Below are 72,089 nucleotides of genomic sequence, written 5' to 3'. Positions count from 1 at the left end.
GATAACAAAAGATGACGATACCACAATGGTAATCTCCTTCGTCAACCATGGAATGAGGCAGTCGAAATCACTTCCAATGAATCAAAGACAATGTGAGGTCACACGATTTGTTCAAAAAAAAGGGGCAAGCAAAAAAAAATGAATGAAAAGAAAAATGATGAAAGAAAGATATAGCCATAAAAAGAAAAATGATGATGAAAATAAAGCAAGGACAAAGTCGTGTGACAATAAATCAAAAGAATAAAAGGTGGGCGACTGCCACGTCCAAAAAATCTCATTGATTCCTCAACCGTTTCAAAAATTCCTGGTGAGGGACGAGCACTCATGTTGAGATTAACTGAACTTAGGAGTGGAGAACATCACGAAGGGGGTGGGCACCAAATGATTTTGAGCCTAAAAATCCTTTGTTTCAAAAAACCATGAACCCGGCCAAGTTACAACCCTTAAAAGTCCTAATTGAAGTAGGGTTTATTTCGAAAACGCACTCCAATGAGATAGTGTTTACTGACTCCCAATGAAGCTTAACGCATATCTATGTTGGTATCGTATGCTCGCTTTATCTTTCATTCACAAGAGGTTGCAACCTCATTTCATAAAAAGTTTGTTTAAACTTCAAGACTAACATAGGCTTTGCATTAGGATTGTCATTCTTATAATTAACATTCTTTTGCATAAAAAACATATGCTTAAACACCAAGGAAGTTTCCATGATGAGAACCCATGAAGAGCTTGAATGTGTCAAAGTAAGAAAACTTGAAGACTCCGTTGAGCATGAGCAATTTATGTTTCTTTGATTGGTTACCTTGAGGGAAAGGGTTGAAGGCTCCATTGAGCATGATAAATTTGCTTTCATAGTTTGGTCGACTTCAAGGGAAGTAAACTCGAGAACTCTGATAAGATGTACATAATCAGGGGCAATCACGACGAGGAATCTCTCTCGTGAGTTCAGCCTATCTGGGGCAATTAATTCGAGGTTTAACCTCTCAAATTCAACCAATCAGGGGCAATCAAGTCGAAGTGTGATCTCTCCAATCCACTTAATCTGGGGCAATCCAATCGAGGAATCTCTCTCAAAATCCAGTCAACCTAGGGCATAATCTTTTGGTCTGTATTAAAGAACCGTCATCACAAAGTTAAGAAGTATCATGATACTCTTCCCCAGCAAGTTACTCTCTCCCCAAGCATAGGAGTTTATTTCTCCTAGAAAAGTCTCTCCCCGAGCATAGGAGTTTATGTCTCCTGAGAATTCATTCTCCCTCCGAGGATAGGAGTTTATTCCTCCTAGGAGTGTTCCAATCATCCCAGAAAGGGTTCCTTATCCGGATTTCTAATCCCCACCATTGTGAGTTGAGGGAATCTCCTCAAGCTAAAAATTCTTCGAGCTATGGCACATGGTGAGAAGTCAGAAATTATTCTTCAAGTCAACAATCAGAAGTAGATCCTGCAAGTTAAAGTCCAATGTCTATTGGCATCTCCACAGAGTTCTTAACACTAAGGGGATTCTCCCTGATGTTTACCTCTCCCGAGGTCAAAAAAGGAAATTCAATGGAATATTCCTCAAAGGGACCCCAATGATTTTGCTTCTTTATCACAAGAATGCCTTTATTTGGCACTTTGCATATAGTTTCATTGCATTCACATTGCATCTACAAAAATGCGTAGCATTCCCATGAATATGGAGCATTACGCCATTGAAAAATTCAAACATGCATCAATGCATAAGCCGAGTTTGTGGGTGCTCCAAAAGCACAAAGTAATATTTCCCAGAAGAAGTTTCTAGGGTGGATTGGATACGGTCTTTCTCCGCCAAGATCATTGCATCTACGGTTATTTCCCGTTTGTCAAGTTCAATCGTTTGGATAACCCATACTTTGTGTGTGGCAATTCGAATGATTGTCACTCTTGAAGAGTTACACCCCGCCTTTGGCCTGTGGGATTCATGTAGCTCTTGCATTCCGCAAGTATCTATGTTTCCCTGCAAACCCATGTTTAATAATATCCCCAAAAGAGTCTGGTCATTACTAGTCTTCTTGCAGTCAAGTCCAATGATTATTGGCATCCCTTTCAAGTCCCGTGGTTATGGGCATCCTTCGGTCAGGTCTAATATTGTTTAGTTCTCCCCGTTCAAGTCCGGTGGTTATCGGCATACCCCTTCAGATCTAATGAGATTCCAACCGTCGAGTTGTGAGTCCTTTGTTTTCCGACCTAGAGTCGTGAGTTTCCGACCTTTTGTCGTGAAGATTCCAACCGTCGAGTTGTGAGTCCTTTGTTTTCCGACCTAGAGTCGTGAGTTTCCGACCTTTTGTCATGAAGATTCCAGCCATCGAGTTGTGAGTCCTTTGTTTTCCGACCTCGAGTCGTGAGTTTCCGACTTTTTGTCGTGAAGATTCCAACCGTCGAGTTGTGAGTCCTTTGTTGTCCAACCGTTGATTTGAGAGTTCTGAGATTCCAACCGTTGAGTTGTGAGTTTTGGGGTTTCCGACCTCGAGTCGTGAGTCTTTCAATCTTTGAGTTGTGAATTCTGAGTTTCCGACTTTTGGTCGTGAGTGTCCTAACCTTCGAGTTGTGGACGTTTGTCGTATACTCCCCAAAAAGTGTTCTGGCAAACTAATCTTTTGCACCTGCCTATTATAGGCATCACAAGGTTTTTTCTTTCCTTCGAGGAAATCCCACGGGAATATTACAGTTACTTGCTGAAGCTTGTTAAGTGGAGGCATTCAAAAAGAAAAAAGAAATGATACAAACATCCGCCACCTGGAGCGCAAATTTTCTGGTACTTTGGTATTTAATCTTCTTCTACCTCGAATGTTCGAAAGGCTAACGCCAATCTCACCTTCAGGTTTAAGACGATTAAATAGGGGCAGCTGTTGCACCCCAAAATTTGCCCACATATTTATTTCTAACTGGCCTAGGTCTTGCATTCATCTACATCATTCCACTATGTGGTCACCTAACACTTTGCATTCATTCTTCAAATAAACATCTGAAGCATGGGATCTAGAGTTTCACAATGTTCTGAGTTTTATATTGCATTGATAAACAAAGATTTTCAGTTATCATGGGTCAAGGTGTTCTGTATGCTAGGGATTGTCAGATAAATCTTAAAGGTTGGGCCTTATGATCATCAGAGATTTTTGTTAAGAAATTGGGTTTATTCATCATTTGAGTGGTGTTATTCATTGGGCTTCATGGATTAACTATCATTCATTATATGAGCTTGATTCATTTAGTCACTCGGGTATCCATTCATTCATTGTGGATTTTTATGCTAGAATTTGATATGAAACATAGTGGAATTTATGGATCATTTCGAGGTGAAGGACGTTTGTTACTATTAGTCAAAATCAACCATAAAAGAAGTACATAAAGTGGGAAAATGTTTGAAAACTCAAATGGTGGATCAAATATAGGATGGAAGGAAACGAAGTGTTATCTCATTCTACTTCCAAAAAGCCCTACACTTCATGGCCAAACCCAGTTACATGTTATCATCCTATCACGACATCAATACCACTAAACACCATGGGGATTACCATTCAATTCACCATCCAACCAATGTTCCGAAGCAGAACTGGAAATTCACATACACTTCATTATATTTCCTAAATCATTCCATACAAAAACCAAAACTCATTCAAGATTACAAATATTCAAGGGTCTCCATTCAATTACATCAAAACCATATCCGTTACAAAAAAAGCAAAACTACAAAAATTATACAAACCATTTCTTCACCCAAATAGTCCAGATTAAATGTTCATTACAAAACTTCAACAAAAAAAAGAGAACATAAACTAATCCCTAAACCTATTCCCGACTCTATTACTTCAAGCTTCCTTCACTTTGGAAAGTGATAAGCGCCGGCATTCTTCTGCTGCCCATGGTACTTACGAGCATGCATCCACCACTTGATTATATTGTTGCTTCTGATGGAGGAATGGCATCAATACTACCTGCTGCATATACTGCATCTAGACATAATTCCTCAGCACTACCAACAATATCCTTGCATAATACATATACCACACGTCATTAGTTCACCATTCAGCCATAAGTAAACCTGCATTCAAACCTTCACAACAAAGAGGCCAAACAACACTGCACATTAAACTCAGCATTAACACATATTCTTTCTCAAAAAAAACTAACTCAATCTCAGCCCTCTATCCATATAACTGAACTTCTCCTAACACTATAACAGAAACAGTTACAAACTAACTATAACTAACTCAGTTTTCACCCCTAACTAACTTTCTAACAGTTAGTGACAGAACTTCTAACAACCTTTAAACAAAAAATCAGGTTCTCAGAGTTATAACAGGATCAGAATCATAACTGCCTCATAACTAATTTCCTATCAACCATCATAACAAACTCTAACAGAAAATTAACCACCAAACAAAATCAGTTACAACCTTCCTAACAGAATTCTAACTGAATCAAAACAGAAATATCAAAGTCAGAACTAACCTTTAGGTTCAAGCTTCTTCACTTCTATATAACAGCTTCATCATCACAGCTTCAAGGGGACCATTCACCATCCACCACCATTCATCTTCTTCACAGAATCTCCATCCATTTCACCTTCATCATCATCTTCAGCGTCATCTCTACACTTTTCCCTCCACCATTTCCATCTTCATCTTCATTATTCTTTGGCTTCCTTTCTTCACTCCATCTTGCTTTTCAACCATCTTCTTCCTCTCCATTCTTCAATCTTCTCCACCCAATCACCACTCCTTCATCATATCTTCATCTCCATCGTCAATCATTACCCCCATCACTTTCTGCAAATCACCAAATCATCATCACCGAATAACCTTCATTCTACTTCTTCAAAAAACCTGAAACTGAATCGAAATTGAAGCAATCATCACTCAAAAACAACAACATTCAATTTCATACGCAACAGCGGCTCCGAACGATTCGCGCAGAGAAAAGAAGGAAATGAAAAAGAATAATCTGAAAACATAGAGAAGGCTTCACCTTGAAGTCGATCCTCTCTTCAATCTTCATCACAATTCGGTTCTTTAATCAATCGTAACATCATAACCGCCAATCCGTGAGTCTCCAATTGAGAATTCCCTATCGATCTTCAAAGCCATTGAATCGCTCTTCATCTTCGCGTCACTGACGCATCTGCAAAGGCAACACGAATTGGAGGGAAGAGGAGATCGGAACTTGAATCAGAGCAAAGGCAAGAGGCGGATGCGATTGTGTAATTCACGGTGGTGTTTGGTTTCGGCGGCGACGGAGGGAAGAGTATCGAGGCCGCCGCTGTGTCTTGTTCGCGAGAGGAGAAGGAGAATGCAAAAGGTCACAAAGAGGTAAACCCTAATCCCCTTTTCAATTGTTATTTTTCTTTTTTTAATATTTTTTTATTTTAGTTTAATTCAATTAATTCCCTTTCAGTTGAATAACGTAATCTGATATAATTGGTGCTGGATCAAGAAAAACAAACTCCATGGGCCAATAAACGCTATTCGCACACTCCCTTAGGCCCATGCTTTCTCAACAACAGAAAATCTGTGAACTAAAAAAATAAATCACCATTGGGCCAGTTCTGGATGGCCCTGCGCCCAGTTTACTGATTGCACCATCATCTTTAGTTTTCACCCCCCTGATCACATATCTTTCTTGTTAGAATATAGGTATTGACATAGTTTTTTGGTTATTAAATTTCTTTTGATAAAACATGTAAGATCATAATTTTCTCATTAGATTTTTAGGTAATAACAATAGTTAGAATCATAATTTTTGTTTGATTTTTAGGTATTAAAAAATGACATAGAAAACAATAAAATTGTTAGTTTTAGGATTAATAGATTTTCTTAACATACTTAGGCTTGAATTAGAAATACCCCTTGACAAAAAAATCATAAAAATAGTAGTGTTTTTTAGACTAATTTTTTGTACTAATTTTTGAATGACTTCTTGTATTTCTTTTGTACCATTTCCATATTATTTTCGTATAAATGCTGTGTGATTTTGTTGCTTGATTTTAGCCATATTTTTGGCCCATGTTGTTAATACCATTTGTATGCTCCTCTTAGAATATATCCCATTAGTATGTTAACATTAGATGTAGATTTAGACTTGTAAATGACAATTAGATTAGAAAATAGGTTAGTCTCCTTTGTTCATTTTTTTTTCTTCTTCAACTCTAAAATACTTAATAAAAAAACCTGACAAAGATCATACTGTGACTTTTCTGATGTGTAGTGAGAAGGAAATGATTGGGGCGTAGGCCCCGATGTACGTTCTTTCTCACATAGTAGAAAAGAAATGATTGGGGTGTAGGCCCCGATGTACGTTCTTTTCTACTAAACGGAAAAGAAATGATTGGAATGTAGATTTCGATGTATTTCTTATCCGTTATTTAGAGAAACGATTGTGGTGTAGACCTCGATGTGAATTCTCTAAATATTCAAAAGACTCCTTTTCTTGGTATGATCTAAATCACAAATAAATTCCCTTAAAAAAATACCCAACCAAAAACACTCAAAATGCTTAATAAAGGCTCGAATTAAAACAAAGTAACGAAGTGGTGCGAAACCTTGTATTGGGTTTTGTTCATCATGTAGTTACATAAAAAACACAAACCCAAGTTCATTCTTTTGCCTTGTTAGGCGCCTAAGAACAAGTTAAGTCCTTTCCAAAAGTAGGCGTATAAGTCTCCAAAGGTCGAGCATCGTGGATTGTGACCTTAACCGCTGTTCAACTAAAAAACACAAAACAAATGGAAATTATGGAGCCGAACTACGGTCGCTCTGATTCCTTGTAAGGGATACGTAGGCATTGGGTCGCGGGGCCTAAGCGAGCACACTTGTAAATAATTCCTTCTTTTCCCCGTATTTCTTTTGCATGCACTCGCATTTAGGTTTTAGACATAGTTTACACCCTTTAGATAGAAACAAACATAGGTGGATACCATCGAGTACGATGGGCGTGAGGGGTGCTAGCACCTTCCCCTTGCGTAACCGACTCCCGTACCCTGTTCTCTGGTCGAAAGACCTTGTTCTTATTCTGAGTTAGGTTTCCTGATATTCCTTTCCCTTATGGGATAAATATATTAGTGGCGACTCTGATTCCATTTTTCGCGGTAGCGACAACTATAATAGCACTTTTGTTTCTGTTATCGGGCTTGTAACCGGTTACGGTAACCGATTACGCCAACTGAAGTGACAAAAACAGCAGTTTCATAAGAAATTATGGTGCAAGGTTGTTGGTATTAACTTATGTGAAAGCTCAAGTTGTTGATAGTAAAAATCTCAAGAGGAATCTCTTTAGGACTAGAGTATATCGCATAGTTTAAGTCGGACCAGAATAATCTCTGGTGTTATCTCTCTTATCCTATCTCTTTATTTTTCTATTTATTTATATTTTTTGCAGCTTACTCTCTACTTCTACATTCTTGCTAAAATCAATCATTTTCTAAAAATATTTTTAAAACCAAACATCACAATTCACCCCTCCCTTTCTTGTGTTTGGAGTATCTTGTTCAACAAAAGCCACACTAAATGTTCCCTCCTTAGTAGGGAACTCATTGACTAAAATAGACATAATTCCTGATAATGCATAAACACTTATCCAAGCATGCCACCTAATACTAAATCCAAATCTCGTTATCATGCGGTCAAAAAATTCAAATTAATTGAGTCGTAATTCTTTGAAAGTCCACCTTAAACATCTGATATCTTGGCTAAATTTAAGACCTCGTTCAACACTACCAAGTTATCGACAAATTGCATTAAGTTAGTAAAAGTAGAATGGTTAGAGGAGACAATCTTATCCATAACTTGGGGAAGCACCTTGTAAAGGGACCCTGGTAAAGAAATCGTTGAAAAGTCTCAGAGATAAAGATCAGAATCCACCTTAGAGGTAAAGGTAAGGAAATAGGACAAGATACTCTTAGGAAAAACTACACTCAATAAAATCTAATCCAACATCACCCTCTGCATCCCCCTTTAAAAGTGATTAGAATTCCTGAAATAATGTAAAATTGAACTCCTCCTGATATGGGCTCTTATTGCAATCACTGCTAAACATTGTTGCATCCATGTATTATCTTCTTAAGAGACTCCAACAAAAACAATATTGTCTAACATCATCCAATCTAACATTTCCTCAAACTAATGTTGCATAAAAAAAACCTCAGCACCTCCTCCCTAGCACCCTAGACATCTTCAACGATCTCACCCCTAATCTCGAGCGTCGGGATAGAGTTCCTACTATCAGTCATCTTCATACAAGCATGAAAATATTATGTATTTATGTACCCTTCCTTAAGCCACATATATTTATACATCTAAAACATTTTGGAGTCCCCGCTCTTAATACGCGTCCACGAATCTAGAAGTCAACTAATCATAACTAAAACCACTTCTCTAGGTTAATGACTGTCTTCTGCCTAAAGATCCCGCACACCAACCTCATCCACAAGGGTAGCACTAACCAAATATAAGTTGTCAAAGACCTCCTTCTCTAATACTTATATGGGAACATTTAAGTGCCTTCAACTTTTCTTTGAGGATGCAAGTTATCCATACTCCTAGGGCATAAGAACCCCAACTCTGGGGGAGAATCTCCTAGAGGGATTCATTCTTGTGCTAAAAATTAAGGTTTAGGCCCCCATAGAATCATGTAGCACAGTAGAACCACATGCATTGATCGGGGACATATCTAGGAAAGGCTCACTAGGAGGTAGGGACCCACTCCTCCAACCAGCCCTTTAGACACATAAACTCAATTTAAGTACTCATCGCACGAGGGTTCAGATGGTACCCGTGAAACCCCTACCAAGGAGGGGAAGGTCTATCAATGATACAAAATATTGAAATTTGAAAATTTCACACTCTGGGGCATAAGAACCCCAACTCTGGGGGAGAATCTCCTAGAGGGATTCATTCTTGTGCTAAAAATTAAGGTTTAGGCCCCCATAGAATCATGTAGCACAGTAGAACCACATGCATTGATCGGGGACATATCTAGGAAAGGCTCACTAGGAGGTAGGGACCCACTCCTCCAACCAGCCCTTTAGACACATAAACTCAATTTAAGTACTCATCGCACGAGGGTTCAGATGGTACCCGTGAAACCCCTACCAAGGAGGGGAAGGTCTATCAATGATACAAAATATTGAAATTTGAAAATTTCACACGTGATCAAATTTAGGTTGGAACCACAAAAATCCATCTTCTCAGTCGCCAAAAAAACGAGTTGAAATCCCTCAAAGATACCCCCCAACGAGCCTTTCCTGATATACATTGGGACTCTATGTCATTGGAAAAAGAGTAATGGAAGATATGCTATGATATTGACATGATATAGTATCACATAGATTACCTAGCTAATAACTCAGGTTGTAACTAAGAAAACCGTGCAAATCATCATTCAACTTGTTTTTGTATAAAAGCATGAAGCTTGGATAGAAAATTATCTTCAAAACATAAAACTGAAACTGTCATAACTGTTAGAAATGTCAAGCATCTGCACATTAGTGACTTTGTGATGTAGTGTCCCAACTTAAACCTCTTACACCAGGCAATACTTAAAGTGTCATAACTGGTAGAAATTTCAAGCATCTGCAATAAAAACGCATAGATATTGTTAAAAAAACACCACTATTCTGGTGACTTGATGTAGTTGTGCGCAAGCAGCTGCATTTTTTTCACACCATCAACACAATAAATTTCCTTCAAAACTACAGTGTAACTGAGTAACACTAACAGAAAAATGTCGTTGTTTAAGGTAAGGCCGGTTATCATCATTATGCCATCCAATGCTTGCTCCTCTACTCCAACTGATTCATTCATAATATAATACGACATAGAGCATCATTAAATAAGATGGTAAAAAACAACTTAATTAATCGCTTATAGCATAAAAATTCATCATATAAGTGTTTATGCATAAGTTAAAGAATGGAGTGAGGGTAGTACAAACCTGATTAAATCGGTGAATTCAATAAAGAGCTCAAACTGATATTTGAAAAACTCTTCTGATTTATCTTTCAACCTTTCTGTAATCAAATTTGTAAAATAAATAAATGAGAGTTGTATTCTAGAAAACAACTAAAAGATAAAAATTGAAACTGTTAGGGTAAATAAGTTACCTCGGGTTGGAATAAAAGGAATGATGAATTGTGAAGAGTTGGTGGAAATGAGATGTGAGAGAGTGGTGGAGAAGACGTTTGGTCTGTAACCAACGGTACTGCTACACTTGTGAATGAATTCCAACTCCTTCAACAAAAGAAAACCAGTTAGAATTGAAAATGGTGCATAGCATAAACATAGCAGTAGTAAAGGAAAGGAAGAAAGGAACAAACTTTGCACTCGTGAGGGGAGAGGAGGTTGGGGATGAAGATGTGTGGGTGTTGTCGAATTTGCTTCTCTAAAGAGAGCGTTAGGAGAAGAGAAAGAAAATGGTGTTGATTTTTTCATTGGAGGTGTTGATGGCCATAAATAGGATGGAGAATGCAGAAAAGAGAACACGGGTTGGGGCACCGATCTGAAGTCGCCGGCGGAGAGTTGCTACGGATCTGCATGTTAGATAGTAGATGAGTAGAGAAAGAGATAGAGAGAATAGTTTAGGGTTCACAAAACAGATCTGAAACGTATTGGACCAAAGGGTGTTATGGACGAAAAGTAGATTAACTCAAGTTGGACCAATGAGAATGTAACACTTGTTGAAAAAGGTGAAAATTTTATGTTTTATTTAGTTGATTACGAAAATGTCATTTTTCCTTTGTAAATGCAATTTGTGCAAGGGACAAATTGGTCAGTTTGACCAATGGGTTAGTAAATGTTAGATAGTAATGTAACACTTGTTGAAAAAGATGAAAATTTTGTGTTTTATTTAGTTGATTACGAAAATTTCATTTTTCTTTTGTAAATACAATTTGTGCAAGTGACAAATTGGTCCGTTTAACCAATGAATTAGTAAATGTTAGATAATAGATAGTTGAGCTAGCTTATCCACCTATATTTCTTTACTATTTCATTTTCAATTTTAGTTTATGAATTTATGTGTAAGTTATCTTCATCATTGTAATGTATTGAGAGACACATGCATGTTAGTTATTGCATGGGACGTCAATATTGAACTATAAAATCACTCCCCCCTTTCCTATCTCCTTCCCTTCAAAATCCAACTTGTCAACTTCAAATTAAGTTGCGTTAAATTTACTTCATGATAACTATTCGATACTCATTTGCAAATTTCTCATTGCACTCATTATTTGACACATGACAATCATGTTTAGGTATCTTTTAAGTTGAAAATCAAACCTTGAGTTATAATTACTCTTCAAATTCAACCATTAGTTTAAACTAACTTTCATATACTAGTATTATATCCATATATTTTTATCAATAACTAACATATTTATATAGAATATACATGTGATAAAATTCTCAATAAATTAAAAAAAAATTATAATCCAATTAAGCATCCATTAAACCTCACATGATTCATTCATCACAAACTATGGATGGTGGACATTTTTGTATGGTTAATTAGTTATGCCCTCCATGTTAAATTCTAAGAGCAGAATCATTATACTTTGCATTATATGATCTTAAATTCTTAATGGCATTCAATTTAAATAGTAATACACAAACTAACCACTATAAAAGTAGTTCACCAGCCCATTCCATATAATAGTTTCTTTAGTAATTTATTTTTGTAACAAAAAATAATAATTAAGTGCTTAAGAAATTCAAGATAATTTAAGCTATAGGTTTCATTCGACTAGTAATTTTCTTTTCTTTTGACTTGTTGTAATCTCCTTTGGTAATCGGTTTGTGAACTTTTGTTCCTATTCAATATATTTTGATTAAAAAAAAAATTGTTTTTCAACTCAGTTGGCATAGATCAATATTACTATGTTGATAAAATAGGCCTGATTTATCGGACATGTCTGTTTTACCCACAATTTTTTATTGGATGGACTAATATTTTAGACCCGCACTCCTTAATGTGTCCGTCCCGCCCTAAATTTTTTGGACTTATGCGGGCGCGGACATTAACATAAAAATTGGCATTTTAGGCTTCAAATATGCAATGCATGCAAGCCCGCCTCGCTCTGCTCTCACTTTTTTGTCGGGCAGAGCAAGGTTTTAGGTCCACACCCTCAATTATGTCCGCCCGCTCCATTTTTTGCGTGTTCTTGCGGGCGGACCTAAACGGAACTGACATGTCTGTTTGTCACACCTAGGCGCCATCATCAGAATTTGAATTCTGATTGTTCACAATTGTGTACGTGAGTGAGTTTCTGATGGTTATTATCATTTGGAGAAGAAAAAAATGCATTATTTTTAACTACAATTGTATTGTATATATATCATATATGGGATACAAATTGACAAATTTGCAAAGAATAATTACAATATCATCAATTCAAATATACATTGATTGACTTTTATTTCAACCCTATACCTTGTTAATCAGTAAAATTTACTCCCTATATACTGTATAACAGCAAAAATACAAATATATAACCCTGCAGTGTAAAAATGAAGAAAAAAAATGAAAACCACTTTGTTGAATCTTGAATATTCAGTTTGAAAAATCAAGAAATGGAAAAGATGAAACATCTTTCATCAAATCCTCCAAGTCCCAATCTCCCACAGATAAATCTCCATGAAATAAATTCTCCACCTCATCTTCACCTCTATTTTGATTATCACTTCTCTTACTAACATTAACAATGTTGTTAATGTTATCAAAGTTATAGCTACTATTGTTATAAGTATCTTCTCCATTGAATGCAATGTTCTTCTCCATTTTTATAGTATGTTCATCATAAGTGATAGTGCTGTTAACACTCTCTAGAGGAGGAACATTGTAGATTCCAATCTCATCTTCTCTTTCTGCACCATTGATATTTACACTCCCAAACACTTTTTCTAAATAAAAAGTGCTTTTGCTGTCATGGTTATTCTGCGAGAAATATGAACCCGTATTATTATTATTATTATTATTGTTGTTGTTATTGAAGAATCCGCCGCCGGAAGAAGCTGAGATGATGGTATTGAAGACTGTGTTTTGCATGGAAGGTGGTGAGGAAGTATTGAACATAGGCATAAAATGGTTGTGATCAATATGTTGTTGGTCTTGCGTTGATGATGTTATGAAACCTCCCATGTTATGATGATCTTTGTTAGCGTCGTACGAGGATTCGTCGCTTGGGTTTGGCGAGGTGTTGGACGACATGTTCTTGAGTCTTTTCTTTATCGTCGAGTTCCAGAAGTTCTTGATTTCGTTGTCTGTTCTTCCTGGTAAGCGCGCCGCTATTTGAGACCATCTTTAAAAATGAAACAAAATTTAATATGTTTGCTTAAATTTGTGTCATTTTTGTGTAACTAAAAAAGAATGCATGCTTTGCATGGAAGTTAGTTATTTTATATTATTTTGAAGGATTTATGTAATATGGAGTGTCTTCAACTCGAAGTAGAAATAAAGAGGAATCAGAGTGGCTATATTTGTTGTTTTCAGTTGTACTTTTGTCTTCTACAAGGAGCTGTTTTAATATGCATATGTTAGTAATATTGTTATTATATTTGATGCATGTTGTTGTGCATGTATTTTTTAAACTTTGAGTTAGTTGTGTTATCTTAGACTTATTGGGAAGACTTAAATTTTTATACCCAAAGACTTATATCAAATCTGTTACAAAATTGTTGCCTTCTTTTTTTTTTTTTAAGTAAACAAGATGATATTAATCGGAGAACTAAGAGTTCTCAAACCTGTTTACAAAAGAGCGGCACATGACTGACACAAAATTGTTGTCTTCTCTAAATTATGTCTTGGACTTTTTAATATAATTTTTTGAAAAATACTATGAAAACTCTCTTTTCAAGTAATAATTTTAACATGTTGTTAGATGAAACTTATATAAACTCTAGTTTTTAAAATAAGTCCTACATAAAGTGGTGAGATTCAAATGATATTCATTGAACTTGGATCTTTTATATCCACAAAAAAGAAATATGGTGTTCTTGTGGAAAATTGATAGCATTAATTTTAGAAATATTTTAAATTATTATAAATATTATATAGGTTTGCTCCACTTTATTTTTTAATATAATATGTTTGGTATTATTTTTGGAGGAGACAAAATTAATTTTTAAAATGCAAATTTTATTTAAACATATTTAAATTCGAATATAGTTGATTTTGTCTCTAGATTCTAACTTTAAGCTTTTAATTTGCTTCTAGAATTGATTGTCAACCTCAAATTTAAATTTCAACTCAACTTTACATAAAGATATATAAATATAAACTATTTTACAATCAACATATTCTTGACTAAAATCATTTTTTAAAAAATAACCAAACATACACTAGACTACACTCTTAACATTCCAATGGATAGCTAAATATTGGGAGGAAAATCAATTCTCACATATGTCGATAATTCAGCCTACCTATTGTTTATATTCATACACCATGCTGATTAGTTTTAGATGCGTGTATTGGGAAAAACTCATGTTACATATTGGTTAAACATAGAAAGTGGTTTTATACGGATCAATTAGATCAAACTGTCTAATTCTATCATGATATCATGAGCCTATCGATTCAGGTCATCCACCATTTATCTGCACACCAAAAGTGAGGCCTATTGAAAAAATCAAATCTCACATGTCGATAATTCGGACGACTCGTTATTTATATTCATGTATTAAAGCCAATAGCAACGAACATGTGTATTAGAAAAAACTCAAATCGCGCATTGATTAAAGATAGAAACTCGGTTTTATTTTTTATGAATTAGACAAAATTTAATTCTAATAATAAAGAATATATATAACTTTTATTATGGTGTTGAATAAGACACAAATTCTTTTTATTTATTTTCAAACATTAATCATTCATCTATATTAGTAGTTTAGTACTATACCACTTTCACTTTATCAGATAAAGATGAAAACTACTGCTAGAAGGAGCAAATGTATGTTAAACATGTCTGGTATATATATGCTAAATACTTGGATATACATGACATAATACATGTGCAATAGTGGTTGAGCTAGTACTTAAAAATCATAAAAAAAAGTTCAAAAAACATCAAGAAAATGTGAATAATAATGCATATATGGAACAAAATTTGGTAATGAGATAAAAACAAAAACAAAAAAAAGAGTTAGAGAAAAGTTAAAATGACCTGTTTCCAAGAAGAGAATGCAAATGGATGATAAGTTCTTCTTCTTGTGGTGAAAATGCACCACGTTTAAGATCAGGTCTCAAGTAATTAATCCATCTTAGCCTACAACTCTTTCCACATCTCTGCAATCCAGCATTTCTAGCAACATCACTCCAACAACCTTGTCCACTGTTCAACATATAATTCATAAGTTTCTCATCTTCCTCAGGTGACCACAACCCTTTTCTAAGCTTATTGTTTGTGTTATTTTTCCCAGATGCAGCTTCTGGTTTCCTCATTGCACTACTAGCTCTTCCTCTTGATGTAGAGATCATAAGAGAAGGATTTATAGAGAGAGAAAGTTATATATGTGTATATATATAATTTAAAGAATTAATTAAAGAAGCTTCATAGGGTGGGAATGATGATGATAATGATGATGGTGATGGTTGTGGGGTTTGCTTACAAATTAGGGAAGAGTAGTGATGAGAGAAAGAGAAAGAGGAGTTGGTTGGTTGATCAATGAGTCTAGTTGAAAAAAGAAAACGGTTTGGAGAGAGACATTAGAGAGAGAGAGGGAGAGAGATTGAGAAATATTAAGATATATGTGTCTTCTTGTCTTTGACTCCATGCCCTTTTTTCTTCACTCACAAGGTAATTATTTATCATAATATATACATATACATGAATTACAGTGTGCCAGATATATACATATACATATACTTGTTTGTTTTATAATGAAGGCAAGTTATTTGCTTCCAATTCACATAATGATCCACACGTGTAATTGAAGATATATTGATAATTAGTAAAGTTAAGACGGCATATAACTTAATGATAGTTATATGCGTGTGTATAACAGTTATTAATTATGTGCATAAGATCTACTTGCTTAAGTTTCATTGTATGAAGAAGTAAAATAGACTCAAAATGTATATATGGATGAATAGAAGATATATACTATATACGCTTCTAATTTGGATCATATGTGGAAAGGTGACAAAACAAGAGATTTGGAGGTTTGCTAGTCTTTCTCTTTGTCCATATGTACACACACCATGTAGTATTCTTAAGTCAGCACATCTTGTAAGATACACTGCCATAATTGGTTATCATTTGAGTAGGAGTCAATTTGTGTGCATAGATGTGTTACTTTCATTTATCAAAAAAATCAAGGTTGAATATTAACTATTATATTGGTTTTATAAATTTTATTTGTTCTATGTCTATGTCTGCCCGGTTTAGGTCAACCCTGCATAAAAAAACCGAAGCAGTATGGACAAAGTTGGGGGTGGGGTTTAAAATTTTTGTCCGTCGTGTGAAAGAATGAGAGTCGAGTGAGGAGGGTTTACAGACATTGTATCTCTAAAGTTTAAAAATAAAATAAAAATTTATGTTAATGTCTGCGTCTGAAAAAAAAATGAGGCAGACAAATAAGAGAGTGCGGGCTTAAAACCATTGTGTGTCCCGTGAAAAAAGTGCAGACAAAACGGACATATGCTGGATGCCAGACCCGTTTTGCCACCCTAATCCTAGGGTATGTGGGTATATATGTGAGGCCCAAGGTGATGAAGAGGGTGATTATAAAAGTTAATGAGATTGAAGAAAGTGATTTGCTTTAACCTTCCATACCTTTGTCAAGCATATATATTCCTTTCCATAGAAAGGTGAATCATGCTAAAAAAGAAGAAAGAAATGGTGCAACCAGAACTTGACTTTTTAGACAATCTTTTTAGAGCAAGAAAAACATGCACATTTCTATGTATGGACAATAACAGTTTCCTTATTTAATCATCATCTCAACTCACAAAACAAGTTGATTTGAAGAACCAATGCAAAAATCTACTTTATTTAGGGAAGTTAATTAATTAATACATCCTGCTGACGTACTAATGATAGTAATATCTTGTCTAGAAGATCAGATTATTTTAAAATCAACCCCTACAAAACCTACTTATTCATGTGGTGGTTAAAGTGGTGTATGTTAAAGCCTAAACAATAATAGATGATCAAAAGAAGAACTACAAGTTTAAGCACTAAGTTGGTTAATGTACCAAAATGAACATGCAGAAATGTTTACCTATTCTTGTAAGGTAATGGATGTCTTTTTTACAGTCACTATGAAAATTCTTTATTTTGAGTGTTGTTACTCATTATAACTTCCTTACATTCTACTGACTCATAAAAGCTACAAGGATTGTCAAAAAGTTAAAAGAAGCAATCAATTTAATAAATTGGCATCCCCCAAAGGGACCAAGTGGGCTAGAGGATTTGATGGATTTGATATGATACATGATTTAATTCATAAATGTAAAAAGCAAATTACACATTCAATCAATCTGAGCCGTCGGATCATTATAATTTTTTTTATAAAATTCGATATCCAACTTCACGACAGGCTAATTCAATGGAACCAATTTCACTGTCCACTAGCAGAGAATCATTTAAAATCAGAGCAAAACTTTGTATCGACTAACCCAACATCAGAATCATTATAAACATTCGTGTTCAATCATAACTTCAACTAAAATCGTATATGTATTAGTTGTAATGTGTTAGAAATACACAGTGGCGGCATGATTTTCTTGGGTATTAAGAATTGTGATTTATGACAGGATATTTAGTTGGGTGTAGGTAGCAAAAAAAAAGAAAGTAAAAAGAATGGAAGAAAACAAAGTACCATTTGTCCACCTCAGAGATCCAATTCATGTCGTTAACAACACATCATATTGCTTTGACTTCAAATAATAAATGATTAATCACAAATTTTTAGTAGATACTACAGGGACTATAGAGAATATGTGAAAGGATTCATGTCCACAAATCCTAAAAACCATAAGATAAATACCCTTCATAAGAATAGACCAATGCTTGAAGTTGCTTCAAAATGCATCTTTAATCACTAAAAAATAAAGGGTAGAAAGAAACAAACATTTACACATACATACTACATACGTATGTATATTTTTGGATGTTTGTAGAGGTAAAAAATAGTCATAAAAAGTTCCAAAATCCTAATATATACTTTGAGCTTTTTTATGCTTTCTCTATACTACATGTTCTTCTCTTGCTAAAGCTTATAGCTAGCTCTAATCTTATTCATGTTGATTACCTCATAAGTAAGCAAGCATGACTTTAGTTAGATAAGAGGGGTCCTACCAACAACAACTTTCCATTACTAACCTATCAATGAATTAAGAAAGTGCAACCACCAGAGTAACGAACTATCTAAAGTAAGTGAAGGTTTTAGAAAAGAGCTAGCTACAAAATCAACATGGGGAAGTGTGATAGATAGACAAAGACAAGTATAATAAATGAATGCACAAATTAGTAGTATGAGTGTTTTACACTTATTATTAGGAATATATTTCATACACCAACATAATAACCTCCTCTATAGTTCTCTATATTTCTAGTCCCATATACATTATCTATTTTTTGTACCTTTTTGATATGAAAATCTAACATCTAAGTGATGCAGACCAGCAAATGAATTAACAGAAATTAATGAAATAAGCAAGAATTAAATGAACTGAAGTATTTTATTGATGGATTGAAAGTAACAGTAGCAAAATGAAAAGCTCTAGCAACTCATAGGAGATATTATTTTGAAAATATCTTCTTTAGTAAGAAGACATTATACTAATATATTATTTCTTCTTTACTATTCCCTCCGTCTCTTAAAATTAGTGTCTTTTTATTTTTTCAATGCAATATTAATTAAATTTTTATCAATTTTATCTCTAATAAATATTGTCTACACTCTTCTAAAATTATAGTATTATATATTTATAATAATGTATAACAATAAATAGTAATTAAAGATATTTTTATAAAATTGTTATATTTATTTAATCAATCATTATTTTTTTTAATCTGTAACAACTTTTAAGACTTTTATTTTGAGACCGGGGGCAAAAAGATATTGTATCATTAATAAAACATTATGCAGTTAATACAACAAACAAGAGCCCTCTCCCAATTACCACATCATCATTGTTTCCAAATCCTTGGCCTCTTTCGTTGATAGGCAATTTCACCATTTGGGCCTTCATTCCTCAATTGGGCTCTATCAGTAAGTAACTTTATTATCAAGGAAATTTCTTATTCTATCTAAAACACCCTATGAAATTTTAAAAATATTCTTGAGAAATCGGAAATGTATTTTCGAGACGCACATTTTTTTGTTAGATTATAGTTAGTTTCGGAGATACATCTCTATTTTAGAACCGAAAATACGTTTTCAATTTTGTAGCAAATACATTTCTGATTTGTCAGCAAATGCAATTTTTGTTTCAATTGTTTTTGTAAGTTACAAAATTAACCAGTTGCAACAAATTGTGCCAAAAGTGACCAAAATGATATCTGTTATATCTGGTTGGCACTGCCATTTTTGTGGACATCAGTGCCACTTACACTAATATCATGTACTTGCGGTTCTTTGATGATTTTGAGTGGATTCATGAGTGGAACCGCAGGCAGGTTGTTTGTTGTACTTGTACCATAAGCTGTCTGAAGGCTGCAAGCGGAGGACGAAGCAGATGACCGATAGCATCACACTCTTGACGGTAAAATTTATTGGTATTATATTGTGATTCCGTTTTGTTAATTATTGTGATTCTGTTACTAACTAATAATCATTGTAATTTCAGGCCTGGATCCTACAACACTTCCCCCGTATCTCGGGTTGATCATTTGTCCTAGGTTATATTGAGGACCGTCTGCGTGCCACTGCATTCGACCCGCTCAGAGGGAACCAGGCGACAGATTCGTTCAGAGTCTATATTGACCGCTTGGTTTTTAATGATATACACTTTCAGGCATACGTCGATCACCGTGTCACGATTCCATTCGACGAAGTTGCTCTGTTTTTTGGATGGTTGGCTTACGGTCGTAGCTCCAAATGATATAATTGTCATCATAGCTCTAGTCATTTGGTGTTATGGTACTCCGTGTTAGAACAAGATTGGATTTAAGTTCAGAATCTAGTTTTGATGATAACAATCATATATTTTGTTTGTAACAATTTTATTACTAATGGTTTCATTGAGTGTGCAGATGTTATTTTTCACTGGTCTTGTTAAGTCAGGAGTTCTGAAAGCTAAAGAGTGCAAAAGATCACAAAGGTTCAGACAAGCTCAAAGGAGAAGATCAGAAGTAAAAGCAAAAGAGATCTAATGATCTGAAACACAAAAGTTGTTTAATAAAGACAAGACACAATTGAAGCTCAAATTGAGCAACTTCTGAAGGTACCATAAACGCAGCAAACAAATTCTGATAGAAGCCACAAAATTAGAAAGCAGCTTTCTTGAAGAAAAACAAACACGAAGACTTTGACAAGAAAGAATTCTGTTAAAAACACAATGATTAGCAAAACGGCTGAAACACTCAAAAGGAGCAACTCCCAAAGTTAACTGAAGAAGCTACGCACATGCAGCTCGTTGGAGAAACAAAAACAAAAAGCAAACACGCAAGCATTTAATGCTCTCGAAAAATCAAAACAACGGATATATTCAAGGCTACAAATAGAAGATCATTTCTTGATAAAACGTGTGCTTGAAAAATGTAGTGCCTAAAAACTTCAATGAAATATCACAATTGTGATTAAAGCTTATCAGAAGCATTATATTGTAACAAAATGCATTATCAATCATTCCTTGAGCGACCAAGTAAAAGGTCTGAAGCTTGAGATGACAGTGACTGTGGTCATTGTGGAAATCCTCTTAGAAGACCAAGTGAAAGTGAGAAGTTCAAAGGGGTCAATGAATGTCATATATGTGGATCAGATCACTGAATAGTTCATTGTTGTCAGTCACAAGCAGTTGGCTTGTGCAGGTTGTTAGTCAGAAGCAGTTGGCTCGTGCATTGTATTGTTAGTCACACATGTTCGTTGTGCAGTTGTAATCAAGTTTTGATTATAGTGGATTAAGTCCTCGTTGAGAGAGGAAAATCACTTGAGGAGGGTGGACTAGAGGTAGCCTTATCGAGAAGGTGAAACAGGATAAAAATAATTGTGTTATGTCTATTGTTGTTTCAAGCGAAAAAAGAAAAACTTATTCAACCTCCCTTCTAAGTGTTTTCTAAACCTTCACTCCGGGCCTCATCTAGCACAAGATGATTTTCAAAATCATCAAATAACGCAACCATATCCCTCCGTTTCACAAGGGGAGAAAATAGCAGGATCCCGGGGCTGCATGTACCTGAATTGACGCATGACGCGCTCAAGCAGATAAGCAGTTGTCTTGCGCAACCCGTATGCAAAACATCTAGAAAACATAGCAACGTCGTTGAATGGAACCGTAAGCAAAATATATATATGCTTGGATTGTATTCAAAATTTGTTGCAACTGGTTAATTTTGTAACTTACAAAAACATTATAAACAAAAATTGTATTTGCTAACACACTATAAATGTGTTTGCTGCAAAACCGGAAACGTATTTTCAGTTCCAAAATGGAGATGCATCTCCAGAACTAACTAAAATCTAACAAAAAAAATATGTATTCCTGAAATGTATTTTCGATTTCTCAAAGAATTTTCTTGAAATTCGCGTGGTCCGTAAGAAACGGATATGGTGAGTTAAGATATTCCCTAATATCAAATCATCCATATTTCAAACAGGCACAAACTTTGGAACTCTAATTAGGATTCACACCATAAATTTGTCCATAACATGAAAAGAAACATAATATACTTGATTTAGACAACATATGTAAATGAAACTAATCAATGTAAAGAGTTATCCATATTATCATCACCCATCTAATCATTACCATTATGATCCTCTTCTTCAAGTTCAAGTGATGAAGTCTTCCGGTTATTACCAAGTATAAGCCTCTCAAACCTTATCTCCCACATATCCACTTTTGTTATATCATTTCTTGTTAATGTTCTATTTTACATTAGTTGTTAATGCTGGAACCACTCATTTGGTTTCCCCTTTAGTCGCTCATAAATCTCAAAACATGTTGATTTCCTATTCATTTCCACCTTCTACATGAATAACAAGCAAACATCAAATTAGTACAAAACTAATAAATATACATGATTTCAATAAGTGCTACAAACCATTCTCTTGGCATCGTTTCTTGCAGATATCAATCCTCCACTATGCACATTGTGCCCATCTTAAAACTATCTATTTTGAAAAAAGTTAAGAACACTCTCTTTTCAATACTCTCTCAAATTCTCACTCTTTTATTGATTGAAACATGTGTGAGTCCTACTCTTTTATATGAGACCTATTTTCAAAGTGAGGTACTCACACGTCCAATAAAAAATGAGTATGTAAGAGAGTGTTGAAAAAAGAGTGTTGCTAGCACTCCTCGTCTAATTTTCTTATTCATCATGGAAATTTTTTGCCAATCATCGGCTTGCCATTTAACTATTGTTCTAGATTTTTTTCGCCAATCTAACCGCCTTTATGCTTACTACTACGCACCTTGAACAAGGTAACAGGTGAGTTACAAGAGATTACATATGAGTTACAAAAAAATAGTCTTCGCCTTCAGAATTTCCAAGAACAACCCTAAAGTCTAATTTAGACTATTTCTAAATTTATATATATATATATATATATATATATATATATATATATATATATATATATATATCCAATATTCTAACATTTAATAACAGATCCGTAAATCGAACCGGTCAAACCCAATACCCGCGAACCGCTTAAACTAGACATTCTTGCTTTTTTTGGATTTCTAATTTTTGGTAATCTTAAAATATGTTTTCTTTCTATTCATCAACAAAGATTTTAAGGCATACTTCAACACACACATTTTTCAAAACCCTCTCATATTTCACAAAATTCTTGCAAAACCTATTTAGGCTTATGTGGAATTGATTAAGGAGTATTTCTAATCAATTAGAGAAGTTTTTACCAGGTTGATTTAAGAATTGATCTAATCGATTAGAGTAAGGCAAATGATCTTTTAATTGATTAAAAAGTCTTTTAATTGATTAATGCATATAGCCATTTTAGGGTTTTTCATTTTTGGATTAGGGTTTCCTTTTTTCAAGGTATTTTAATCGATTATTATATAAGATTCATCGATTAAATAAATCAATTGGTCCCAGGAGTATTTCATTTTTAGCCAAATTTTTTCCTATATAAAGGAGGTTTCTCCTCATTTTATTTTACATCGAATTTCTGATTAGAAAAAATTATGTTCTTCTGTCTCTACTTTCATATTCGCTCTTCGCGAAGATTGTTATAGTGATGAGAGACCGAAAAGCCCTTATGGGAGTCTTGTTGTAATTTTTGTTATGATTTAATTTGTTGTATTCTAGAGTGTGATTTTCTAGTGAAATTATTTTGTAAATGTTGCAATCTAATCCCGTATAAAAGCTTTGTTGTAGGTTTTTGAGCCTGACATGTATCTAGTAAAAGGTTGTTGAGTTTGTCTTGTGTGAAAGTCTATTTAAAGGTTCCTGAGCAAATAACATTTAAAATATATGTTTATTGGTTCTTAGGCTTATCCAACCATTTGGTTGTTGTTGAAGGTTTGTGAAAAAATCTTGTAAAAAGCTTGAGTGTGTTTAGCGAGAACCTCACAAGAAAACTCTAGGGAATAAGAGAAGGCTAAGTGGTTGGGGTTACTTTGAGATGTTGACAGTTGTTAAGGAGTTCACTGATTTAGGATTAGGGTTTAACAAATGCAATTTGTTCTTCTAATTGTAAGATTCAACCTTTAAGTGAGTTAACAGACACAGTCAGCAAAGTTAAGTGACACTTAAGCAACGTTTGTGCCACATCACGTTTTTTGGAACAGAATCTGTGGACAAGGGTAACGCTGAAGGCGTTAGTCAACTTAAAGGATTTAGTTGTAGCGAAACCAACATAAGGGACCAAAGTGTTATAATTAAATAACTTAAAGGACCACGGGTAACACTGAAGGCGTTAGTCAACATAAGGGTCTTTTCTTTCCATGGCTGGTCGTGTCACTTTGGTTAAGGCCACGGTCCAATACATGCTTTCATACTCTCTTAGTATTTACTCTTGGCCCGTGTCTCTGCTGCGGATTATTGAGAAGGCGTGTAGAAATTTCATCTGGTCGGGTAATATTCATAACCGTAAATTGTTTATGGTTGCATGGAAGAAGACTTGCCAACCTATTAAAAATGGTGGTCTCGGTTTAAGGTCGTTGGTGCGTCTGAATGAAGCGGCTAACCTTAAGCTTGGTTGGGACATGCTCAATAGCATGGAGAGCTGGGCGATTCTACTTCGGAACAGAATTTTCAAAGGTGCTGGTCCCATTCGCTATCATATTTTCTCCTCTCTTTGGACTGTATAAAATCTGAACTTGCAATTCTGTTCGAGAATACCGTGTGGTCGATTGGCTCTGGTCGTAGGATTAATTTCTAGACTCACTGGTGTGGTTGTCCCTTGATTCAGCATACCTCGTTGGCCTTCCTTCGGTCCAAGAAAATCAGTTTGCTTTCGGTTCTGGCAGACTTTGTTCCCAACAGCAGTTGGGTTTTTCCGCCGGAGTGGTACGTTTGGTTCCCGTCCTTATTGAATTGGATCCCCAACAGTCCCTGTACTTTGGATGACAGTCTGGATCTACTTGTTTGGAATCATAACGTCTCAGGATCCCTAACTCTTAAAGATGCGTATAATTTCAAAGAAAAGCTTTTGCCGATTCGGCTTTGGTCTAGTATTTGGTGCAATGACATACCTCCGAATAAGACTATGCTAGTGTGGATAGTTTTGCATGATAAGATCCCCACGGAAGTTTCGCTCAAACACCACGGCATCTCCTTGGTCTCGATATATTGTCTCTGTCAAGCTCATGAAGAGAGCTCACAGCACTTCTAATCCTTCTTATTTGGAACAATGGCTTAGCTGCTGTAATGGTAACAAAAATAACCAAGCCTCTCTTGTGTTAAAAGCGGCGATTATTCTCATTATCAATCAGATTTGGTCCGCTAGGATTTGCTGGCGGCACGATTATATTCGTCCCAGTAAGTCCAAGTCCATCAACAGGATTATGTCCAAGGTGAAGCTGTTTGGGTACCTCCATTATCTCCTCTGCCATCTCCATTGCGGATTTCACCATCATCAAGGCTTTTAACGTCAATATTCGTCCTCCTCGCGCCCCGAACATCAAGGAGGTTTTATGGAGTCCTCCTGTTTTGGGTTGTGGCTCAAATGCAATTGTGACAGTTCATTCAACCCGATTTCTAATGCTGCTAGGTGTGGTGGGATTTTCCGGAACCACTCGGGTAATTTCATCCTTGCTTTTGCTGAGAATATTACTGCTAAGTCGCCGGTGTTTGCAGAATTTTTCGCGGTTATTAAAGCTATCGAAATAGCGATTTCTCATGGTTGGAGGAAGTTATGGATTGAAACCGGTTGCATTATGGTCGTGAACGCTTTCTCCAATCCGATTTTGGTTCCTTTGCAGCTTATTCATAGGTGGAATAGAAGTTTCAACCAGACTATTACAACTAACATTATTATCACTCACATTCATGGGGAGGGTAACTCTTGTGCTGATTTTTTGGCTAATTTAGCGCTCAACACAGGTTCCTCCGTCTTTTTTAATTCCATCCCTATAGGAATTTGGAGTAATTTTGTAAAGAATAGGTTAGATATACTTTTCTTTAAGTTTGATGGCTTTTGATGGGGTTAACTTAGGTCCCCTCTTTTTGTGTTCTGGTTATATTATGTTCTTCTTTTTTTAATATGAACAGTATTAAAAAAAAATCCATAGAGTGGTAATAGAGTGGTAATGATAAATAACAAAATACTATTAAACTATAAATTCATTAATAAATAAAGTAACATGAATGAGTGTTGTAAGATACACTAACTTATTCAGGGGAATTTTCTACAAAATCCTGATCCGTAAAAAAAATTATTTTATTTTATAAAATTGCAGGAAAATCTGCAAGTATATAGTAGAATATTTTCCGTAAGAAATTTCACAGGTATACCAACAGAATATTTTCCGCCGAAAATATATATTTCGTAACATCAATTGAGTTAGAACCATAAATAAATAACCTAACATTCATGTTCGTTTTTTTTATTAGAATTTCTCAAACTTTTAATTATTTCATTTGCTTTTGGCAAAGGTAGCAGAAAATTAATTACGCTATGCGTATTTTCAATTTATTTTATGTTTTTTAATTACTAAAACTGATTGAAATCTCCGTGAATTGATAATTACGCATTTTTGCCTACCCAAAAATGCTACGTATCCAAAAAAAAACCACTATTTTTAGTTCAAGATAACCTAACTACCCTTTTTTTTTTTGGAGAACCACCAATATGATCCACCATCTCATATTTCTCCTATTCCATTGGAATGTTCGGATCAAAATTTCTTAAGAATGTGTTATTATTAAAATAATTTTTGAAAGCTTTTTTCCTTGACTGTATATATTTTTTCATTTATATATCTATAGTTGATTTTTTATATTAATTTATTTTTTATAAAAGATAAAAGTTATAAAAAATAAAAGTTTATTTAATTCGATCAAAATTATATATATTTATATAAATTATTTATTAAAATATTTTATTTACTTTTATTGATTAAATATTAATTATGTTAAAACATTTTTTTATGGGCGTTGAAACATTTTAATAAAAAACAAATATTTTTTTTCTTTTCTTTAATTGTTTCAACTAAACTGACCCTTTAAATATATATACACGGGTCTTTTGGCAAATAAAATGTCCAACTCCCTTTCTAATGAAAAATGGTAGGACATAGAATATTGTAAATTTGAAATGAATTCACCACAAAGAAGAAAAAAAATACAAGTAGATTCAATCAGTTTTAGAAAGAAGAATCAATTTTCCAACCAACCCTCAAGATACATCAAATACAGGATAGTTTTTTACAGCGTGCAAGGCGGACAACTGCATAGATTCTCAAAATTTTTATAGTTAAACTATAACTAAATAGGATCTCATAAATTTTTGTCACTATAAAAATGTGGTTAAATATGACCTCTAATTCTTTTGTTATGGTAGAACCATGATTAACCTACATAGAGCCTCCAAAAACATGAGATGGATACCTTAATAGTAACTCAAAATCATTGTAGAAATACCGAAACCCGCAATTTGAAGATGTGTTTCACCGTTGAATCAAAGGAGTTTTACATGGCGACTACACCACTAAAATTCATATCAGGTCATTGAACCACAATAAGTTACTGAGTCATAACAGGTCACAGAGTTATAACATATCACATAGTCACGATAAGTCACTCAGTCACAACCTCTCGAAAATAGAGTTGATAAAGTCATGGGCGCATCCGGTGAAATCGGACAAGAAGTTGCTATCCACTTAAGTTCACTCGGAGCTTTTCTCATCTTTATTTGTTTTTCGTCTGACCCGACTCAATTCGAGCAGCTCATATCAACAACGACTACGTGTCCCGGCATCATTGTTCACACCAACATCACGCCTAAAGTCCAATCGTTCTTTGACTCTTCCAAAACGTATTCAACTCTAAGGTTCACATCCTTGTGAAAACAATAGAAATCATTGACATCACTTATCCCTCTTTAGCCAACACCACATATGAAAGTGTCAACCGCAAATTTGATGTGAACATTCTTGGCGCATTCTTACGTGCACTTGTGACCGCGCATAGAATGAAGCACGATGGACATGGAAGGATTATATTGTTTTCTTTTTCTTAGGTTGACGTGTCATGACCAAGGTTTGTGGCGAATACATTGCCAATGGCGGCTGCTGAGCGGATGACAAAGAATATAGCTAAAGAGTCTAAGAGAATTTCAATTTGACAAATTATGTTGGACCGAGGCTGATTGCGGCAAACAAGTTTGTCATAATCGGAGTTCCCTTTAACTCTTTAACAAGAGTCTTTGTCATTAACTCAAACAGTCGCCAATGGTTATGTATACTCCATAAACCTAGATCTTGACGCGACAACATAAAAGAAAACAATATAACTCTTCCACTCTCGTCGTGCTTTACCTTGGATGGCCTTAAGAACCTGTCATGAACCTTCACTACAAATACATAATAGAAACTTTCATATGGTGTTGGGCAAGAGGGCTACGTGTTCTCGATGAGTCTTAGCGTGTTTAGAGGATGAGACCCTTAAAGTTGAATGCAATTTAGCGAAGACACCGAGTGATTGTATCTGAGTCAAATCAATGATGTTGGCGTGGAGTATCACGACGACACAAAGGTCATAGCCATTGTTGATATCAGATGTGAGTGTGTCGGCTTGAACTAGTTAAAGGAGAAATAATAACAATGAGAAGAGCCGCGAGTCAACTCAAGTGGATAACAACTTCTCTCAATTCCATCTTATGCGTCCGTGACTATAACTCGTTTGTTTTCGAGAGATTCTGACTTAGTTACTTGTTGTGACTTACTGTTGTGACTCACCAACCAACCTGTTATAACTCGGTGACAGATTGTGGTTTGGTCGCCATTTAGAATTTCGTTGGATAATTCCCTTCAACCCATGATTTGATCATTCCTTTTTGAACGGTCGGCATCCGTACTACTAGCTATATTGCCTCTACTAAGAAACATTGCTAAAATCTTTTAAGATTTGTTCTTGGACCTTTAACAACTCTACTATCACTAAACAAAAATTAGTGTTAACAAAGTATTAAGCAGAATTGAAATACTCTTACTATCACTAAACAAAAATTAGTGTTAACTAATACAATGAATTAGGATAAGAATTTTGAGTAGAGTCCATTTTCATTGGAATTCAAATTAGAGTTAATTTTCATTGGAAATATCAATGATGGAAACTAACAAATAATCGTCAAACATGTCATTTGCGATAATGTTTCTTGACTCTCTATTAAAACATTGTGATAACTAAACAATTTCTAGACCATAGGGGAAAATAAATTTTAAAAAAATGAGAAACAGAAATAAGAGCTTACTACATAACGGGAAAACAACGGGTAAGGGAGGTTGTGCCGAACTGCCGATGCCGATTCCGGGGCTGGAGATCGTGGCCGGAATGGTTGTTTGCAATGGTTGTTTGCATAGGCGGTGGTACATAGCCGGAAAATGAATTAACGGTCATGGATAATTGGTTCATGGTGATTCACATAGGATAACAATGTGTTTCAAGTTACCTTTGGCTTTGAAGGAAGCTATCCAAGGAGCTTTATCTCTCCATCTTGATCATGTTGTCTTCTCAAGCGATTCTCAACAAGTGGTGCAAGCTATCCATTCAAATTCCTTAGGAGGGTCCGAGTTCAGCTTTATTATTCGTTCTATTAAGTTGTTGTTACTTTATTCTCCAAACTTTGAGGTAGAGTTTGTTAAGCGTCAAGCGAATATGGTTGCCCATTGTTTAACAAAGGCGGCCAATTCTTGGCCTCGACGTAGTTCCGTTAGCTGTATAGCTCGTTGTATTGAAACTATTTTAATTAATGAAAGAAGTTAAGTTTGTTTTGGTCAAAAAAAAAAACATTACAATTTATAGCTCACAAATTCTGTTAATAATGAATCATATTTTAACCGTGAGATAAAATTGTGCTTTGGATTGTTGATTGTTTTAGCAGAGAAAATAGATTTGAAAATAAGGGGCTGCACTTTTGCTTTGAGTGTAAAATTGTAGAAAATTTCATCATTTTTGGAAAAAGAGAGAAGAGTATAAGTTAGGTAAAAGGAAATGAGTCTACGCAGCATAACAATCTTTTAAAGAAGATTTGTTTCTTTCTTTTTGTCATATTTGTCTTTATGCAATATTTTTTATTTTTTTAATGATGAAAGAATGTGGGCTTAAAATTAATGGGGCCTAAATGAGTAAACGGGTCAAGCTTAGAACTAATGCCTTATATGAATGAGAATTTTACCTATCACCTCTTAAATTTTAGCTTACACCCCTATAAGTACAATGTTTTTACTTTTATGCCTTATATTAATTAATACTAATATTTTAACCATGAGATAAAATTGTGCTTTGGATTGTTGATTGTTTTAGTAGAGAAAATAGATTTGGAAATAAGGAGATGCATTTTTGCTTTGGGTGTAAAATCGTAGAAAATTTGATCATTTTTAGAAAAAGAGAGAAGAGTACAAATTAGGTGAAAGGGAGGGATCATATCTGTTCGAAAGGGTCTGGGTCTGGGTCTGAGGCTCTGAGCAGCATAACAATCTTATAAAGAAGATTTGTTTCTTTTTATTATTTTTGTTTTTACAATATTTTTTATTTTTTAATGATGGAAGAATGTGGGCTTAAAATTTAATGGGGCTAAATGAGGAAACGGGTCAAATTTATAACTAATAGGGATGGCAATTTGGCCCATCCCCAGTGGGTACCCACAAAAATATCCACAATGGGTAGGGTAAAAATCCGCATAAATGGGTACGGGCACGGGCTCGGGTAATTACCCACTTAAATAAGCGGGTATGGGTGCGGGTATGGGCAACTTAGTACCCAGCCCGCCCCATACCCGCACAACATATATATTTATATATTTTGATTTATGTTATTATATTAAAATAAATGTCTATCAATTTTCAAAAATACATGGATGTTAAACCATTACATATGTAACATAAATGTTTGTTTATTTCATAATTTAACAATAAGTTTTTTGAAAATATTTAAATGATACTAAAAACTTAAAATGATATGATATTTTATAGTTGATATACTTATTTTTTATTAGAAATGCGGGTAACGGGTAGGGGTATGGGTACATACATACCCAGAGGGCACGGGTACGGGTGCTAAAGTTGTTACCCAAACGGGTATGGGCTCGGGTACGGGGATTTTTTCTAACCGCGGGTATGGGGATGGGTACTATAGTACCCTACCCATACCCTGCCCATTGTCATCCCTAATAACTAATGCTTTTAAACGAAGGGAATTTTAAACATATTCTATTTTTTTTTAGTGCGCCGTTCAAAAATATTTAAATACTTTTAAATTTAAGAGATATATCTCTGAGATGTAATAAATCACAAATTTTTTTGGAGTTACATTTTTTATATCCAACCGATAGTACATTTTTGGAATAATATCTACAGAATGCAGAAAAACATGATTGAAATACATCAACTTCACAAAATCAAAATACCAGAAACAGAGGCAAGTAATGGTATTGGATGCTGGTATTTTTGGACAAACTACAAAATGCTTATATTCCACAGCATAATACGTTAACAAAATATCATAAACAATAAAATGGTAAATAACTACGTAAATGATCCAAAATAATTGTTGTCGTCCAAATCTACAAGTGGTACCCCCTTTGACTTTTCCTTAATTTTTTTCTATCTAAATGTTGTTCAATTTGGTGTACTCTTGCATCCTTTCAATAAATTGGTCCGGCGAAGTCTCGGATTGGATTGTATAATGATTCGCCCACTCCGATGATGTAAGTGGTATAGGGCATCCCGGTTTCAAATACACTTGAAGAAAAATCTGCGCATTTGACACCCACCTAACACAGATGATATGATCATTGGGATTTGGTGGTGGTGTAGTGCGCAGTGGGAAATAAGTTTCTGAGAAACTGTATCTTGTAAGATTAATACACACTCTCTCATACACACTTGCTATGAGATGACTCATCTCAGGGAAGCACATTCATTTTTCCTCCGGTGCACGTTCACTAATGCAGGGTACATGAGCGTGATAAATTTCTTCAACTTTCTCTTTATTCTCGAGCACCCGTGTGTATAATTCTTTGTTGCTCCTCAACTCTCTGATAAGCATATCGCGAACAAGTTGGTGACCATCTTCCCCTTTATCGAGCAAATCATAAACAACCCAAAAACCATAGTTACCGTCACCCCTGATATTGACGATCTGTTCAATGTAATGGTGCATAAAAATCGGCATTTCCTCGATGAATAATATTTTTGTGTAGGCGGTGTAGGAGGTGATTTGCTAATGTGGGCTCCTTTGAAAACACTTTTCTAAGATTTTGGAGTCGGTGAATCAGGAAAAAGTTTGTCAACGTGTTCAAAATATGATGGACTTGTCGTTGTTGAATTTTCGCTCGGTGTAGGTTTCACCTTCTTAGGTGTTCCTTTCGTTTTTACTAGTTGAGAGAGTGGTTTCAAGTTTGTGGTCTCCGGGAATGCAATCTTCCTCAATTGCTCTTTGATGTGAAGTTTTGTGTTGTCGTCGGCTTTCAAAAATATGTCTTGTATTGCTTCCCATTTTGTACGGATGGAGATATTCGATTTACCGTCTTTCATAACACCGTTATCTTCAAAATTGAGCCTCTTCCAATTACTGCAGACCTCGTCCATTCGTATCGGGAAATCAAGTTCCACCTTCTTAGATATGAAACAAGCACATGGGATATTGTTGAAGCGGTAAAGCGGCAAGCAACAAAAATTAGGAAGTATTACTCCGGGAAAAATTATCGTCTCCACAGGGAATAGTGTATTGAACTGCCGTTCAACAGTTTCCATTGTTATGAGTTTGGTTTTGAATAAATTTAAATATGGAAACGGAAAAGTAAATATCAACACAAAAGAATTCATTCTTCGGAAAGAAGAGACTTATCAAGCCTGGTATATAATCTACTTCTCACAAACTTAAACTTATCGACCAGTTACACTCAACCTACAATACTCGTCAATGTCATCCGACATCGCTCACACCCTAAGTCATTTCTAACCCAAAGTAGAGAGAACTACTATATCATCTCGGCGACGATCTCTCAACACACCTCAACAACACAGCAAACATCTATATCAATCGTGTCGACGATCTCTTAACCGACACAACTAACACGAAAGCACTAAGCTTCGACACCCATAAAGATTGTTAGCTCTAAATCTATCTCTAAAATCCAGAAAATAACATAAAACCATCCCAGATAAGGATTGAAGAAGTCTATCTCTAAAACAACTCAAATCCCTAGCACAGAGCAAAAATCTAAGACAACAATCAACAAAGATTTGTAAAGCAAACTTTATATAACACCATGATCAACAAATATACATGAGTTCAAAGAATCATATACAAAACCCAACCAAAGAGAAATACACAAAGAAGAAGAGAAATGAACCAAAAATCTCCCGGTTTGTTAGCTCTGATCGATGATCAATCCACCCCGGATCATCCGTATGCAAGCTCCGGAGTTATTTTCTAAGCTAATCTAACAAAAATGGAAGGTTGATGAGTTGGGGTTCAAAAATACCCAAAACATAACCTAAAAATTGTGTTTTTGGCCCTTAAAACGTGTTTCTGTCAGCACCGCTTCGCCCGGCGGCTCAACGCAGCAACTTTTCACATTTTTTGGTCAATCAGGCTCGCCCGGCGAGCCCAAAATTCGCCCGGCGGAACACACCAGAAACAACAAAAATTATGCACTATTTCGGTTATAACTTGAGAACCGTAACTTTGATTTGCGTCCGGTTCGAAGCGTTGGAAAGCTTATTCAATGCTCTATCTAACTATGAATAAATATCAATGCTTGAATACCTACAAAAATGAGATGAAAACAATTAAACTCAATGACATTTACATGATAACACAATATATACACTATAACGTAAATTATACCAAATATTGACTAAAGTTGAGGTTTATTGATGTAAAACAAATTAATTAAGCCGATGAGTGCTAATTATTCACACTCAAATTTACAACAATTTAGCACTCATCAGATACCATATGTTTTCACAAGTGTGCAGCCACACTTTGAGCTATCGGAACCTACAGTAGAAGCTCATTTGGCTTCGTGAAAAATATAATTTAGACTTGATCGAGATATGTTGTTGACCAACTGAGAATATAGAGTGTTCTCTTTGAACCTGTGTTCCAACACTGTGATACTGCGACCAAATGATGTTTGTATCTCATTATGTTGGGTTGGTATCATTTGGTTCAAAGATTACCAAACCGCATACAAATCACCCTTGTTATATCCTAACCAATTCTTCAAATAAGCATGAGCAGACTCAACTCAGTTTGTTGTTGTATTTCTAAGGTGCCTACACCTACCACCGACTGTGAGAGGGATGCCTGTGGAAGGTGAGGACTGTGGCTGACAGTTGTACCCTCTTAGTGGTAACAAACTTTTATCCTTCTACATTTTCTCAAAGTTTATTATATATTTGTGATAGTATGTTTGATCACCGTGTTTTTTTATGGGTTGAATACTACAACACTTCCCTGATATTATTGGCTGGGGAGAGGTGCCAGATTACACTGAGGATATGTCGCGTGCCAGAGCCTACGCCCCCCTCAGAGGAACCAGATGTCGGATCCTTACAGGCGTTGTTTTGACCGCATGGCTATTGAGGACATCCACTATGACTACTAAGCTGATCATCGTGAGACGGTTCCGTTTAATGAGATTGTACTATATTCTGGATGGTTTGTTGCCAGTTTGACCATCATTGTCCGTTATCTTCCGAAGCGTGTCATGCGTTAGTTTGGCTACCAGCAGATCATACCTCGCCACTCTTCTGACTCCGCTCTTATCGCCATGACCCGTCGGCAGCTAGATGAGGTATTTGCAGACTAGGAGCACCACTTGGTTCTTGCCGAGGCTCGGGAGACCACATCAGAGAGGGACTGTAGTTGCGTCGATGGGTACATCACCTGGTACTACAGAGTGTCAAACCCATGCATGCTTCCCACCGTCTCTGGATCACCGTCCAGACCAGCCCACGAAGAGATTCTACAGGCTCATCATGCTCAGACGGACCACACTCAGGATGTTCTTCCTCGGTGTCGTAAGATAGCTGACATGGTGCAGGCACGCATTGCCGATTGTTTCTTCCTTAGGGTAGCAGAGGGGGCATTTTTGTACCGTAGAAACCGTTACAAGACAGGTGGGGCACTTGACGGTAGAGGCATAGTAGCCAACAGACGACGCGGTGGAAGCGTAGGCGGAGCCCGAGGCAGCAGAGAGGCGCTGGATGATGTACGACACACACAGTAGTGATGCCGACGAATTTATTTCATATATGTATTTTGATTTCATTTTTTTACGAGGATTTGATATATGTATTCGACATTATTGGCCGACGATTTATACTATTTTTTTGTGTACTATTTACTTGTTGCCTTTAAATCGCATTACTTTGATTAATTGGAATGAGGTTTTTCATTGTTATAAAAATTGAGTTTTTGAGTGAAAAGTATGTGATTTTAAAAGATAGCAGACTGTTCCGTAGGTGCATCTATGGAACACTCTGTTTTAACACGTTTCGTAGATACACTTACAGAAAGAAACCATTTTTAAAAAAAAGATGGTTCCGAATATAAATCTACGAAAGAAGGAGACATAATTGGAATTTCAACAGATAACTAAGAAATTCAAAGGGTCTACTGATAAATTCTCTTATTTATTTATGGGTTAAATATGTTTTTGGTCCCTATAAAATTAACAAATTTTATTTTTAGTCCTTAATAAAAATATGACATAATTTCGTCCCCGCAAAATTATTATGCACGTAGTTTTAGCCCCTACTGTTAAATTGATGTGTATTTTAAATGATAATTTCAAAATTTGATTTCTAAGTGTAGATTATTTTTATCATTATCTTTTGAAATTTAAAAAATTCATATTTAATTATTCCATTTTTAAAAAAATTATAAGTTAACAAAGGAATATTTTATAGTATTTTAAATACGTATGAAATAAATTTATATAAAAATTTAAAAATTTAACAATAATTAAGCAGTTTTCATATTTTTTAAAAATCACATAGACTAAAAATATATATTCATATATATTATAGAGATTAAAATATGACATTTTTTTAGTAAAAACTAAAATTTAAAATATTTATAAGGACTAAAAATAAATAACCCTTTATTTATTTACCGTAAAAAAAATAAAAACAGACTAAGAAGCAGCGTTTATAATCGTAAAAAAAAAAAAAAAAAAAACACGTTTATGTGCTTAACCAGTTAACCGTAAGCGGATGAGACTGAAGCACGAAAGATGTTGAAGGTAGCAGCATTCCGTTGGAACTGGAGGCCACTCTCTTCCCTCCCTCTATCTCATTTCCCATTCAAAAACCTCCACACACCAAACCCTAATCTCCGATTCACCACCTCCAATCTCTTCTGTTCCGCTTCTCTGCAAACCTCGCCCTCTCTCAATGCCGAACTGGACCCACACCTCCGCTGTTCCATGCCGCAGACCCCACTCCGAGTCGCCGTCCTTCTCAGCGGAGGCGTCGACAGCAGCGTCGCTCTCCGGTTACTCCACGCCGCTGGTCATTCCTGCACCGCCTTCTATCTCAAGATATGGTTCCAAGTATGTTAACCATTTTTTGCTTCCACTGAACTTTACTTCGACAATAAATTTGGTATCACTTCTTTGATGATTTTCTGTAGGAAGATTTTGAGAACTTCTGGTCGGAATGTCCTTGGGAAGATGATTTGAAGTATGCTAAAGACGTTTGCAATCAGGTTGAAGTACCATTAGAAGTTGTTCATTTGACAGATGAATACTGGAAAAACGTGGTATGCAAGACTCCTTTAGCTACTATATGTTCCTCTAACATCAATTGATAGCTTCTTACTCAATTCACATAACTAGATTTTTAAGTTAATAATGAATATGTTCTTTTGCAATATCGTCGGAATGCGGCTATGCCTCACTTATTACTTGTTAATTAGGTTTCTTATATCATTGAAGAGTATCGGTGTGGTCGAACTCCGAACCCAGATGTTCTTTGCAATACAAGAATAAAATTTGGTATGATGGATTGAATCTAATTCAACCATATTGTAGTTTTTCTTTTTCCCTTTGTGTTTCTATTAATCAGTTTTTTTTGTTAGGTGCATTTTTGGATGCAATTGGTGGTATGGGTTTTAACTATGTTGCCTCTGGTCATTATGCGAAGGTTGTCCACCCAATTGCGGATAAGATGGATGACCCTTCTATTCTAGAACTATCACAAGACATGGTACCGATATGATATTTACTTTTGTCACTACAAAATATTGTTTTCATTTGTGGTTTGTACGTTGTAGGTTTTATTTCTGTACTTCTATCTCTTTGGAAGAATTTTTACTGATTAGCTATAGTATGTTAAATTGTTTATTAGTCACAAAAACATTGTTGGATGCTCTTACCGTTAGTTCCTAACATGGTTTGGAATTTTAGGTAAAGGACCAAACTTACTTCTTATCACACCTATCACAGTCCCAGCTGAAGCGACTTCTTTTTCCACTTGGTTGTATTCCTAAGGTTTGTTGTGGCTAGTTCTGTATTCCAAGCTGAAATTTCACTTAACTTTGTCGGTGCTTTAGTCATTTTATAATGTCAAACACAAGAAGTCAGACATTATGAATTGAGAATATGTTTCTTAAACTTTTCAATTCCTATCTATATAGTCTGACATTAAGAAGGCAACACTATCTTCCGTGTGAGGAGCTTATGAATTTATTATATTGTAGTACATGCAGACAATGTTTTATTATAGCACTACACGATGTTATGGAGAAATTTTAGCTCTTACTTAATCTCCTGCCACATCATCTGCAGGATGAAGTCCGCAGGCTTGCCACAAAATTTGATCTTCCAAATAAGAATAGAAAGGATTCCCAGGGAATATGCTTTTTGGGCAAGGTATTAGTAGTGAATAGATCGTTTATTCCATATCTCTTTCAATGTTTGACAAATATGTGGTTCAATGTTTGAAAGAAGCCGATAAACATAAAATGACACTTATGGCAACAATGCACACTATTAATTATGATAACTATTTAATTTTTAAAACTTCAATGCCATCATTTTGTTCAGAGTTGTATAATTGTTTTGAACTATATCTTGAAGATAATTTTATTTGTAATTCAATCTTGTTCACTTTGAGTCATAGATAAAATTCAGCGAATTTGTTGCAAGGCATATTGGGGAAAAAGAAGGTATCATACTAGAAGCTGAGTCAGGTGATTTCCTTGGCAAACATCGGGGCTTCTGGTTTTATACTATAGGTCAACGCCAAGGTCTACGGCTAGCTGGAGGTCCATGGTATGTCCCTTCTCTATTTCTATCTGGCATTCATTGTATTTGCTGATTTATGTACTCCATTTTACGATGAAGATACATCTACATTGTAGTGAATTAGTTTATTAGGTTGGGTTAGGTAGAGAAAATAGATAAGGCTTGTCGTCTCTATAAAATAGGAAGGAGAGGTGATTAGAGAGCAGACATCTTGTTAATTGATTGATTTAGGGCCCTTTGACCCTGTGAATTGGGCAGACCCTTAATGAGTTGCCATTATTCTGAAATGTAATCAAGGGGATTCTTCCCAATATTCCCCAATACCTATTGGTTCCTATCATGTAGGTGTACAAATATGGAAATTCAAATCTATGTGTTAGTTTGCTGTAACGTAATTTTTAACTTGGATCATTCATTTGGAAGGTTGCAAATATTCTTTGGTTGTATTCCTGTTACCCTAGTGTTGGAACCCCGTTAAGAAACACCCCTTTTGTCATCTGATGCAGGTATGTTGTTGAGAAGGATGTAAAAAACAATGTAGTTTTTGTATCCAGAAACTACTTTTCTTTGGACAAAAGAAGGCGCATATTCCGTGTTGGCTCTTTCAAATGGCTTAGTGGGTTACCCCCTAAGCAGAGAAGTCAGCTTCGATGCAAGGTGGATATCTATCTTGAATATCAACTTTTCTTCTCCTATATTGCAAGTGTTTTCCATCTTTACAGTATTTGAAGTTCTAATATCTCAACCCTTTCAGGTGAGACATGGTCCCGGGTTTTATGATTGTAGCTTACAAATGGAACTTGAAGGAGATGATTTAAGTGACTCTGCCGTCGTTCACATATCTGACGATGACCAAGGCCTAGCAGCTGGACAGTTCACAGCCTTCTATGAGGGAAGAACATGCATTGGTTCTGGTGTGATTTTGGAGTCCGGGAATGGTCAAAGTTATCCTGTTTGCGCAAAAGCTTTCGAAATTGCAAGAATGGAAGATAAGTCCAAGATTGGTAATCCAGTAAAGATAAAAGTTAAACCAGATAACCCACAAGAAGTGTGTGATTCCATAGAATTGGCAAGTAAAGCTTCATAGGAGAGTAGGAAATTGTTGAGTTGCTCCGTCAGAACCGAACCTGCTGACTTGGCAGGCATGGTTCTGTAGGAGGGAAGTAAGCATGGTTCCGTGGGAGGGTACCAGTCTCCGTCAGGCCTTCAGAAGAACACGTGTTTCTTGGAGGGAGGGATGCTACATTAAATTGCAATCCAAGGTGGTAGGGATCCTCTTAACAATCTTTAGAAGGACAAATGGATCCTTTACGGCAAGTGAAAGAGATAATGAAGGAAACAGATTTGGAGAGATATAACTTATGAAATTTATAGTGTAGATAGAGATGTAAGGGGATGTATGGAGAGAATCCTACCTTGAAAGAATGTACTTTAGTTACAATATACCTTAAGGTTCGCGGCCATATCTTATCCTCCAACATAATACCTAAAAATGTTTCAAAATGTGTTCTCCAATAACTCAACACTACTATATTGCAACAATAAATTATTTGTTAATTCATAGTTGATTATTTATGAAATATCAAGTTATAGGACTTTTTTTTTCCATTCAAATCAAGTCAAAATCAAATGTTACGACTTACAATATTTTGCAAACAGTCAAACAAAGATAAGGTACGTTAAATTTTACAATATATTTGTTATTTGAGTAGTTTTTTAGGAAGATATATACTATTAGGTTGTTGTGTTTCGGTTTTTGCTCGTATCCGGATGGAAACTTCTAGAGACATCTTTTAGATGGATACTAAAAGATACTTTTGTAGTCACTCCCAAACTTCATTTGTGGACTATGAAATGAAGTATTATGTTTTGTTTCAATCTCTATTGTCAATTTTTGTTAGAGAGATGACATTCAGAGACATTGTCCTTTTATCTGCTAATGGCTAATTGGTAAGATGAGCATCACTCTGGATGATATATCTTAATAATATATTTTGTGATCTATTAGAGATCAACTATTTGATCACTATTCAATTTAGATATTTGAAAAACTATATTTGTTGAGTTGAACCTGATGAGGCCAATCTCGAGATTTACTAGAGGCGAGGATGTCATGCACAATTTAAAATTTTGGAGGCCATATAGAAGTGCAAATTGACTTTAAATATTACTCATTACATTAACGATGCACATATAGAGTATCATAAACAACATCAATTATTTTTATTATTTTTATGGATAAAATTTCAACCTACGTTGATGTTGTATATGTTTGTTACTTTTTAGATCTACCACACGAGTATAATTGAGGAACTCCATGTTTAGTTAGACGAGTCTAGTAGGTTCAAGACCAAACAAATTGAAGGAAACAAGTGTCTCTTTTAGGTAATGTTCTGGGCCAACCTAATACGAGTAAGACCCAAGTGCTAAGACCAGTGAAGTGAAGTCCATTAAATTTGTCCATAATATATAAATAGCATAAATAACGCATAAGGTACACACTCTCTTTTCAGACTTACACTTTATCTATTTTGGACTCTGTAATAGACTTGAGCGTTGGAGTGTTAACCTTGCAGGTCCACCCTTGTGCTGTTGTGTCGGAGATCCGCACACCGTATCAGGAGTCCATCACTTCAATCACAATTCTGGTCCCCATACAGAACATGGCGCGGTCTATAGAAAAGGACAACTAATTAATGCAAAATTTCATGATCAAATATCGTTCGATCTAAAAACAAGGTTGTTACAAGATCACGTCGAGATAGAGGAGTTAACCTTTGCTTTCACACCAAGAAGCTTCGTAGAATTTCTCGATCTCACGATGTTTCAAACCGACGTCATCAAGGAGTTCCATGGGATAGCGCTGTGTGACGAAGATCCTCAATTACAAGACCTCTTCTAAGTGACGATTGACACCAAATTACGGAGGAAAGATATACCGATGTCAGGATTTCGAGATCGCAAGAAGGTGGACACAATTCCTAACCAATGATCATAACAACCAGCGTAGCAAATCACACTGTATATGGCCTTCTCGTAGATGATGAAAGTTCGTGCAACATTATGTATGTCGAAATGCTTGTGATTATCTAGAAACGTCTAATTTTCACGTCTAAATTTAAATTCATCGAGAAACGTCTAATTTCTAAGTGATTATCTAGATACAAAAATTATGAATAATTGGCGCGTCTAAAATGAATAACTCCCTTCGAAATTTATGGTCTACTCAAAAGAGAATATCTTATTACATCCTTTGGGGTTCTTAGGCACCACGTGTGCTTTAAAAATTGCCCCTCTGCTTCCGTAGATGTATCTCCGGAAGTACTTTTTTTTTACATTTGCTTGAAAACGTTCCGTAGATGCATCTACGGAACATTTCCGTAGGTATAACTACGGAATAAACCAGAAACAGTAAAAATCAGAAAATCAACATTACAATGATAAAAACAACATTCATATATTAAAATTGGCATAACATCGATAATTTCAACAGCAAATTAAATATTACATCTCAATAGCCCGGTGGACGCTTGCACATCTCTAAGGTTTGCTCGACCGTTCTTTGCACCGTCGCAACGAACTCGAGCGGGGTTTTCTCTTTGAAACCGTAATACGCTCGCCAAATCTCCAAAACATCCTCTCGGTTCTTGATCTCAATGTTACTGTAAATGACGTTCCCTCCATTGTCAAATGAAGGTGAACGATACTCGAGTTTCACAACCTTTCGTTTGTCACCATAAGGTATACGATATTGGATTTCGTAAACGATAACGTCGAGCGAGGTGTACTTGTTGAGTTTGAACGTCATCCCGAGTGTTCTGCTGTCGGAGTAGGAGACACTTGCGACATACCAACGAACGTTGTACTCATATTGAGACATTTTTGTGGTTGTGTGAAATACAACATTAGAAATCCCACATTTATAGAAAACCTAGGTGAATTTGAACCACTCATTTTCTATCACATAACCTTCCGTGGGTATATCCATAGAAGGAACCTAGATATTTTGTTTTCGTAGGTGTACCTACGAAAAAAACCCATAGTTTTCAAATTCAGAGCCTTCCGTAGATACATTTATGGAACTTTCCCTGTATGTTTTTGTAGTAGACCAAAATAAAACAGAAGTGCAAAATTTATAAACACATAAACACAAACTTAATCTTCCATTAGAATTTATAATTGACAAAAAATAATTATATTGCAATGTTAAAGAGTGCATATATTACACTTTCAAAGTACAAAACACATCAAAAGAACTGTCGCCGACTAAATCTATTGTTGGTTCCAATTTTGAATTTTCCTTATTCGAATCCTTTTTGATGTTGTTTAAACTTTCGAATTTGTGTCTCCTATCAACAAAAAGATCCGACCACGTCTCGGCATCTTCAGTATGATGAAGTGCCCATTCCAGCGACGTTGGTGGTATGGGGCATCCCGATTTTAAGTAAACTTGCGCAAAATGATTCGATTTTGCAAGCCATTCAATACACATGATGCAATCGTTTGGATCTATAAGTGGTGTGGTGCGAAGCGGGAAAAAGGTTTTGGAAATCCCCGTATTGTGTCAAGTCAATGCACACCCTATCATATGCACATGCAATAAGATGTCCCATTTCCCGGAATCTCATTCATTTTGACACCGGTGCGTAAACGCCCAACCAATGAACAAGAGCTTCGTGCACCTCTTCATATTTAACTTCCTCTCCATATAACCGCGTGTACGAGTCTTTACGCGTCTTCAAATCTTGGATAAGTTGATGACGGACAAACTTATGGCTATCCTCTCCATTACCAAGCAACACCGAGACGGCCCGACAACCGTAATTACCGTCCCCGCAACATTGACGATCCGCTCGATGTATTGTGCATAAAAACTGAAATATCTTGATGAATGGAATTTTTGGTGGAATAGACATCTCTTCGATGAATGGAATTTTCGGTGGAATAGGTGTCGGAGGCGGTTTGGTTATGCGAGCTCCTTTGTTTGAATTTTTTTGAGATTTAAAGTATGTGATTCGGGAAAAGTTTTATCGACGTGCTCACAATATATTGGAGCCAGTGTAGTCGAGTTATTATTCGGTGTAGGCTTCACTTTTTTCGAAGCATGCTTTGTCTTAACCGGTTGAGAAGGCGGTTTCATGTCAGTTGTTTTGGGATATCCAATCTTCCACAATTGTTCTTTGATGCAACCAATTCGAAAGTAATAGAGATATTCGATTTTTCTCCTTTGATGCAACCATCATCATCAGAACTAAGTCTTTTCCAATGAAGGCTAACGTCGTCCATTATTATTGGCTCACCTAGTTTCATCTTCTTATCAATAACACAAGCACACATGAGACCATATGTTTTAGAAATAGTGCAACCACATTTTACGCTACGGTTTCACCTTGTTTGGCCTCGTGAAAAATATAGTTCAAGCCTGACCGAGACATATTGCCGATAATTGAGAATAAAGAATGTTGTCCTTAAAACGATGTTCCAACACCGCAATACTCCGACCAAATGTGGTTTGTATCTCATTATGTTGGTTTTTATTCACGGGATTTACGGTGTCCCAATCTCGACACAAGTCACCTTTGCTATTGTTCAACCAATTTTTCAAACTAGCATGTGCCGACTCAACTCTGTTGGTGGTTGTATTCCCTAGGTGTCAGACATTATCAGTCCACGCACATACAAACTTCTCATTCACCTTATCAAGAATGGTGCTTTCAACATATTTCACTAAATCAGAATACTTTTCACACACTTTCCGAAATTGAATTTACAATACGAATCCATGCATCCATTATTTGTTCAACAATCACACTGGACTTCACCGATTTTCCACCCTTCGGTCTCTACTTGTTTCGTCCCTACGGCGAGTTTAACCTTACTTTTGACATTACATGTTATGTGATATCGACAAAGTAATGCATTAGAAGAAGGAAATACCTTTGCCACCACATTTATCAACGCAGTATCGCTGTCCGTAAAAATTGCCTTAGGCATCTCGACTTGTTTCTTCAAAAGTGACTGACACATCTCTAATGCCCATGTAAAATTATCCTCTTTTTCGCACTCCAAAAAAGAAAAACCAACCGCGTATGTCTTCTCGGTGGATGTAACACCGACCATCTCAAATAACGAAAGTCTATACTTGTTGGTCTAGTACGTAGAATCGAGAATGAGCACTGTCAAAAACGTGTTGAACAACTTTATCAAATCCGGATGAGTCCAAAAAATATCTCGGACCGTAACTCCTTCGTCGCAAGTTATGTACCGTGACACGTATTTGTTATCATCCAACAATTTTAAAAGTTGTTGCATATCACTTCTATCTCCCCTAACCGCCTTATTATTGCGGTACCATATGTTATACACTTGCCTTATATTTCATACATTTTCGGGTTCCTTCCATTTCAATGTGGCAAATATATTTTTTGGTTGGACAAGATTCAAGGACATGTCACTAATACATGTATTCTCTTCTGGTTTGAGCCGACATACACTAGGATGACCTTGTAAATTTGAGCACAAATCATTGTTATGCAAACCACAAATAACACTAAATTTCCACTTCTTGCTAGCCAACATATAACAACCAATTTTAAATGGACACTCACATTTTTTACTACCCGTGTCGTCTCTTTTAAACTTCCTTAGACAAGAATGGTATTTCCCTAGGGATGGCAATTATACCCATCCCCAGCGGGTACCCTAAAAAATTACCCATACCGGGTAGGGTAGAAACCCGCAAAATAGGTACGGGCATGGGCTCGGGTACGGGGATATTATTATTAGATACACATGTATGTTTATCAATTTTATTAAATATTTTTTTATTAAATTTGTATATATTTCAATAAAGTCTTTGTTTAATTTTTAACTCAATAATAGCATTCTTGAATTTTTTTAAAATATTGTTAAAAACTTAAAATGGAATGATAAATTATAATTGATTGATAATTTTTATTAAAAATGTGGCTAAACGGGTACTAGCACGGGTACTTAGGTACCCATAGGGCACGGGTGCAAACGTTAGTACCCTTGCGGGTATGGGCTCGGGTACGGGGATATTATCAAGTTGCGGGTATGGGGACGGGTATTATAGTACCTACCCATACCCTGCCCATTGCCATCCCTATATTTCCTGCTTCTTTCGCACAACATTGTTACAAAAGCGTTTCTTCTTATCGTACCATTATCCAATCTTTCTATTACCACACCAAAACCAAGGTTAGTTGCATTCCTACGAATCCATGTGAGCATGCTTTTACGATGATCAAATTCTTGCTTGTTATTAAAGTTACCGCCGACATCTATCGCCTTTACGACTACCCCTTAAACATTCGGAGAAACATTGACTAAAGGAACTAATTCTCTTGAGATATTATCGGGGTGCACCATACCTATTTGTAAACAATAACACAAAATCACAAGACTACTGAAAAAATAGCACAGACATGTTTTGTAGATGCACCTCCGAAACATGTTCATCTTCAACACGTTTCGTAGATGTACTTACGGAAGCAACATTACATTTTTCGTCAGAAAATTGATTGATAATGTGAGCAATACAACGGATAAAGATGAATGTTTACCTGAAATTCTGTCTTCTCTTACTCCCTTTGATATGTTGCACCAAAAAGTTGGAATTTTAGAGTGAAAAATGATATTGATGATGTAGGGTTTTTAGATTGTGAAAGTGAGTGTTGAAGAAGAAAACCAAGAATGGGGGAGTGACCATGCTGGTTTAAACTATATCAGATAGTTCCGTAGGTACATATACGAAAAATTCTAGCGCTAAGTCATTATGTAAATATACTTACTGAAAAATCACTGAAATTAATTTGAAGTTTTCTCAATGTTCACTGGTTTAAAATGCTTTCGTAGATGCACCTCCGGAAAAAAAAAATCAAATTTTGTCAAAAAAAATATGCTTCCTTATGTCCATCTACGGAAGCATGAGGCATAAATGAAATTTCGTCAAGTGCCTAAGAATTTTAAAGGGTGCATTTAGGAATGGCAGCCAGACTCAAACCCACGGGGCCCACCCGCACCCGAACCCGAGTCAACTGGTGAAAATCTGAATTGCCTAGGTTTGAATTCGGGTTCAGGTGCCACCTGATATTTCGTGTGCAGGTTTGGGTAGTGTGAAATCTGCGTCTGAAACTCAAAATCACACCCACTTTTATATATATATATATATATATATATATATATATATATATATATATATATATATATATATATATATATAATAGAAAATTGTATCAAAAATATATTTTATATATTTTGCTGCGGGTTTGAGTTTGGGTGAAAAATCGTGAACCCAACGGATGTGGGGGGTGGTGTGACTATCATTTTGCCACCTGAATAGCTTTTGGATTCGGGTGGTGATTTCGGATGCGAGTTTGGGTATTTTACAGTTTAGTTTAAAATCTATTTTTTGGCAAAAGGTTATTTTCTCCGGAGGCGTGTTTGGATATTTTACAGTTTAACTAAAAATGGTTATATTAGTATGAAATATCTGAATTGATGAGAATGGAGTCGATAAACCCCCGCCCCGCCAAATCTTCAACTCAATCCTCACAATTTCATTTCACCAATGGCACATCTTTCCCACTCACACTTTCGCACCCCCATCTCTTTCTGCACCCCCGCCAAAACCCCAACCTCCCTTATCTCACTCCACACCACTTTTCCCTTTTCCACTTCAACACTTCCCTCTCCGCTTTCTCTGCAAAGATTCACCTCACTCCCTCCCCGGAGCCTCTCCCGCTCCGTACCGCAGTCTAACGCCGCTGAACTCTCAGCCTCCGTGGATGACGACGAATTACCAGAGGAATTGCTTGAACTGCCAGAGGAATTAGAATTAGAATTAGACCATCAAGCTGATTATTCAGACGATGAAGAAGTTGACGTCATCGCGCTCGAGCAAGAAGCAAAGGAAGTTGCATTGGAGTATTCAACCTCTCTATCTCGCGTTTTGACTATAGGTCAGTAGTTTTTACCTTCATTTTCAGTTACTTGAGCTTTGCAGTTTTTAACTATTATCTTTTTGTGTTTGATGATTTCAGAAGATGAGAAAAGTGATGCCAAAGAAACAGCTAAAAACGCCAAGAGGAATAAACCGAAGAGAAAAATTGTTAGTATATTGTTCAATTTGATTATTCTAGATCTCTCCATTCAAGATGAAAGTAATTTAAAAGACATATGAATTGGCGAGACACATTAGTATGATTGATATCGTATCTTGACCGAAAAAATGAGGCAAAAAAACTGCTTCTGTAACTAATTAGAACTTGAATTATATATCTTGTTTCAAAAAGTTTGAAGTAAATTAGGGTCATTTGCTGAACCTTCCTCTATTTTGAATGGTAGATCCCTGACAATCTTCTACCAAGGATTGCTATTGTTGGAAGGCCGAATGTTGGCAAGTCAGCATTATTTAACCGTCTCGTTGGGGTATTGAATGTTTTTTCTTATAGCTTTGTTTATGGTTGTTGATTCTTTCCTGTTATGGGGAAATTAACATTTAGAAATTTCAACATGTTTGGAGTAATCTGACTGCTGAAATTGTTTCCTTTCTGCTTAAATTGTAGGGTAACAAGGCAATTGTGGTGGATGAACCTGGGGTTACGAGGGATCGTTTATATGGCCGATCATATTGGGGAGACCATGAATTCATGGTGGTGGATACTGGGGGTGTTATAACTGTTTCAAAATCACAATCCACTGTTATGGAAGACCTGGATATTACTACGACAATTGGTATGGATGGTATTCCCCTTGCAACTAGAGAAGCAGCTGTTGCCAGGATGCCATCAATGATTGAGAAACAAGCAATTGCGGCTGTGGAAGAATCATCTGTTATTGTTTTCCTGGTTGATGGTCAGGTATTTGTTTGTTTGCTTATCAAATCTTATATCTTTCCTTCTCTTACATGTCTGTATCTACTTAGAGATGTTTAAAAAAGTGGGTTTTACTTGTTTTGGGTTTTGATAGTTATTAACCACGGGCGATTCCTCTTTGAGCACCATCATAATTAGACAATATTTTTGGAATTCTATAGTCTAGCTTAATCTTCAAAGCTTTGTTGTTTGTCTCCGGTGAGTTTTTTGTGGTATCGAAATGAGATATCAAAATTTGTCGTTGTTATACTTATTTAAGTGCATGGTATAATAAGCTTTACAGTAATGATAATTATGCTTAACAGGCAGGTCTAATAGCAGCTGATGTGGAGATTGCTGATTGGCTACGTAAAAACTACTCAAACAAACCTATCATTCTAGCAGTTAACAAGTGCGAATCTCCACGAAAAAGAATTATGCAGGCGTCTGAATTTTGGGCCCTTGGGTAAGCAATATTGGTGGAGGATACATGCTCGAGGTGTGGTTAAACACTGTGGAACTTGGTCTTGAGACCTACTATAATAAATAAAAAACTCACTTATTATGATGTTTTATTGATATTGACCCTTAGGACTAAAACTTGATCTGTGGTATGTGTTATTTTTCATTTCGGTGTCAAATTCATGGATATGATTTTTAAGTGTGCTTCAACCTCAACAAGCATGAATTAATTGTGTACATGTTTCAAGAGATCTTCGAGGTCAAAGGCGGTGTTGAATACACTTACCTCACATTTGTCAACATCTAATCTAATAAAGGAATCAAATTATCCACTATACTGGCATGACAATTAACTTTTTTAAATTACTAGCTAGTTCAAATGGTTAATTAATTATGGCGATATTAATGTTCAACTAAGTTTTGGTTAATTCAACTTACATATTGATAAATTAATAAAATTATAGAGTGACCCTTATGTGCTAAAATTTTCCTCAGTTTTTACTAGGCGCATCTTCATGTTTCCTCTTAGTAGACTGCCGATGCTAAGCTCTTACATAATGTTGTTTATTAGTGCTTTCCCAAGTGTCATATGTACTAATCCACAAGTTCCTTGCTATGGTTACTGATATATCAGGTTTGAACCAATCCCAGTATCAGCAATATCAGGGTCTGGAACTGGAGAGCTTCTTGACCTTGTTTGTTCAGGGATACAGAAAGTTGAGGTTTGCTTTCCATAAATATTGAATTCTCTTCAGCATGTATCATTGACAATGACAATGGGGTGTACTTTTTTATTGCTTAGCAAGTTAGTTTGAGTATATTACACCTTCACCAACTAATAATAAGTTATTGATTATTTGAAAGCATTTTCTTATCACCATACAACCTGGGGTCAATTTGTTTTAGTCTTATTTTGAAACCCTTGATCTTCTTACTTATACTTCATTTTATTCTATACAATAGGAGCCAGAGAATCTTGTTGAAGAAGAAGATTATGTTCCAGCAATTTCTATTGTTGGTAGACCAAATGTTGGCAAAAGTAGCATTTTAAATGCACTGGTTGGTGAGGACAGAACAATAGTCAGCCCCGTCAGTGGCACTACACGTGATGCTATTGATACTGAATTTATTGGACCAGATGGCCAGGTTTGTTTCTTTTGGCGACTTACTAGTAACTATTTGGTTTATAGTGTCACAGAATAACCCAGTGACTACTTTGAAGTGTTTTAGCTTGTGTTGCAATAAAGAAATTTTGAAAAGGATCAGTTCGTTATAAGGTTTTCCCCATCCAAACACTGTTGGTTTATTGCTTTTTATATTTGGACCATGCCAGATTTGTAATAGTGAATTGGTAAGCTTTTAGATTTAGTTCAACATGATAATTATTTTCTTATTTTCTTCCTCTAGAAGTTCCATCTTATCGATACTGCTGGAATCAGGAAAAGGACAACTGTAGCCTCAGCTGGAAGTACAACAGAGGCTTTGTCTGTGAATCGAGCATTTCGTGCTATTCGTCGTTCTGATGTTGTTGCTCTTGTCATTGAGGCCTTGGCTTGTATCACTGAACAGGTTTCCAATCAGTGTTTTTATATATGAAAAATAGATATGTTTTTATTCTGATTAGAATAAGGCATTACTGCATAAAATAGCCTGGATGTAAATGGGATGCCAGTTGTTTAAAAATTAATGTTTTCCACAGTTGTTTTGAATTTTGTTTAACAAAGCTATTTCATATATCTTAAAGGATTACAAGATAGCTGAAAGAATAGAAAAAGAAGGCAAAGGCTGTGTGATTGTTGTAAACAAGTGGGATACAATACCAGATAAAAATCAGCAGACTGCATTACACTATGAGCAAGATGTCAGAGAGAAGCTTCGTTTACTTAACTGGGCTCCAGTTGTTTATTCTACTGCTCTAGCTGGCCATAATGTTGACAAGTAAGTTTTGGCTGGGAAATCTTTGCTTAATCTACCGCATAGTATAAATAATTTCACGTTTTCTTTGAAATCTCCCAATTTTATCTTTAAAACAAGTTCTTCTTTCTTAGGAATACATATTTATAAACAAATATAAATTTGAATCTGACACAGTGAATGATGCTAAACTTTGAATATTTTAGCGTTTGCAATGTTTTTCAACAAAATAATAAATAGCAGTTGCGTTGTTGTGGTCATGGAGGTAAACTTTATGTAACAGTCAAAATCATCATCCTCTTTGCATAATTTTGTGGAGAGAAAATCTTTAATTTAGGGCCTGTTTGTTGACTTTTTTTTTTAAAAAATGATTTTAATAGTGAAATGTATTTTTGTGTAAAAAAAATTTCAAAGAAACTTTTCATAAAAGATTCAAATAAAATTTTGATTTTAATAGTTATTCTTAAAATGTTATTTTAGGTATTTCATCATTTTATTGAAACTTTTTTTGGATATCAAAATTTCAAAAAATCACTTAATTTTGAAGCTATTTCAAATAGCTTTTCATAAAAATCATTTTTGAAATACAACATTTTGAAAAAATTATGATTTCGACTATATTTTGATCTTCAATAATGTATGTTTATGTTATAGTGTCAAAATTGGTTTTAATTGAGAAAAAACGAATATAAAAAACTTGTAATATTTTGAAAAATGGTTTTATAAAATCCATTTTCAAAAATACAAAGAAAAAATCCATTTTTTTAAAGCTGAAACAGTCTGACCCTTAGTCTTCCAAAAATTAGCGTGTTATGACGTTTGATATAAGAATGTAGTTGTCAAGATTTTTGTCCCTAAATTAGTCCTTATAGATGTGAATTTGGTGACAATTTTGTATCCGATCCGGAGTGGACCGAAGAGGTTGGCCGAGTTGATTGAACAAGACAGCACTTCATCGCTTCGAAGATAGGGGGTGGTATTTGCAAGTACTTCAACGCTCAAGTCAGTATGAAAATGAGGGGGAATAGAAATGATATAGAAATTGTGTACCTTTCACTGAACCTTGATCAGCATATTTATAATGGAGGAAGGGGTCTGGGGAGAATGATTACGATCCAACGTTGGAATGATCTCTCGGCAGATTCCTCACCTCCTGTCTGCTTTTGTTCGCTGAGGCAATGAATAGAGGTGCAACTTTACAGTTCCAGAAGGTCTGAAGGTGGGCTCTTGAAGAGATCCCGAGGGGTTGGGCCTATAGTCGATTCCAAACAGTATCTTTGTAGGACTAATTGACACTATTGTAGTCTTTGAGGGACTAATCTGGTGATGAAAATCATTGAGGACTAAAATGGAAACAACTTAATTTACAGAGGATTATATTAAGAGTTTATTCTTTTTATACATAGTATTTTTTGATGCGTGACAAAAAAAATTCTCGTCATTTCTGGCTGGGGTGCAAGTGATGCAAATGGAAATGGACTTAAGAACTAGGCTGTTTTTGGAATCTTTTATATATAATTTTGGGCTAACTTTGCTTTACTGGCTAAATCATGCATGTAGTATTTGGTTGATGGGTTTGCTTGGATGTAGACAAAAAACTTGATACTATAATTTATAAATGTGAAAATTAGACTTATCCAGGTCTGATGTTTCTCATTATTGTTAATCCCCTAACTGAGTAGCTGATTTGTTATTATTGTTTTGAACAAAAGGATCATTGTTGCTGCTAGTGAAGTCGAAAAAGAGAGAGCAAGAAGACTCGGTACTTCTATATTGAATCAAGTAGTGCAGGAAGCAGTAACTTTTAAGCCTCCTCCCAGGACACGAGGTGGAAAAAGAGGGCGTGTTTACTATTGCACTCAGGTAGTTACATCATCCAACTGTAATGCTTACCCACGAGTTCCTTGGGTTGAGCTTTATGCTCTCACAACTTGTAGAAAATAAAATTACTTGGTATCTTGTATGTTCTCAGTTCCTTACTAGATGTCTTCTTGCAGGCTGCTATAAGGCCGCCTACATTTGTGTTCTTTGTCAATGATACAAAACTTTTTTCTGAAACTTACCGACGCTTTATGGAGAAGCAGCTGCGTTCAAATGCGGGATTTCCTGGTACACCCATTAGGCTTTTATGGCGCAGCAGAAAAAAAATGGAAAAAAATGAAGGTTAGTAATTTGTTTGATTTGTTGGTAATATCAATGTTTTTGCTGACCCCATCTTGTGACGGTTAATGATGCATGCCTATATGATTTGCTCACAGGCAAAAAGGGGGCGAGGACCAAAAACAATCCTGCCTCACCCCGGCGAAAATTGATACCAGCTACACAATAGGATCACACATTTTATTGTATAGAAGAATTAGCTGTGGTTCTGTTTGTGTTGAGAAAAGTGAGGGATTACTCAAATGATTTTGCTCCCTGAAATTTATTAAGGTAATAAGATGATCAACCATAATCCAACAGATTAGGCTACCATGAATTTAGAAAGTAAAAAGATTTTGCTTTGATCCACCACCAAAAATGGATTTTTACCTTGTAAATTGTTAAATGGCCTATTTCAAAAGTTAGTTTAAAGAACCGAGGTGTCCAAATACATTTATATGTTTATCAGTTCGGAAATTCAAGTAATGTGAAATTTCAAGACAACTTTAACTTTAATAATTTGCTATATAAATGATTTTTCTAGTTGTTTTAAATAGTTAAGCTGGCTGGATATTTTCCCGTGATTGCACTTTCGTTACTCTTTAGAAATTAGAATGATGCTTCAGTGTTTGCATGCAATTGCAAGGGGCTTTTGTTTCACGGTATAAAGATTTAATTCCGGAAATAATTTTCTCTGAAATAACATTATAAGAGAATACATTTTTATAAAAGGTGTTAGGGTAGTTTCTTAAATTTCCGAGAATCTTTTACTTTTAATTATTTTTTAATTAATAACATATAACATATAATAATAATGTGATTGTGGGTTTTGGGCCAAAACTCAATCACAAGATTATAATGATGAACTGTTAGATATAGGTATGATAATCCTAGATATCTTCAAGAATCGTATTCGTTCACTTTTCGAACAAAGTATTTCGACCCTATTCTTGTCTGGGTTCACGAAATCTTTGCGGGGATAATTCTCGAAGAACAATCTGTTTCTGACAATGGAGAACAGATCAAAATGTAGAGGAAGTATATTTTTCGTGTTCGAAATCGAGGCCAAATGACTCCTTATATAGGAGATCAACAATAGAAACCGAAATGACACACCTGTTCGGTAAAAACAGTTATGTTGGTTGGGAAACGACGCACCTGTTCGATAAAACGGTTATGTCGGTTGGGAAAGGGTCCAACTATTCAAACGAAAATTTCGTTCGGGGCGCTGCCCCGCACCCCGCCACGGGCTCCGCCCCTTGGACCCCGACGGGGCGCTGCCCCGCAACCCCGCCAAGGGCTTCGCCCCTTGGAACCCCGTTTCTATTATTCGTATTCAATTGCACGTTTGGCTATACGAGCGTGCACTCCGCACTACCCTAACTCGTTTCAAACTTAACGCATAATTGCATCGCCCTACAGAAAATCACATTATTACCAAAATACATTGATGATACTAAAATCACCAACATGAACAAGTGTGGAGAGAGTAAAAGAATTAAAGAGAATTGGATAAAATTGTGGTTATTATCATTAACAATTCAAATGGGGGTATTCATACAACATTACACAACAATGTAGCTAATTAACTAAAAAAAACTTTTCCTACAAATGGTTACACAACTTACTGCCTCGAGTGGCGATCGGTTGTGCACTTCAAGTAATTGATTATGCAAAACTTATTGCCTAGCTACTGAAACATGTGGTAATCAGTTATAGGCCCGAACTAATCGGTTGCACTCACTTAAATTATTATATTTCTCAACCACTTTAATTCAAGTCTTCTATACTCACGTGCTTCTTCAACATCTTGAACACTTCAATTAATACTTCTTAGGTTAGCAAATTGACCACTTGATTTTCGCTTTTGCTATACTCCAACTTCAATTTTCCTTTACTCGCTAGTTCTCTCTAGTAGTGAAATCTCATATCTATATGCTTGCTTCTTCCATGTGCAATGAGTTTCTTGGTAAGGTTTACAACATAAGCGTTGTCTATCATTAATGTCATAACTTCATTCTCTTTGTTGCACAACTCCATCAAATTCATCAACCATATAGCTTGACATGCACACAAAGACGCTGCAATGTACTCAATCTTGCAAGAAGATAGCGCCACGACTGGTTCCTTCTTAGAACACCAAGAGATTGGTGTTTCTCCATACATAAAGATGTATCCAGCAATGGATTTTTTTGTCATATTTATCTCTAAACCAGTTTGAGTCGTTATAACTGATAAACTTACAACTTCTACCTTTGTTTCTTGCATTAAACAAAATTCCGCAGCCAATTGAACCTTTGGTATATCTCAGAATTCTCTTGACTGATTCCAAGTGCGATGCCTTTAACTTCCTCATGAATCTGCTCACTTTGTCCGCACGATATGCCAAGTCCGGTGTCGTATTCCACAAGTACCACAATGATCCAATTAGCCTCATGTATTGCGTTGGATTAATATCTTGCTCATCTTTATTCTTTGACAACAACAACAACAACATTGGTTCAGTAGAGGTAATGACCACATTACAATGCTCCATTTCAAACTTCTTCAATATCTCAAATGCGTACCTCATTTGATGCATGAGCAATCCCTTTTTGAACTTGTGAAACTCAATCCCAAGGAATTATGTCATGAGACTAAGGTCAGTTATCACAAACGCCTTCATTAGATCAGTCTTGAATTCAGTAATATAACCTTTATTACTGTTTGTAATCAATAAATCATCGACATAGAGACATAGGATGATCACTCATTTACTTGTTTCCTTCTTCATATACACTCCATGTTCAGATACACATTTATCGAATCATATCTCCTTTATAAACTCATAAATTCTCTTGTTCCAAGCTCTTGGTGTTTGCTTCAGCCCATACAACACCTTTCTTAATCTATAGAACTTGGATTCCTAATTTTTCACAATAAAACCAGGTGGTTATGCCACACACATCTCCTCTTCTAATGGACCATTCAAAAACGCATATTTGACATCCATTTGGGAGATGGACTAATTATCATCATTTGTAATTCCAACAACTAGTCTAATGGTTTCAATCCTAGCTACCTGTGCAAATACTTCTTCAAAGTCTATGCATTCTCCTTGCAAAAATCCCTTTGCCACTAATCTAGCCTCGTGCTTGATCACTTCAGCTTTGGGATTTGCCTTCACTTTGTACATCCATCTTACACCAATTGATTTCTTTCCTTGAGGTATATTAACTAGTTTCCATGTTTTATTTTTCTAAATTGACTCCAACTCCTCCTTCATTGTACATATCCATTTTGGATCACTTATGACCTCCTCTGTTTTCACTGATTCATATTCAACCTTAAATGCAAAATGGAAAAGAGCACCATTATCGTTTACTTCATTATTCGGGAACAACTCGCAATCTTGCAGGCAAGCCTCTTTGTCTCGTTGATTTTCTCACATTTTCTTCTACTTGGACTTTACTGACTACAATTTTTGGCCCTCCAAATACTGCAGGAACATTTCCAACATTGTGGTAACCAATTACAACTGGATGGTAATCGGTTACGACTTATTGTCCCTTGCTTCATAAAAAATATCTCCCCACAGATTATATTCTTTTGTTAATTGGGTCATAGAGTTTGTAACCACATGTTGAGTGATATCCAACAAGTATCACTTGATCTTCTTTTTCATCCAGCTTCTTTCTAAGCTGATCTGTGACATGTCTATACACCACCGAACTAAACACCTTAAAGTTATTCATACTTGATTTGAATCCAGACCATGATTCTTTGAGTGTAATATTTTTCAGCTTCTTTTTTAGACACCTATCCAACAAATGTGTCGATATGGACACCGCTTCTCCCCATAATTCTTTTGGAAAATGCTTCCCTTTCAACATACTTCTTACCATGTTCATAATTGATCGATTCTTTTTTTGGAGACTCTATTTTGTCGAGGCATATAGGATGGCACTGTTCATGTACAATTCCCTATTGATCACAAAATTTCCCAAAATCATTTGAGACATATTCAGCTCCACCATTTGTTTTTAGACTTTTGATTTTGTGATCACTTTGTCTTTCTAACATGGATTTGAACTTCTTGAATACTTCAAGCACCCCATCTTTTCTTTTGATCAAGTAAGTCCATAACTTTCTACTATAATCATCAATGAAACTGACAAAGTATCTATTGCCTCCGATTAAATTAACTTGCATAGGTACACAAACATTCAAATACACCACTTCAAGATGACATTTGGTTCTGCATCCTGAATCTTTGTTAAGGCTGCCTCTGTTTTGCTTGGCTGCACACACTCTGCACATACTTCGGTTGACATATTGATTAGTGGCAACTCCGTAACCATGTTTTTTCTGCATAGCATTGAAATCTCTAAAATTTAAAGTCCTCCTTACTAACTGCACTTGCAAGACATCTATGCTCAATTACTTTCATGTCAACCTTGAAATTTCTCTTCCGAGCCATAAAGGCCTTTAGGATCAAACTCCCATTTGCATCCAGAACTTTCAGAACTTTGTTTTCCATGTGAATCTTGTAATTTCTTTCAAGCAATTGACTAATGCTCAAAATATTATACTTGATTCCAGGAATATAGAATACATCTTTAATCAAAGAATGCTCGCCATTCTTCCCCTTTATTGGCACATCACCAATTCCCTCTACTGCTAGTGTTGTCATCCGCGAATTTCACCTCATTCTTATGTCTTGATTAATTTTGATAAACCAATCATTCCTTCTCGAAATATGTGAGTTGAGTACCCGAAGTCAAGATATCATTGATAACTGCATTATGCATCTTCTTCTGCAGTCACCATCAATTTTTCAATTGGTGGTAACCGATTAGTGTGGGCTCATAACCGATTTCATCTGCCTTCTGCAACTTCTAGTCATCGGTTACTAGAAGAGTGTAATCGGTTACCACTACATACTGTGCTTTTTTTTCCGCTTCAGTGATCACCATCAACAATGTGCTCTCAACATCCTTTATCCTTGCAAACTTTGCTTCAGCTTCTTCTTGTGAATCATTCTTGTTGGCATTACATTCACTAGTAAAATGCCCAAGCTTTTGACAATTGTAGCATTGGACATTGCCATTATCATCTTTCTTCCTCCTTCATCTTCCTATATTGTTGCCACCTTTGCAATTGCTTGATCCACCACTACTGTTGTAGCTGCTTTCACCCTTTTGGGATGTTTAATTGTTGGAATTTTGGGAGTTCCTTCCATCATTGCTGTGATAGTTTCATCTACCTCAATTCATGGACCACTTTTCCTTCACCATCTCTGAAGGATAGAAAAACACTTAGAAAAGGGGGGGGGGGGGGGGTTGAATAAGTGTAGTTTCAAAACTCGTAAGATAAAAATAATTTGCACAAGTATTTTTATCCTGGTTCGTTGTTAACTAAACTACTCCAGTCCACCCTATACAAGGTGATTTACCTCAACTGAGGATTTAATCCACTAATCACACGAGATTACAATGGTTTTCCACCTAGACAACTTCTAAGTCTTCTAGAGTCTTCTGATCACAACTTGATCACTCCAGGAACAACTGCTTAGAGACCTTCTAAGACTTCTCTAGAGTATACTGATCACAACCCGATCACTCTAGTAACAACTGCTTAGAGACCTTCTAAGACTTCTCTAGAGTATACTGATCACAACCCGATCACTCTAGTCCTTTACAAATTAATGTAAACAAATTCTAAGAGTATTACAATTGCTTCTTAAAAGCGATAATCACAAACTGTGATATTTCTCTTACAGATTTAAACTTAGACTCACTAAAGTATTACAACAGTAATGTAGTGAGGTTGAAGATGAAGTTTATGAGCTTTGAATTGAACAGCGTTTCAGCAAGTTAATATTCACAGAAATTGTTAAGAATTGGTAACCTTGCTTCTCATCAGAACTTCATTTATATAGGCGTTTGAGAAGATGACCGTTGGGAGCATTTAATGCTTTGCGTATTCCGTACAACATTGCATTTAATGTTTCACTGTTTTGTCAACTACCTCGAGCCTTGCTTTTGCTGTGACTACTGACATTGCCTTTAATAGCTTCTAACGTTCCTTTTGTCAGTCAGCGTTGTAACATCCCGAAAATTATTATTTAATTAATTTAATTAAGTTTTAAATTAATTATTCGAAATTAGCATTTTATTGAGATTAATTGGAAATAATAAAATGTTAGTTGTTGGGCCATTGGTGGAGTTAGTAATGTGGGGGTGTTAATATGAAGGAGCCCATTACTAAATTATATGCTATGTTTTCATAAAATAAGAAAATAAGAAGAATTTGAGAAATAGAAGAGAAAAACCTAACATGGAGAGATGGAGAAGTCATGGACAAGAGCATTTTCGTATTCATGATGCAGCCCTCACAAAATGGGTCATAACTTTCTGCTCGTAACTCCAAATCAGGGAGGTTCTCTATGAGAGAGAAAAGCGGGTTTAAAGATTGGAGATTCTTGCTGAAAGTGAAGAAAAGAGGCTTACGGGTTTGATGGAGAAGAAGGGAAAAAGTCCAGATTCTTGGCTAAGGTAAGGGGGGACTCTTCCGGTTAATATCTTTTATCGTATTATAGATGATGGGACTGATTTAGATGCATTGTTTGTGTCAATTGGTTATATGTTAGGTTGGGGTTTTGGGATGATCTTGATGGGAATTGTTTGACGTGATGAATTGTATGATTATATGGCTGTTATGATGATTGAATGATCCTCTTTGTGTGTTATATTTGTGTTATAACATGTATGTGGCTGATATGGTGGTATTTGAGGTTCATGATATAACTTGATTTGGGTTTTGGGGATTTTGGGATGAATCCCGTAATGCTGTCAATCGATGTGAGATCTTTGGTTTTTGCCAGTTCGCGCCGCGAAGGTGGGTGCGCGCCGCGAAGGCGGAGTAATTTTCTCGTTCCGCGCCGCGAACCTGTGTTTGCGCCGCGAAGGCGTGTTTTCTATTCGTTACGCGCCGCGGACTGTGGGTGGCGCCGCGTGCTGTAGCGATAATTATTTTCTTTGAAAAATGTAAAAATGTGTAACTTTCAAACCGTAAGTCCGTTTTAGACGCCGTTTTGGACGTTGTTCCTTAAAGTGAATGTTCTACCATATGAAATGAATAAAACAATAACAACTTGATTTTATTTTAAAAAGTATCATTTTCTTCAAATGTGGTTTATTCTGGTTTTGCATAGCTGATGAGGTGCAATGGTTGTTGTGTGCATAGTTGAATATGTGCAATGATGTATGTTGTGATAGTGTGGTTGCTCCTGTTAATTGTGCAAATGGGTGTTGTTCATGGTAAATATGGCTATCATGTGTTTTGATGAATGATGAGGTAAATACTCTGTCGTTGACGAGTTGCTTTGTTGTACTTGGTACACGATTGTAAGGGATGTTATTGTTGTTGCACTGTATGATGAATGATTTACCTGTTATGATGTTGTGGTTGTAATTGGTATTTGTTATACATATATGGTTGATGTAAAATATGTATCTTATTATGGTTGAGAAATAGCATAACTGTGTATGGCTATTGATTATTGTGGTGGTTGATGATTATGACATTTGGTTGATTTATGTGGGTGATGAGCATGTTATGGTTGATACATGCATTCATAATCATTATGTGGCTGATCCTTGACGATGGTGGATCAGTGGTAGCTAATTCCCATTGTGTGGAATTAGTGAGTGGGTGTTGCCGTATCCTTGACGATGGTGGATCGGTGAGTTGGGTTATCCCAGATTTTGGTACCACATGCATATAGTTGCATTTGCATTAGGTTACTTGTGTTATTATAACATGAATGGAAGATTGTCCAATGTTATAATATGTGATGATTGTGTAATGGTTATGATTTGTTTGGATGAATTATGGTGTTGCCCTTCGTAATGTATTCTATTTGTGTTGTGTGTTGATGAGTACTTCCTGACAATCTGAATATAACGAAATGGGATGAATAATGTGACTATGATGTGTTATTGTTTATGATTCGATAACATTTGTTAATTGTGAATGAGACTCACCCTTACTTTGATGATTTCAGATTGGTGAGTAGCGGCTTTTGGCTCGGTGAGGATTAGCTCATGAGTCAGTTTATTTGGTATAGCGTCGGTGTCATGCTCTGATATTGTAACACTGGGGGAACGTTAGTTTAGAGTTTATGATGATACTCTATTTTGTTGTTATTGGAGTAACTTTGTGAGATATTGCATAGATGATGTTATGCTTATCTGTTGATTAATGTTCCGCTGTATAGAAACATGAATTTGTTAAATGGATGATTTTCCCCTAAGTGAAGCATGACAATTGATTTATGATAATTTGTTTTAAATTGAATTGTGGCACCCTTGTTTTCATGTTTTACTCTGAGTTATTTTATTAATTTCCGCGGGGTTTAGAAGGGTGTTACAATAGTGGTATCAGAACCTGGTTGGTCCGTCCGGCCAGTTGTCGAGTCAGTTGAGTTGCACGACGGTTGTATACTGTCGGTGTATTATTCCTTGGTACGCGACATGTGAGTGAATCACTGTCGGTACTTGGTTGTTTGTTGCAGGTGTTGGATTGAAACAAGTGGGGGAGAAGCTTCGCTTCTCGGTTATGTTTCAGTTGTAAGAAGATTGATTCAGTAGGCTGTTGTTGGCAACAGTGCGAGCATTGTCGGAGTTTGTTGTTTTCCGAATTGAAGGTGACTTGGAATTAAGACTTCACTGGGAATTGAGTTGGAACATCTTGAAGGAATATGATTAGAGGTAATTGACAATTATTGTAAGAGAAGGAAATTGGAAAGTTGCAATGTGTCAACTCTGCTGGTGTGCTGCGAAGCTGTCAGTTGAGTAGCCTACGACTCAGAAGAGGTTCAGCTGCAAGTTTGCGAAGAGGATTGATGTAGTAATGTTCCAGAAATTGCGCTTCGGCGATGGGAAGTGTTGCTCAAGTTATAATGATGTTTGGAAGTAAAGAGACATGATAAGGGGCTGTTTGGAATGTGATAGAGTTGAAGAGAATGAGTTTTGGAGAGAGAATTTCGTAAGCAAAACGCAGGAAAATTGCTGAATAGCTGCGGAACTTCGAAAATTCATAACTGGAGTTCTGGACATCCGATTTGAGTTCCGTTTGAAGCGTCGGAAAGCTAACGAGATGAACTTTGTTATAAAAATAGTTGCAGAAGCTGTAACATAATTAATTGTGACAGGATTACGTTGGAAAGAGGTGAAGTTACGGTTACTCTTGCTCTTATAACTAGACTTGTTTATTGGTACTGCACGGGATGTTAGTGTCAGTGTTGAATGGATCGAAGGAATAATTAGCAGGTTTGTTGAGGAGTAATTTTAAGAATTGAATTTACCAATTGAGAAGTTTTGGATATATCGTATAGAGTGTCGCTGCATGATGTCAGTGTTGCATTTTTCGGGCAATGATTGGAAAATTCATATCTTGGGTTCCGAGTGTCGGATTAATGTGCCGTTTGAACCTACGAGGAGGAGGGATTGTGTTCTAACTTATGGAAGAGTTATAAATACAGTAGAGTGACCCTATGAGGAGAGGTTCTGAAGTCGGTTATGGAAGCGTGAAACTTGTTGAATAAGAATGCTTACTACCGCGATTGTTTGAAACGACGTGGAGTAGAACATGTTGTTGATGAATAAGTCGACGAGATGTTCGGTCACAAAGATGATTTGAATACCGATGGATTTTTAGTGAATGAGTAAATTAGTAGTAAAGGTGAAGTAAACTTTAGAACCCTGGGAATCGTATTTGTGATGGCAAAGTAACGATAAGTATAAAAGAAGAATTGTAGGGAATTTCTAACATTTGTTGACGTGAGGAAGACTTTGTTGAGATTCCGAGTGGGATGATATTTGGACGTGAAGGATGTAATAGAATTTGGATTAAAACCACAAGTTATGAATGTTGTGCTATTGTGTTGCGTAAGAAGTCTTTAAAATGTCGGTGCTAAGGATGAATGAGTTGGATTTAATTGGACAATTTAGAGACTTGAGTTGGTATGTGAAGGTGATCCTAATAGTGTTAGATTGAGTATGCTAGAATATGACTAGTGGTATTCTTAACGAGATTAGAGAAGATTAGAAAGATGATGTTGAGTTGATCGATAGGTTGACTTTGAATTACCAAGGTAAAGGCGGTGAATTCAGAATCGACGGGAATAGTATAATGAGGTTGAGTGATTAGATTTGTGTTCCTGATGTTTTGAGCTTCAGGAGGATATTCTGGAAGGACACCGTAGTGAATTATTGGACTATGACGATGTTAATGAGTTTGGGTGCAAACTCGGAAAGGGACACTATTATGTAGTAACGACGGTTTATGTTTAAATATGATTTTCAACTAATATTGACAAATTTAGGACTTGATCACCCTAAATCTCTTGTTGGTAGTAGATGGAATCATATAGAAGAGATAAGCTTGTTTTGTTACCTTAATGGTTTAAGATGTGATGAATACTAAGCCGTGAGGATAATCACTCACTATGTTGTGTGAACTTATGAAGAGGTGAATATGGAAGAGTGCGACATGATGGGCAAATGACTTAAGACGGGCAATCAGAGTCGCGCAGCGAAAGTGTGATGTGGAGCATGTTATGAGTACTACTCGCGGGAAGTAAGGAATTGATATGTCGGAAGCCTACATAGAGAATATGTATTGATCTATATGTTGGATTTAGAATCCAGTGGATGTAAGGATGTCGTGTCGAAGAATTATAACTCTTTGAATAATTTCCGAGATGATGAATATGTCATTACGGTTGTACGTAGTTAACGAGTATATATTCGGCGAAATTAAAACGACGAGTTGATACTATATGATGCTATAATAATTTTGTTTCGTTGTTAAGGTGGTATTGTGGATTCCAGATATAATGAGGAATTACACTCTATGAAGGACGGAGTTGATTTGATTCTTAGTAGAGAGCGTGACTTAGTTGAGCTATTTTGTAAGCGATGGTATATTGAGGCTGATGAGTGTGTACTCGTTCTGATGGTTAGAATGTTTTGATAGATGTAGTAATTCAAGAATTTGTTTTTGAGTACGAGTAAGTATTGCTAAGTGGTAAATTGGTACCATGAATGATGAAGAATGATTCTTGAAACGAATGAGTAAAGAGAGTCGGAATCGGGTAAAACTCAGAAATCTATTTGGTATAAATGATTGTGATGAGTAGTCAGAGTAGTGCGGAAAAAGCAGAATGTAACGTGTTGGATAATTACTGGTGTGATTTAAGAGGAGTTAGATAATTTGAATTCAACGGTATAGGAATATGAGTATTGAGTTTCTTGAAGGAAGCGGTTGGTGAAAAGTGTAAGTATTACCTTATCGCTCAGATGGAAAAGCGTGTCTAAGGTTGGTACGTTTGGTAGGAGGGATCCATTACTGTATTGTTGATCAAGTGTGATCATACTATAAATTGTGTAATTGTATTACTCATTTGTTGAGCGTATTGTATAGATTGTACCTCAATGTTCTGTTGTTGTTAACCTTTTTGGAGATAAAGCGAGTGGTATACTTTTGGATAGTCAAATGCGACGCAAGAACTGGGATTTGAATGTATGAAACATGTTTCCTGTTGGTTATGTCAGATGAATTTTGAGGATCGGCTAGGCAAATGTTACCTGGGAACTGGAGAGTCAGATGAAGGACTCCTATCCGGAACTTTTCACTCGAAGTATGTTTTCGAGGACGAAAACTCTTCTAGTGGGGGAGAGTTGTAACATCCCGAAAATTATTATTTAATTAATTTAATTAAGTTTTAAATTAATTATTCGAAATTAGCATTTTATTGAGATTAATTGGAAATAATAAAATGTTAGTTGTTGGGCCATTGGTGGAGTTAGTAATGTGGGGGTGTTAATATGAAGGAGCCCATTACTAAATTATATGCTATGTTTTCATAAAATAAGAAAATAAGAAGAATTTGAGAAATAGAAGAGAAAAACCTAACATGGAGAGATGGAGAAGTCATGGACAAGAGCATTTTCGTATTCATGATGCAGCCCTCACAAAATGGGTCATAACTTTCTGCTCGTAACTCCAAATCAGGGAGGTTCTCTATGAGAGAGAAAAGCGGGTTTAAAGATTGGAGATTCTTGCTGAAAGTGAAGAAAAGAGGCTTACGGGTTTGATGGAGAAGAAGGGAAAAAGTCCAGATTCTTGGCTAAGGTAAGGGGGGACTCTTCCGGTTAATATCTTTTATCGTATTATAGATGATGGGACTGATTTAGATGCATTGTTTGTGTCAATTGGTTATATGTTAGGTTGGGGTTTTGGGATGATCTTGATGGGAATTGTTTGACGTGATGAATTGTATGATTATATGGCTGTTATGATGATTGAATGATCCTCTTTGTGTGTTATATTTGTGTTATAACATGTATGTGGCTGATATGGTGGTATTTGAGGTTCATGATATAACTTGATTTGGGTTTTGGGGATTTTGGGATGAATCCCGTAATGCTGTCAATCGATGTGAGATCTTTGGTTTTTGCCAGTTCGCGCCGCGAAGGTGGGTGCGCGCCGCGAAGGCGGAGTAATTTTCTCGTTCCGCGCCGCGAACCTGTGTTTGCGCCGCGAAGGCGTGTTTTCTATTCGTTACGCGCCGCGGACTGTGGGTGGCGCCGCGTGCTGTAGCGATAATTATTTTCTTTGAAAAATGTAAAAATGTGTAACTTTCAAACCGTAAGTCCGTTTTAGACGCCGTTTTGGACGTTGTTCCTTAAAGTGAATGTTCTACCATATGAAATGAATAAAACAATAACAACTTGATTTTATTTTAAAAAGTATCATTTTCTTCAAATGTGGTTTATTCTGGTTTTGCATAGCTGATGAGGTGCAATGGTTGTTGTGTGCATAGTTGAATATGTGCAATGATGTATGTTGTGATAGTGTGGTTGCTCCTGTTAATTGTGCAAATGGGTGTTGTTCATGGTAAATATGGCTATCATGTGTTTTGATGAATGATGAGGTAAATACTCTGTCGTTGACGAGTTGCTTTGTTGTACTTGGTACACGATTGTAAGGGATGTTATTGTTGTTGCACTGTATGATGAATGATTTACCTGTTATGATGTTGTGGTTGTAATTGGTATTTGTTATACATATATGGTTGATGTAAAATATGTATCTTATTATGGTTGAGAAATAGCATAACTGTGTATGGCTATTGATTATTGTGGTGGTTGATGATTATGACATTTGGTTGATTTATGTGGGTGATGAGCATGTTATGGTTGATACATGCATTCATAATCATTATGTGGCTGATCCTTGACGATGGTGGATCAGTGGTAGCTAATTCCCATTGTGTGGAATTAGTGAGTGGGTGTTGCCGTATCCTTGACGATGGTGGATCGGTGAGTTGGGTTATCCCAGATTTTGGTACCACATGCATATAGTTGCATTTGCATTAGGTTACTTGTGTTATTATAACATGAATGGAAGATTGTCCAATGTTATAATATGTGATGATTGTGTAATGGTTATGATTTGTTTGGATGAATTATGGTGTTGCCCTTCGTAATGTATTCTATTTGTGTTGTGTGTTGATGAGTACTTCCTGACAATCTGAATATAACGAAATGGGATGAATAATGTGACTATGATGTGTTATTGTTTATGATTCGATAACATTTGTTAATTGTGAATGAGACTCACCCTTACTTTGATGATTTCAGATTGGTGAGTAGCGGCTTTTGGCTCGGTGAGGATTAGCTCATGAGTCAGTTTATTTGGTATAGCGTCGGTGTCATGCTCTGATATTGTAACACTGGGGGAACGTTAGTTTAGAGTTTATGATGATACTCTATTTTGTTGTTATTGGAGTAACTTTGTGAGATATTGCATAGATGATGTTATGCTTATCTGTTGATTAATGTTCCGCTGTATAGAAACATGAATTTGTTAAATGGATGATTTTCCCCTAAGTGAAGCATGACAATTGATTTATGATAATTTGTTTTAAATTGAATTGTGGCACCCTTGTTTTCATGTTTTACTCTGAGTTATTTTATTAATTTCCGCGGGGTTTAGAAGGGTGTTACAATAGTGGTATCAGAACCTGGTTGGTCCGTCCGGCCAGTTGTCGAGTCAGTTGAGTTGCACGACGGTTGTATACTGTCGGTGTATTATTCCTTGGTACGCGACATGTGAGTGAATCACTGTCGGTACTTGGTTGTTTGTTGCAGGTGTTGGATTGAAACAAGTGGGGGAGAAGCTTCGCTTCTCGGTTATGTTTCAGTTGTAAGAAGATTGATTCAGTAGGCTGTTGTTGGCAACAGTGCGAGCATTGTCGGAGTTTGTTGTTTTCCGAATTGAAGGTGACTTGGAATTAAGACTTCACTGGGAATTGAGTTGGAACATCTTGAAGGAATATGATTAGAGGTAATTGACAATTATTGTAAGAGAAGGAAATTGGAAAGTTGCAATGTGTCAACTCTGCTGGTGTGCTGCGAAGCTGTCAGTTGAGTAGCCTACGACTCAGAAGAGGTTCAGCTGCAAGTTTGCGAAGAGGATTGATGTAGTAATGTTCCAGAAATTGCGCTTCGGCGATGGGAAGTGTTGCTCAAGTTATAATGATGTTTGGAAGTAAAGAGACATGATAAGGGGCTGTTTGGAATGTGATAGAGTTGAAGAGAATGAGTTTTGGAGAGAGAATTTCGTAAGCAAAACGCAGGAAAATTGCTGAATAGCTGCGGAACTTCGAAAATTCATAACTGGAGTTCTGGACATCCGATTTGAGTTCCGTTTGAAGCGTCGGAAAGCTAACGAGATGAACTTTGTTATAAAAATAGTTGCAGAAGCTGTAACATAATTAATTGTGACAGGATTACGTTGGAAAGAGGTGAAGTTACGGTTACTCTTGCTCTTATAACTAGACTTGTTTATTGGTACTGCACGGGATGTTAGTGTCAGTGTTGAATGGATCGAAGGAATAATTAGCAGGTTTGTTGAGGAGTAATTTTAAGAATTGAATTTACCAATTGAGAAGTTTTGGATATATCGTATAGAGTGTCGCTGCATGATGTCAGTGTTGCATTTTTCGGGCAATGATTGGAAAATTCATATCTTGGGTTCCGAGTGTCGGATTAATGTGCCGTTTGAACCTACGAGGAGGAGGGATTGTGTTCTAACTTATGGAAGAGTTATAAATACAGTAGAGTGACCCTATGAGGAGAGGTTCTGAAGTCGGTTATGGAAGCGTGAAACTTGTTGAATAAGAATGCTTACTACCGCGATTGTTTGAAACGACGTGGAGTAGAACATGTTGTTGATGAATAAGTCGACGAGATGTTCGGTCACAAAGATGATTTGAATACCGATGGATTTTTAGTGAATGAGTAAATTAGTAGTAAAGGTGAAGTAAACTTTAGAACCCTGGGAATCGTATTTGTGATGGCAAAGTAACGATAAGTATAAAAGAAGAATTGTAGGGAATTTCTAACATTTGTTGACGTGAGGAAGACTTTGTTGAGATTCCGAGTGGGATGATATTTGGACGTGAAGGATGTAATAGAATTTGGATTAAAACCACAAGTTATGAATGTTGTGCTATTGTGTTGCGTAAGAAGTCTTTAAAATGTCGGTGCTAAGGATGAATGAGTTGGATTTAATTGGACAATTTAGAGACTTGAGTTGGTATGTGAAGGTGATCCTAATAGTGTTAGATTGAGTATGCTAGAATATGACTAGTGGTATTCTTAACGAGATTAGAGAAGATTAGAAAGATGATGTTGAGTTGATCGATAGGTTGACTTTGAATTACCAAGGTAAAGGCGGTGAATTCAGAATCGACGGGAATAGTATAATGAGGTTGAGTGATTAGATTTGTGTTCCTGATGTTTTGAGCTTCAGGAGGATATTCTGGAAGGACACCGTAGTGAATTATTGGACTATGACGATGTTAATGAGTTTGGGTGCAAACTCGGAAAGGGACACTATTATGTAGTAACGACGGTTTATGTTTAAATATGATTTTCAACTAATATTGACAAATTTAGGACTTGATCACCCTAAATCTCTTGTTGGTAGTAGATGGAATCATATAGAAGAGATAAGCTTGTTTTGTTACCTTAATGGTTTAAGATGTGATGAATACTAAGCCGTGAGGATAATCACTCACTATGTTGTGTGAACTTATGAAGAGGTGAATATGGAAGAGTGCGACATGATGGGCAAATGACTTAAGACGGGCAATCAGAGTCGCGCAGCGAAAGTGTGATGTGGAGCATGTTATGAGTACTACTCGCGGGAAGTAAGGAATTGATATGTCGGAAGCCTACATAGAGAATATGTATTGATCTATATGTTGGATTTAGAATCCAGTGGATGTAAGGATGTCGTGTCGAAGAATTATAACTCTTTGAATAATTTCCGAGATGATGAATATGTCATTACGGTTGTACGTAGTTAACGAGTATATATTCGGCGAAATTAAAACGACGAGTTGATACTATATGATGCTATAATAATTTTGTTTCGTTGTTAAGGTGGTATTGTGGATTCCAGATATAATGAGGAATTACACTCTATGAAGGACGGAGTTGATTTGATTCTTAGTAGAGAGCGTGACTTAGTTGAGCTATTTTGTAAGCGATGGTATATTGAGGCTGATGAGTGTGTACTCGTTCTGATGGTTAGAATGTTTTGATAGATGTAGTAATTCAAGAATTTGTTTTTGAGTACGAGTAAGTATTGCTAAGTGGTAAATTGGTACCATGAATGATGAAGAATGATTCTTGAAACGAATGAGTAAAGAGAGTCGGAATCGGGTAAAACTCAGAAATCTATTTGGTATAAATGATTGTGATGAGTAGTCAGAGTAGTGCGGAAAAAGCAGAATGTAACGTGTTGGATAATTACTGGTGTGATTTAAGAGGAGTTAGATAATTTGAATTCAACGGTATAGGAATATGAGTATTGAGTTTCTTGAAGGAAGCGGTTGGTGAAAAGTGTAAGTATTACCTTATCGCTCAGATGGAAAAGCGTGTCTAAGGTTGGTACGTTTGGTAGGAGGGATCCATTACTGTATTGTTGATCAAGTGTGATCATACTATAAATTGTGTAATTGTATTACTCATTTGTTGAGCGTATTGTATAGATTGTACCTCAATGTTCTGTTGTTGTTAACCTTTTTGGAGATAAAGCGAGTGGTATACTTTTGGATAGTCAAATGCGACGCAAGAACTGGGATTTGAATGTATGAAACATGTTTCCTGTTGGTTATGTCAGATGAATTTTGAGGATCGGCTAGGCAAATGTTACCTGGGAACTGGAGAGTCAGATGAAGGACTCCTATCCGGAACTTTTCACTCGAAGTATGTTTTCGAGGACGAAAACTCTTCTAGTGGGGGAGAGTTGTAACATCCCGAAAATTATTATTTAATTAATTTAATTAAGTTTTAAATTAATTATTCGAAATTAGCATTTTATTGAGATTAATTGGAAATAATAAAATGTTAGTTGTTGGGCCATTGGTGGAGTTAGTAATGTGGGGGTGTTAATATGAAGGAGCCCATTACTAAATTATATGCTATGTTTTCATAAAATAAGAAAATAAGAAGAATTTGAGAAATAGAAGAGAAAAACCTAACATGGAGAGATGGAGAAGTCATGGACAAGAGCATTTTCGTATTCATGATGCAGCCCTCACAAAATGGGTCATAACTTTCTGCTCGTAACTCCAAATCAGGGAGGTTCTCTATGAGAGAGAAAAGCGGGTTTAAAGATTGGAGATTCTTGCTGAAAGTGAAGAAAAGAGGCTTACGGGTTTGATGGAGAAGAAGGGAAAAAGTCCAGATTCTTGGCTAAGGTAAGGGGGGACTCTTCCGGTTAATATCTTTTATCGTATTATAGATGATGGGACTGATTTAGATGCATTGTTTGTGTCAATTGGTTATATGTTAGGTTGGGGTTTTGGGATGATCTTGATGGGAATTGTTTGACGTGATGAATTGTATGATTATATGGCTGTTATGATGATTGAATGATCCTCTTTGTGTGTTATATTTGTGTTATAACATGTATGTGGCTGATATGGTGGTATTTGAGGTTCATGATATAACTTGATTTGGGTTTTGGGGATTTTGGGATGAATCCCGTAATGCTGTCAATCGATGTGAGATCTTTGGTTTTTGCCAGTTCGCGCCGCGAAGGTGGGTGCGCGCCGCGAAGGCGGAGTAATTTTCTCGTTCCGCGCCGCGAACCTGTGTTTGCGCCGCGAAGGCGTGTTTTCTATTCGTTACGCGCCGCGGACTGTGGGTGGCGCCGCGTGCTGTAGCGATAATTATTTTCTTTGAAAAATGTAAAAATGTGTAACTTTCAAACCGTAAGTCCGTTTTAGACGCCGTTTTGGACGTTGTTCCTTAAAGTGAATGTTCTACCATATGAAATGAATAAAACAATAACAACTTGATTTTATTTTAAAAAGTATCATTTTCTTCAAATGTGGTTTATTCTGGTTTTGCATAGCTGATGAGGTGCAATGGTTGTTGTGTGCATAGTTGAATATGTGCAATGATGTATGTTGTGATAGTGTGGTTGCTCCTGTTAATTGTGCAAATGGGTGTTGTTCATGGTAAATATGGCTATCATGTGTTTTGATGAATGATGAGGTAAATACTCTGTCGTTGACGAGTTGCTTTGTTGTACTTGGTACACGATTGTAAGGGATGTTATTGTTGTTGCACTGTATGATGAATGATTTACCTGTTATGATGTTGTGGTTGTAATTGGTATTTGTTATACATATATGGTTGATGTAAAATATGTATCTTATTATGGTTGAGAAATAGCATAACTGTGTATGGCTATTGATTATTGTGGTGGTTGATGATTATGACATTTGGTTGATTTATGTGGGTGATGAGCATGTTATGGTTGATACATGCATTCATAATCATTATGTGGCTGATCCTTGACGATGGTGGATCAGTGGTAGCTAATTCCCATTGTGTGGAATTAGTGAGTGGGTGTTGCCGTATCCTTGACGATGGTGGATCGGTGAGTTGGGTTATCCCAGATTTTGGTACCACATGCATATAGTTGCATTTGCATTAGGTTACTTGTGTTATTATAACATGAATGGAAGATTGTCCAATGTTATAATATGTGATGATTGTGTAATGGTTATGATTTGTTTGGATGAATTATGGTGTTGCCCTTCGTAATGTATTCTATTTGTGTTGTGTGTTGATGAGTACTTCCTGACAATCTGAATATAACGAAATGGGATGAATAATGTGACTATGATGTGTTATTGTTTATGATTCGATAACATTTGTTAATTGTGAATGAGACTCACCCTTACTTTGATGATTTCAGATTGGTGAGTAGCGGCTTTTGGCTCGGTGAGGATTAGCTCATGAGTCAGTTTATTTGGTATAGCGTCGGTGTCATGCTCTGATATTGTAACACTGGGGGAACGTTAGTTTAGAGTTTATGATGATACTCTATTTTGTTGTTATTGGAGTAACTTTGTGAGATATTGCATAGATGATGTTATGCTTATCTGTTGATTAATGTTCCGCTGTATAGAAACATGAATTTGTTAAATGGATGATTTTCCCCTAAGTGAAGCATGACAATTGATTTATGATAATTTGTTTTAAATTGAATT

General features: G+C 36.0%; 3 protein-coding genes across 3 annotated transcripts; 2 read left to right on the top strand and 1 right to left on the bottom strand.

Moving 5' to 3' along the window:
* Positions 1–12,360: 12,360 nt before the first annotated feature.
* Positions 12,361–15,475, bottom strand: LOC131607052 (transcription factor MYB83-like). Its single transcript, XM_058879101.1, has 2 exons — positions 15,170–15,475; positions 12,361–13,306 (listed from the first exon to the last, which is right to left on the bottom strand). The coding sequence occupies exons 1-2, from the start codon at positions 15,445–15,447 to the stop codon at positions 12,559–12,561; spliced, it is 1,026 nt and encodes a 341-aa protein (XP_058735084.1). The 5' UTR covers positions 15,448–15,475; the 3' UTR covers positions 12,361–12,558.
* Positions 15,476–36,004: 20,529 nt separating this feature from the next.
* Positions 36,005–39,646, top strand: LOC131607051 (uncharacterized). Its single transcript, XM_058879100.1, has 9 exons — positions 36,005–36,371; positions 36,452–36,580; positions 36,737–36,815; positions 36,899–37,026; positions 37,227–37,310; positions 37,608–37,691; positions 37,942–38,093; positions 38,573–38,723; positions 38,821–39,646. The coding sequence occupies exons 1-9, from the start codon at positions 36,054–36,056 to the stop codon at positions 39,151–39,153; spliced, it is 1,458 nt and encodes a 485-aa protein (XP_058735083.1). The 5' UTR covers positions 36,005–36,053; the 3' UTR covers positions 39,154–39,646.
* Positions 39,647–46,584: 6,938 nt separating this feature from the next.
* Positions 46,585–53,207, top strand: LOC131602007 (uncharacterized). The gene is made up of 12 exons (XM_058873950.1): positions 46,585–47,050; positions 47,132–47,199; positions 47,436–47,519; positions 47,657–47,950; positions 48,271–48,410; positions 49,041–49,128; positions 49,370–49,552; positions 49,814–49,975; positions 50,151–50,344; positions 52,033–52,183; positions 52,318–52,483; positions 52,579–53,207. Exons 1-12 carry the CDS (start codon positions 46,660–46,662, stop codon positions 52,647–52,649), a joined length of 1,992 nt encoding a protein of 663 aa, XP_058729933.1. The 5' UTR covers positions 46,585–46,659; the 3' UTR covers positions 52,650–53,207.
* Positions 53,208–72,089: the final 18,882 nt, after the last annotated feature.

The sequence above is a fragment of the Vicia villosa genome, linkage group LG5, assembly GCF_029867415.1.
Source record: "Vicia villosa cultivar HV-30 ecotype Madison, WI linkage group LG5, Vvil1.0, whole genome shotgun sequence".
Lineage (NCBI taxonomy): Eukaryota > Viridiplantae > Streptophyta > Magnoliopsida > Fabales > Fabaceae > Vicia > Vicia villosa.
The sequence above is the reverse complement of the archived record's forward strand: the minus strand, read 5'-3'. Positions and strand labels throughout refer to the sequence as shown.

What these genes read in the sequence shown, in the direction of transcription:
- LOC131607051 (XM_058879100.1), top strand. Translation starts at nt 36,054, where the DNA reads ATGTTGAAGGTAGCAGCATTCCGTTGGAACTGGAGGCCACTCTCTTCC. An exon ending in TAGAACTATCACAAGACATG is followed by an intron (nt 37,027 to 37,226) that starts GTACCGATATGA and finishes TTGGAATTTTAG; the next exon opens with GTAAAGGACCAAACTTACTT. An exon ending in CACTTGGTTGTATTCCTAAG is followed by an intron (nt 37,311 to 37,607) that starts GTTTGTTGTGGC and finishes CATCATCTGCAG; the next exon opens with GATGAAGTCCGCAGGCTTGC.
- LOC131607052 (XM_058879101.1), bottom strand. Translation starts at nt 15,447, where the DNA reads ATGAGGAAACCAGAAGCTGCATCTGGGAAAAATAACACAAACAATAAG. An exon ending in CATTCTCTTCTTGGAAACAG is followed by an intron (nt 13,307 to 15,169) that starts GTCATTTTAACT and finishes TCATTTTTAAAG; the next exon opens with ATGGTCTCAAATAGCGGCGC.
- LOC131602007 (XM_058873950.1), top strand. Translation starts at nt 46,660, where the DNA reads ATGGCACATCTTTCCCACTCACACTTTCGCACCCCCATCTCTTTCTGC. An exon ending in TTTTCCTGGTTGATGGTCAG is followed by an intron (nt 47,951 to 48,270) that starts GTATTTGTTTGT and finishes TATGCTTAACAG; the next exon opens with GCAGGTCTAATAGCAGCTGA. An exon ending in GCTGGCCATAATGTTGACAA is followed by an intron (nt 50,345 to 52,032) that starts GTAAGTTTTGGC and finishes TTTGAACAAAAG; the next exon opens with GATCATTGTTGCTGCTAGTG.